The 60,948-nt window shown below is 39.8% G+C and overlaps 1 protein-coding gene and 1 pseudogene across 8 annotated transcripts; one reads left to right on the top strand and one right to left on the bottom strand.

The window, feature by feature from the left end:
* Positions 1-293: 293 nt before the first annotated feature.
* On the top strand, positions 294-2,529 carry LOC142043404 (growth hormone secretagogue receptor type 1-like; annotated as a pseudogene).
* A 1,007-nt stretch (positions 2,530-3,536) lies between these two features.
* On the bottom strand, positions 3,537-53,793 carry LOC142043340 (fibronectin type-III domain-containing protein 3a-like). Of its 8 annotated transcripts, XM_075054408.1 has the most exons (28): positions 51,940-51,954; positions 50,364-50,479; positions 48,409-48,509; positions 35,320-35,458; positions 28,779-28,854; positions 27,459-27,535; positions 23,347-23,578; positions 21,569-21,841; positions 20,215-20,270; positions 18,855-19,009; positions 18,538-18,597; positions 16,872-17,010; positions 15,753-15,806; positions 14,925-15,046; positions 14,665-14,839; positions 14,331-14,417; positions 13,872-14,010; positions 13,287-13,355; positions 12,915-13,033; positions 12,704-12,809; positions 11,925-12,100; positions 10,997-11,110; positions 10,339-10,488; positions 9,697-9,977; positions 8,905-9,117; positions 8,000-8,166; positions 6,959-7,080; positions 3,537-6,143 (listed from the first exon to the last, which is right to left on the bottom strand). In XM_075054408.1, exons 4-28 carry the CDS (start codon positions 35,413-35,415, stop codon positions 5,826-5,828), a joined length of 3,576 nt encoding a protein of 1,191 aa, XP_074910509.1. In that variant the 5' UTR covers positions 35,416-35,458; positions 48,409-48,509; positions 50,364-50,479; positions 51,940-51,954; the 3' UTR covers positions 3,537-5,825. The 8 variants fall into 8 exon arrangements, with proteins under 8 accessions (XP_074910509.1, XP_074910505.1, XP_074910508.1 ...); XM_075054404.1 differs by lacking the exons at positions 50,364-50,479; positions 51,940-51,954 and adding an exon at positions 53,686-53,793; XM_075054407.1 differs by lacking the exons at positions 50,364-50,479; positions 51,940-51,954 and adding an exon at positions 53,686-53,786 and having other exon boundaries at positions 35,320-35,455.
* Positions 53,794-60,948: the final 7,155 nt, after the last annotated feature.

Here is a 60,948-nt window from a genome sequence, read left to right as displayed (position 1 = left end):
TCAGCATGGTCAATATTGTTTTTAAAAGGTTGGGTCTGGCAAATGCTGGATGTGTGAATCTAATGTTCCTTTACTTCTTGTAAAATGGACTAATCAGCACTTGGGTATTTATCTTCCTCAGCTACACGGTTATCAGCATAATTTTGATTTTTTTAACTGATCATGTAAGAGTCACTGCCTAGATGACTGGTGCTTGGACCCTCGCTTCAAAACATGCGTCTCTCCTACCGTGACTCAGATTTCTGTCGAAGGGGAAGACAAAGCCAGCACAGACCTCGGCTTTGGAACCAGACATGGGCTCCATCTCAAATCACAGATATTTCAGAAATGACACAGACTCCTCTGAAGATCAGTCTTTTCATTTGTTTGACATCCATATTTTGATGCCCATGCCTATAATTTCTATCATCCCGTTTTTCTTGGAAGTCTCTGGGAATTTGATAATGATAGCCATTTTCAGACACTCACAGGAGATGAGGACGATGGTGAACATGTACCTGTCCAGCATGGCACTGTCGGACATGCTGATTTTCCTCAGCCTGCCTTTGGACCTCTGCCACCTTTGAAAGTACAAGCCCTACATATTTGGGGATTTTCTCTGCAAGTTCTTCATTTACATGAGCAAAACATACACATACTGCACCATCCTGCACATCACCATTGTGAGCGTGGAGAGGTACTTCGCCATCTGCTTTCCCCTGAAAGCCAAAGCGACCATCACCAAGTGCAGGGTGAAATGGCTCATCCTGGTGCTGTGGGGCTGCTTCCTCCTGATCACTAGCCCCATCCTCTTCCTCTTCGGGGTGGAACACCCCAAAGGCAGCCTGTCCCAGAAGAGCCAGGAGTGCAGATCCATTAAGCGTGTGGCCCACATGGGGCTGCTCGAGATGATGACCTGGGTCTTCACCATTTCTTTCTTCCTGCCAATGCTCTGCTTAGCTCTGCTGTATGGATTCATTGGCAGAAAGTGCTGGTGGAGCGGGCAGCGGCTGCCGGGCTGCGGGCAGGAAAAGGTCCCACTGTCAAAATGCTGGGTAAGAGTGGTTTAGAAACGCAGTCTGAAGAGCCGTCCTCTTTAATCACTCCCACGGGGTGTACAGCGATGCAGAGGGATGATGGAGAGGAGATACAAAACACACAGGGTTCCACAGATTAAAAATCAAGGGATTTACACTTAATTTGTGTTCCTGGCTCTTTCTGGTAAGAAGGGGAGTCCCCAACAGCATGGTATTCAGGCTAGGGATCTTACTGCATAGCAGGAAAGTGGATCAGCATGGCAGGAAAGTGGATCAGCATGGCTTTTGGTTGTTTTGAGGTCACATTCCTCATGTTCCCCCCCCCCATCTCTGACCCTTAAATTTCCAATTTAAAGAAAATGTAAAATTCTGTGACTTAAAACCAGACCAGGCACTTCCCCTGCTGTGGCAAGGAAAGGTTTTAAAGCAATTTCCCCTGAAAAATTTCTCAAGCTTAGTGACTGGCTTTGTCCAGGACAGCAACAACCCACCTGTCTGGGCTTACTTGAACATGATCTTTATCCTGTGCCAGCTGGTACCTGTGCCTTGGTGCAGACACTGAAACCAGGAGGGTTTGGGTCCCCTCCCTTCCTCCCCACCCCTCCAACTGCTCCCTCCCAAGCCCCCCCACCAGAAATCCTTCTCAGCAGGGAAGCAGCAGCACCCACGACTAGAGATACATTCAGTAAAACGCACCGCAGCTACCCAGCACCCGTTTCCTGCCAGTTTTTATTTGCTTACCGCATGCTCTGTTTTCCCATCCTCTTTCTCAGTGCCTCCTGGTCCAATTGGGTCCCCTTTTCCTCCCCTCCGTGGGGGCCCCCCACCTCCCATATCCCTGGTCCTTCCCCTCTGATACCCACCGCAGGTTGCCAATGGTGACTCAGATTTTCAGGCCAGGAGTGGGCAGTAGCCCTTAATTTAAGTACAGACTGCTTTGCCTCAGCCCAATTTGATTCCTTTATCTCCACTGGACAACATGGGTGTAGAGAGCCCTATTTTAATTGCAAACAATTAATTTTGTGTGCAGCCTTAAGCCCTTGTTGCTTGAGATTACCAGTAACCACAGCGTAAAAGTAGCTGGGCAAGGCAGGAGGTCTTGTCCTTGCTGCGTTAAACTTCACAAGCTCATGTCTCAGTCCTTATAGTTTAAACAGGCAGAATAAACTCTGCCCAAAATGACTGAAGCATGCTCTCTTCCTCTTTAGCTGTTGTAGTCTTGGCCTTTGTGCTGTGTTGGCTCCCTTTCCATGTTGGCCAAATCCTCTTCGCCCAGAGTGAAATCATCCTGTATGACCTCACGCAGTACTTCAACCTCATCGCCATGCTTCTCTTCTACCTTGGGGCTTCTATAAACCCCATACTTTACAACATCATGTTGCACAAATACAGGAAAGTGATGAGCAAAATCCTGCCCAAGCGAACTCGGTGCTGCAGGAGCCAGACCAGGAGTGAAAAGGTTTCTTTGGACGGTACAGAACTTGGCTCTTTCACATCAAATGTTCAGCATTGACTTAATTCTCACAACCCAAGCATTTTGCCAGCTGTGTTGCCGGTTAAAACCTGGGAAGATGGTGTGCATGGAGACTGGAACAAATTTTAAGGCGGTCCTTTTGGCTTACCTCTCACTGTTTCCTGAGATAGGCTTGGAACATTTTGGGAAGGTTGGAGCCTATTCATGTTCTTCCTGCGCATAGGGGCAGGCACAGGGTGAAGGCTGGGTTATTCTCTTTGGTGAACTTACCAGCCACAGTGCCCAGCTTAACTGTCCACAAAACTCCTGTAAAGGGATTTGTCTGTTTCTGAGGACCAGATGTTTTGTTAAATCACAGATAATTCAAGTTACTTTCTTCCCACAGAAGCCGAGAGAGAGAGTGGAGGTTAAAGCCAGGCCAGCGGTTTGCTCTCAGCAAATAAGTGCAAGAAATACAATCTGTAAGGTACTTGAAAGCAATTGCATTGCCTTCTTCCTAAAGGCTGGATTTACTGCTCACCCCTCAGGCCTCTTGAGTCGCTTCCCTCATTTTCTTTTATCTTGTCCTTTATTCAAACTACACCCAGCTTTCTGCAAGTTTAGACCCCATCTCTGACCTCTGCGGGAAGAAAGGGTCCTTACCTTTAGAGCTCCTCTTAACGGACCAGGGACAAATGACACATGTGGGCCATCGCTGGGGAGGGAAGCAAGAGCAGAAGCCATCTATCTGCCCATCTCCCTCGTTTGTAAAACAGGCAAACACCGAGTCCCGATCACCAGTTCACAGGCTGTCCCAAGACCTCATGTAAAAGGGTTCAAGTCACACTGCTTGGTCCCCAGGCTGACACAGCTCTTGGAAAAGAGGAGGACAGTACTGCGCTAAGGTTCCTGCAAGCAGCTGTTCTTCCAGAAAGATTTTTTAAGTCCGCTCTTAATGACACTTGGTAACAACGTTAAACATGTTTCTTCACCTTAAATTACACAGGACACAAATGACTGCTCCTGACTCAGATTAAAATCCACAAAACCACACAACAACCCTGTAGTCAAATTTGAATACATTTGTATTATTTATTGGCTGTATTAAATATATTATCTATTTGATAGTTACAATTTAGTAATACAATGCATGGCAGCTTTAACATAAGTTTGAGATACCTCAAAATTACAATACAAGAAAACTGAAGATACCTAACACATTAATGCCACTAGGGTATATCGTTCTGGAATGGATAACAGCTGATGTAAAATCCGTACTGCAGTAGGCTTTCCCAGGTATTTCCTGGAAACATGAATATTTTGTGGCAATTACAAAAGAACTTTCTTTCACTTTTTAGGAGTCATGACTTGTTAGTATTTACTTGCAATCCTAATTTATCTTTTAAAATTATCAGAAATATTATTGCCAAATAAACCTCTACAAACTTCGTTCTAAGAGTTAAAGAAATAACCCTTTGGCAATGGAGATTTGCTGAAGGCAGTCTTATTTGCTAAAAGTAGACTATGAAGAGAAATAAAGACAGATTGTAAACTCTTCTGCAAACTAAAGACTAATATCTGTATAAAACTCTTTCCAGCACTGGAGGGAGAGATTTCTATGATATAATAAATGATTAACTTAAAGTTCTGCTACAAGTAGAACAATACATTCAAACATACATTTTCCAGGACTTTTAATCAAAATAAATAGAGTACAAAATGAAGAGTACATTTTGAAAAGATTAATTTCAGATTGCACCATAAATCTACTTTTAAGAGTATTAAGCGATACTATGTCATAATTTAGGTTTTCCACATCTGAAATACAACACAATGCCTCAAACTATAATGCAACATTATTCATCAACTGCCATAGGAGAAAGACCCTTAAAGTGATTAATTACTGGAAATACTTAGCCTGTAGCACTATCACATCCAACATTCCACGTACAAGTGCATTGCTCTGATGTATATAAAGTGTAGCCATAGCCTTTTGCAAAGTACGCTAAATCTACCTTTCTATGGCATATTCCAAATGCTATTGGGAAGACCCATTCTGAAACACATTCGAGATTCAAGAGTTCCAGCTTTCAAAATACTCGATATAAAGAAGACAGCTGTCAGACTCATCTTTAGGTACTCGCAAGCAGATTTAACAAGAACAGTCATATGTAGTGCACAGTGTCCACAAAAAATACCCCCCAGACAAACAGGACAAGTTTCAGAAAAGTTCATAGCAGGCTGAACATTCCCATCTAGAAAACAATGGAATGTGAAGCTGCTACCGCTGGGATAGCAAGTCATTTAAAACATTGTATAAATGTTATCTAAAAAGAGTTCTTTCATGTACAATTTGATAATTCAGATTAAGTTAGAAGGGCATCCAAAAGCAGTTTGAACTTTTTATTTTTAGGTTAATAATAGTACAAAAACATTTGCTCAGTTTGAGCCAAATAGTGTAACATTTATCATAAATGCACTCTTTCTCCTTAAAGACAATACCTGTGCTTTTCTGAAAACGCTGCAAAGATTTGATCAGAAGCACAGGAAATTACTTTTCTCTCAGGCACTGAGAGTGAAATGTGGATTGGGCCAACAGCTGCTCGCCAACAGCAGAAAGCATTTCATTCAGAAATGTACAATACAAAAGGGGCCTTTCCTGCAATGTCACATACGAACGCCTTTGCTGTATGCACATTACGGCCTGCTAACGTTTTGTCTAGCATTTTGATTAAAATTCTAAAAATGCTGGCGCCCTCTACTTTAACACTTGAAATGATTATTACTGAATCCGAAACATTAAAATAACTGTAAAGTAGTAATATCACTAAGTCAATATTCTGCTTTCCTTCTACAGTATATTAAATGTGGTATGCTCTAGTAATGTTCTGCAATACAGTACTGCTCTAAGCTTAAGCATTTGTGCTGCTGTATTTCATGTATACCAAACTACAACAATACCTGATTAAACATGGCGGATTGACTACCACTGCTCTAGTTGTACTTGAAAAGGACTTGTTCTATCAATGCCTGCTCTCTCTAACTGGCCAAAAGGGCCCCACTTTGAATTCGGAGAGAGGAAGAGCGTGCACACGCACCAGTGTACACAGTAAGGCAGTTTTTTGCTGTTTTATTAACAGCTAACCCTGATTACAGAGGACCCAGGATTACCCTTTCTACAAGAAATCTGTGTTCAGTATTTGGAAAGGATCTGCCAACCCAGCCTCACTGTTAGCCAGCAGCAAAAGTGGAAACGCATGTAACTATACATTTCCAGCTAGGATTTTAATTAGAACTAACCATAAATACCCGAAAGAGCTTCTGTACAAAAAGCTGAGTACTGAATAGGCTCTCCTCTACTTGATTACAAAGTACTGAATAACAACAGCAAATAAAATAGCAACCACTGCAAATCCACAGAGAAGAACAATAGCAATGAAGCGCTCTTCACGCAATGTCTTCTTAGTCTCTGCCAACTCCGTCGTCAAATCAGCACACGGTGGAACCAGCTCTTGTTTCTGAGATGAGAACACTGTACTGGGACTGTAAGGTCCATACAGTTCTTGTGATCCAGAAGAGTCTTGGGACTGACGGCCAGCGCAGACTCTGATCCGATATTCACAGTTTGTCTGCAAGCTTGTGAGACGGAAGGAAGTCTCTGGTCCCTTGTATACCTAGTCAGAAGAAGAAGAGAGAACCACGTCACATGGGATTCAACTTACAAACAGTAGGTGGTACTTTCCATTCTGCTCTACGAGCACAGCCAGTGCTGGACACTGCCTGAAGTCGTTCTCTTCAAGACAACTTAATAAAATCTCCATTTTTATTTCTGAAGAATTTATGATTCATTTTCTTGTGAATAGTCCAAAGCTTCCTGCTATGCTCCACACTGATAGACCTGGATTGTGAAGCTCAGAAAAAGAAGAAAAAAAAAAATCATTCTGCACAACTATTGTTTTGTATATATACGGATATATGTGTGTGTATATATATACACACATATATATATACACTGCTCCCACCGCTAAATGCAAGGCAAGAGGTATTTATGTGCTACTAACACAAACAGCGATGCCACAGACATCAAAAGAGCCAAGGGAAATGCTGGGAGAACAGGATAAAACAGTGTTAACCCAATTCTAGATAACCAGCTCTCCCCATGACTCTCAAGCCTGCCTTCACAGTCATTTGCTTTTAGAGTACCAGTAAAGAGGCAATAGGGAAATGAAATTTTATGATCTTTCATTTGTGGCAACCATCAATGCCATGAAGAGGCAGGACCCTATACTGGAAGCTGTCCTCACCCATCAGAAACTTAAAGTCTCGCTGAGAGGAACTGACCGAGATGTAAAATGAAGCACCTGGGGAGTCAGGATCCCTGCCACTAGCATCACCAAACAATTTCAACCCTCAAATACAGACATCTTTTTTTGCAATAATTTTTCAACTTAAAAAAACCCTGAAGTTCATTAAGTTAAATAAAAGGTACCTGATCAAACTCTCTCCCAGCAGCAAGCTGAAGGATGTAAACAATGGAATCTCCTTTCATTGGCTGTAAAGGTTCCCATGTGATTTCATAAGTGTTTTCTTCCAGCTGATTTGCTTTGGGTGCTAGAAAAGAGTGATTTATTGGTATTTAAAAAAAAAAAATAGACAACAATGGTCTCTACAAATGTTCTTGTTTTTTCAATCAGAAGAAAAGGTCCAAAATCACCAATTATTACAGTGACTCATTTTCACAGTTAATGTAGCAAATGGGCACTGGTTTCAGTGACAACAAGGAAGTTTTCTCAGTCTGGCTTAAAGTACACTTTGCTTTCGTACGTTTTCCATTTAAAATGTTTCAGTTTTAACGCAAGCAACTGGGCAGCGTAAATCTAAAAGCTTAAGGTTTTTCCAATATATTTGTTAACAACGTGGGGGTAACTGTCATTCTTAGAGGTAACAGTCATTGAAATAATTTTAAGCCATTGAAGATCTGTTTCATTCCTTCTTTTTCTTTGCTGTATTTCATGACATAAGCTTAAAACATAATCATTGTAATATTTGTAGGTTACACTTGTCTTGCTTTTCAAGCTGACAAGATGAGCTTCTGACATCTAATGCCTTTACAGATGAGCAAGCACTTTCAAATCACTAGAGAAAATGGCATTTATGTCCATGTATCTCCAGAGCTGAAATTCCATGTTATAAACATGGTTGAGTGAACTAATTTTCCTGCAGGTAATTAGCATTCTGATCTTCAGAATGACTTTCTCTAATGGCAATCTTTAATGTTCCTATTAGAAAATGAAGATCAGAAGAATTATTTGTGTTCTCATTTGTCTACATGCTGTTGTAGTTTCTATCAAATGATCGGTAACCCTGAAAAATAACTTTCGAGTTGAAAAAGGGTAGAAGAAATCCTTGTTTCTGTTCTCTGTTCCTCAAAGGCCTTGGAAAGACACTGAGCTGGGAAGAGAGTCAGGTTGTAGCATTCACTCTAGTCCGTAAACGGCTTGCAGAAGTTTCTAGTGCAGTGTAAGCTCACCTTTAAGAGATGCGGGTGGAGACTTAGTTGTAGTGAAAGCGTAAACTTCAGAAAACCCTCCCTCGCCAGCATCATTATATGCCTGGATTTTAAAATAGTACGTAGTGGATTCACTGAGTCGCTGTACCTTGTATGTATGACAAGGACCATTATAAACAGTAACAAACCTAGAAGAAGAACACAGAATACATACAAATTAGAATTATTCAGTAATCACAAATTTGTATGTCAATATTGTTAAGTGCAACACTTCCGTATCTAACTTAAGTACAAAAATGTGACAATGCATTCTGGGTGCCCCGGCCTTCTACTCTATGTAGGATGAATGTTAGGCAGTTTGAGCTCTGCTATTGTCATCAACAGTTCATGATGTGCATTAAATCAGCAACACACGCCATTCATACTGGTGCCAGTCTTAATTTACATTCACGAAGCATTCCTTCAACCTGTCTAGGCACTAAGCTACAGCCATACACAGGCTACCACTGAAACGACATGACCAAACTCTTGATTTGAATCAAGAGAATAACCCTTGTATATACTAGATAAGTTGTAATTTCAAGTTAATAGAAGAGCTGTCAACCCCATGTTTCTTATATACAAACTGGACTTCATTTTAAAATTTCACCACCCCACCCCCGCCAAACCTGGCAACATAGGAAGATGGTAAGATATTACTATTTAAATAGGAAGTAGTATTTACTGTTTACAAGTAAATACTAGTGCAACAGCTATTAACACCATTTCTGGTTGAAAGATGGGATGCAAAAATGCAAACTAAGGGGCAAACTTTGGGATGTCCAAGTGACTTACTAGTGCAAACAAAGTGAGAATACTTAAAATATCTTAAAAACTTGATATGAAGTTGCAAAGCAACAATATCCTTAATGCTCTGATTATCTTACCTGCCAAACCTGTCCTCCATCTGCAAGTTGAATTGTGTAGGGTTGGTAATTAAAGCTCTGCTAGGACCTTCACCCCATTTAAGTTTAAGGCTCTGGTAGCTGAAGACCACACATTCAAGGTGAGGAGGGTCAGGAGGTAGTGGTTTCGTTTTGGCTTTAATGGAATGACTGAAAGGACCAACTCCGAAGCTGTTTATGGCCTGTATTCTAATTCTAGAAATGTGAGAAGAACAGCTAAATGGTTAATTTACCGAGGTCCTGAAAAAATGCTAGGTAATAAAGCAAGAGTTAAAATTTGTAAAGAATATAACTCCAAACAATAAAGCAATTAAAATGCAGTTAGAAATTAACTATAAAAATTATCTACTTCAAAACAAGTCAACATAATTACATTGTTTTCAACATAATGAAGCTTCAGTGTTTCTAAGTATTGTTCAGGTTTATTCTGTTCAGTGAACAAGCGTCCAGCTTCTCCACATTAACCTGATCACCCCATTATAAGTGTTGCTTCAGAATAAAAAATTCTAAACCCAGAAAATTTAGAATAAAGCCTTGGCTTTGAGACAGAATGTTAATCTTAACAGAGCAACCTTAACTCTTGCCACTAAAACATCATGGTTTGATTCTGGATATGACTGTTTCATTTTGTTTTTTTCAGAGTTGCAGAGTGAATTGGGCAAATAATCTGTAAGCCTAATGAAAAATTGTTCTAAAAATTTAAAACACTACCCTCAAACATATTGATTGAAAATCCTACAAATGCGGTTTCAGAATAAATCTATTAATTATTACCTGTACAGAGTGTCAGGCAGCAGATTCTCAAACACATAGCTTGTATTTCTTCCAACAGTTACAAGCTGCTTTTCCCCATATTCTATATTATATCCAGTGATCTCTGACCCATGACAACACGGTTCTTCCCATTGAATTGCAAGGCACGTTGATAAAGGAAGAGAAATTTCCATTTGATCTTCTTCAAGTAAATGCAGCACTGACACTGCTGCAGGCGCTGATGCAGGGGTTGTCACCACACCAGTCTCGCCAAATAAGCCAACTCCAGCGACATTCACAGCCTGAAAGAAAGATCATGTATTGTTTACCGAACCTACGTTTTACTAACCAGATAGTCACATCTGTCATGCTTCCTTCTGCATGTTAATAAAAGCAACTTGGAAGAGAATAGAAAATGTCCCACATAAAATGTAAATATGGCAAAATGTCTGGTTTAATGCAACACTAGATCTAAATCTCATTTCTAGAAACATGTAGTTAGGAGGGACTGGGGGAGAAGGGAAAGCATTTTTACCAGTTACCTTCTATATTGCATTAGTAGGTGACAGTACATAATTTGATTCATCTCTAGCTGAAGTTCTTCTTCAAACTGTATGTGCTTGTTCATTTGCTTAGTAACACATAACAAAAGACTTTTCATACCTGGACTCTGCAATAATATGTGGTTGCAGGTGTGAGACCTCTTACTTCATAGCTCTGGCAAGGGCCAGTGTAAATGATATGCATGGATCCTTCCACCTGTCCCCAGTCCAGTCTGTATTCACTAATTTCTGCACCATTGCAGGCAGGACTCTGTGGGTTTAAGTGATAAATTTTCTTTCAGCTACTGCACATACACACATTCACCATACAAGCATGACCTCTTGTTACACTGAACGGAAACATTGGAAGAGAAGCACTGGGGTTGAGACCTGAGGTCTCTTCCACCATAGCCAAGGGCATGACTTTAAGTTCAGCTTGTTAAAAGGCTTGCATCTAGACATGTGGCTATAACAACAACACAGTTCAGACCAGAATTTTGAATGACTCGCAATCTCTTACCACTTGGATGAACTCAATATACTATAGATTAGTTACCATACCATGAGGAGGATTAAATGTCACCCAATTTATTTGGTTAAGATGGAAATTCACAGCTGACAATTTACAAAACCAATGTATACCTCTATAAAGAAATGGGCTTAAAATATTCCACCTCTGTATTTGTTACTTCTTTCGTTTCTGTGTACCATACACGTATCACTACAATTCTAAAAGCCAAATATTAATTTGTGTATTCCTGAAAATCATTAATACCTACCTCCCATGAAACTACAGCACAAGTTGCACTTTTACAAGCTATCAGGGGTTTGCAACATTGGTCAGGGGGTCCTGGAGCAGTAGAGATCTCTGCTTTGTCAGAGTGAGGGCCAAACTGCAAGAAAATACAACTGCATGAATACAGGAAAAACAGTAGAGCAAAAACTAATGTGCAAGTGTGTGAGCTGAAGAAAACAAGTTATTTTTAACTTGATAGAGAAATAAATAGAAGAGTTCAGTGCTTAGTTTCACAGCACCATTTAAAATTCCTTTCAGGTAGTTTACTCTATGAACTGGCCCTGTGCCTACAGGATATCTGTAATCCTCCCACTGCTACGGTTTTGTAACTCCTCCTTCTCCTGTAGTCAGGATCTGGCTTCCAGAAACAGCTGGGTACTGTTTCAGAAAGACTTTTATGCAACCACCATTTATCCCAACTGTGTTCAAACCTGGCATTATTTGAACACACCCCTCTCTACACAATACCATTCCCAGACCACCAATCTGCAGAGTCTAGCCTAATTGTAAAACATAAGGCAATTTCTTAAGGCACAAACCTTAAGTGGTTATTCACAGCCAGAAATGTAGGGTTTACGCCGCAGTCAAAGAAATGAGTAAAAGTAGTAAGAAAGTGTCTAGCACTAACTTTGGACTAGTCACCTTCGGTATTGACAGTAATCCAGTAAACAACAACAGAAATGCAACACAGAGAACATCCCCTTAGTCAGGGACATTCAGTCCTTCCTTCAACCCTAATTTGTTGAATCTTCTTTAAATCGTATTTTTTATACTGTAACAAATTTTGCTCCTTCAACAGAACTACGACAGAACACAGAAGCTACAAAGTATCATCAGTCTTGTAAGACAATAGCATCATTACTATCTCTTGTGTTAAAAAAAAAAAATCATCTCATTAGCACAGTGGTTACCCCAACTTTATTTGCTGCTCGTATCCAGAAGCAATATGTTCTCCCTGGAAGCAGATTGTTTACTACACATTCAGACGCTGGACCCTGATACACTTGTCTGCGATCATCTTGTTCAGAGTTTGCCATCTCTATAATATATTCCGTAATGTCAGAACCTCCATCTACAGACGGTGGGCCTATGAAATAAAAAGAGATTCATTTTTTTTTCCTATTAATTTCACAAAGCACTTTTAAATACTTTCTAGTCAGCCTTCTCAGGCTAAAAGTTGTGTCAGATGAATTCTAAAAGTTGGAGTGCAGGCTTTTATCCTATATCTGAGCAGAAACACTTTATGAAGCTTGCTTTTTTCCCCCCAGATACTGATAGATGAGTTTAAGATGGCCTTCATAAGTTTTTTTTTCAGGTGTTTTCCATGTTTCCTTCAAAAAACAGCGTATCTTCATTACTTTTTGATTATCTCCTTTACTGAGATAAAAATAAGAAAAGGAGAGTTGATTTTTAAATTGCCAAACATGTGTCAGTAACGAGGCAGTCAGCAAGCTTTCTCACTGGAAGACATTTACGTCTGCTTAAGTCTCACTGTACCACTGCACATGTATGCATCACCAGATCAGAGGTGGCTAGCAAGTTTTGGCCTTCTTCAAAAAAACCCACAACTGAGGACATGGAATACATCTATTTCCCCTTCCCCACCCTCTGAAGAGTTCTACGGACTTTTCATTTGTGTTATGACATTTAAAATCAGAGAAGTATTTTGCTCAGAAACACTGGAGCTTACCCCACTGTAAAGTGATTTCCTTGGGCTTAGCTTTGCCTGCCAGGCATGGAGCATGACACGGTCCAGGAGGAACAGCTGATGTTGTAACAGTCATAACATCAGAAGCCTAGCAGTAACACACATCATTTTAGAGTGGAAACACAAAACAACATTTCACTAGAACATGAATAGAAATGGTTTTCAGAAGCAAATTTATTCTCATTTTTCTTACCTGGCTTTCACCACCTTTACTGACACAATAAACTCTCATTCTGTAGGTAGTGCCAGGCTTGAGATGATCACATACATGTTCTCTCTGGGAACCACTGTATATGGTGTCCCATTTACTTCCTGAGGAGAGAAAGAAAATACTTTACACTACAAAACTTTTGCAAAAATCAACCCTGAAAATTCTCTCACACAATTATCAATTAGAGAAGGCAGTCAAGCCACAGAATCGAATTTGAATGATCAATTATGCAGAGAACATGTACAACAATATACACATGTGAAAACAGAACAGTAATTGCTAGAGCAATGAGTAGTGAATCAGTACACTGAATTAGCACACAAGCTGAATTAGTACTTAAAGATGATTGCTTACCGACTGATGTTTCTGAGATTTCCAAGAAGTATTTAGAAATGTCTGATCCTCCATTATCTTTGGGTGGTTCTGAAAGAAATCAATATCTTAAAATAAATTATAGAAGATTTTTCAGAGAACATATTCATTCATTGTAGAATATATTCAAGTAGAAAATTCAAACAGAAACAGAAAACAGTGTACTTACATATTCAGAATACATTTTTCAGAAGAATGTTTTTTTTCTATTATTAATTGTGAATATGCCAGGAAGAAGAGTAACTAGGAAAATACTGCCAATTTCAGGTCTTATTTTTTTAAGAGCACATGAAAATTATTTAAGCATCACAGTAAATCTAGAGGCTATTACAACTGCATTGCCTGCTTCTCCAAAATGAATAAAGAAAAACATTACTTTTGTACTACAGCCCCAAAACAAACCAAGTTGCAATTTTTTTGGTAATGCTAAGTATTTCTCCTGCAATAATGGTATCTGCAGAGACAAATAATTAGCCTGAGTTTGATTCTGTTTTTTAACCTGCATTACTGAGTTACTGTACATACATAAGCAGCAGTCAAATACAGTGTTAGCAAAATGTAACCTACCCCACGTAACTTTCACACTGTGTGAATGGATCTTGCCCTTTACAGTTGGTTTACTTGGTGGTCCAGGTTTGTCAGGATTGGTGCTGTGTTCTACCACCTCACTAGGGCTACTTTTTCCTTCACTGTTGTAGGCAAAGAGCTGTTTCAGGAATGAACGGAATATATAATAAATACTTTATTTAATGACAAGTAATATCTTGCTGATTTACAAACTTCTTCTATAAAAAAAAAAACCAAACCAAAACCCAAGAAAAGACAACAATTTAAAAGAAAACAAAATTAGCTAGTGCAAAAAAATCTGATTTGTATTATGATTCCACCAAAACCTATTGTAACAACAGAAGTACTGCAGGTAATTTTCTGCTGTCTCCATAGAAAGTGTCTTAGCTGTATGAAAATGTTAAAACTCCACAAAAGCATACAGTCATAATTAAATTAGAAACAAAACATAGTACAAACCCTAAACTTATAGGATGTACTCCTCCTAAGATTTCTTAAAGTGCATGACAGTTCATCTCCATTGTACTGTGGTTGGAAACCATAACCCTGTAAAGGAGGGAAAATAAAAACAATCATTAATTTTCCATGATAAAACAAAAACCAGATCAAGATCAATCACATTTTTTTTTAAGCTTGAACTTCATCTTTGTTTCATGAATACACACAATACTTTCCAACTGTGGCAGTATTTTGCAGCATTTTATTTGAAAGTAAAATACAGAGTTAATTTTTTATTTAAGCACTACTTACTGCCTATCAGGCTTTTGCACATAAACCAAAACCCAGCACTTACAGAACCTTCTTCTTCCATGTCTAAACTGTAAGTGAGAGAATCATCTGAAGACACCCCGTTAGGTGGGTTCCACTTCACTGACAGCCAGCTCACTCCTGCTTCAACGAGCACCGGGGGTGATGGGGCTGGTGGGACAATTCCTGCTGTGTAGTATGTCACTGTCTCACTGAATCCACTAGAAAAATATTTTTTGAAAAATGTTAACAGCAGCAGACATAGTTGATGAGAAAATAAATTATATGATACATTGTGTTCATTACCTCATTCCAATATCATTTTTAGCAGCTAATCTGAGCGAGTATTTTGTAGAAGGAGAGAGTTTGGTAAGTTTATACTGCTTCAGATGCCCGTAGTAGCATTCTTTGAAGGGTCCATTCTTCCCCTTTAAAAAAGTGAGAACAAGCTGAGTCACTTTTTGCACGGGGACTCTATGCTCCCTGCTAAAGTCAACCTCTTCATTCTCAATTTTCCTAAATTTCATTTCACTAATTCAATAATAATTTAAAAAAAAAAGAAAAAAAAAAAAAAAAAAGACTAAGCCTAAAGAATGTAAAAAGCTCATTTCATCATGGTCATACTGAGTATGCCGACAGTAATCCTGAGCATTCTTGATAATGAAACCACATTTTGATTGAGGCATCTGTTTATTTTTTGGCACTGTGGATTTGACAAAATGGTAATAAATGACTTCAGTTGAAAACAAAACACATTTTTGAAGTTTTTTTATCACTTTGGAATACATTTCAGTAAGAAGTTCAAAAGCTGAGTAATATTTATGTCAGCTACTGAATATACAAGACAAACGCTCATCCATATAAACAGAGCACAGCAATTAATGATGCTCTGAATGACAAGAACCAAATGAGGGAGTTTTACACTGTCCTCTCAGAGGTTCTGAAAGGATTGTCTACTTGAATTGCTGCAATACTAGGCATTCGATTCAAGCTTTTTAATTGGCTTGTCTCTTTAAAACTGTCTGGACAGTTGCACTGAAAATAGCTGATGTACCTAAGCAAAAAGTATTTTTAAGTATAATTGGTCTACAGATGTCATTATGATTTTTTTTTTTTCACTAGAAAAGGTCTTACCTCATCCCATTCTAAAAGAAAATTAGTTATTTTGGAACCATTGTCATTTGAGGACTGAAAATAAAGAAACAATGAAAAAAGTTAAAATCAAATGGTTGTACTTTCATAAATATTTTTGCACATTAAAAAAAAATTTAATAATTAAATATAATATAATCCAACTGCGTTTTAAAACAAAATATTTAGTGTAGATCTGAAAGGAATCTGCAGTAGACGTACAGAACAGCCCTCTTCTTCCACAAACACACTTGTGATAATCTGAAACTCTACTGTGGGCACTGACACACATTCAGTAAAGTGAGTTTGAAATGGTAAAAAAACTGGCAGGTGTTTTAACTAGCTTAATTCCTTCTTCCTGATGGCTCTCCAGGCTGCTATACTACTTTTATTAATTCCAATAGTTCAGAATATGAACTTATGAATAGTTTTATTTTATGAATAACGCAAATGATATTCTTATCGCTTTTTTCCTTGTGTCCTTGCACTGTGCGCTCACCAACTGTCTGAGCAACGTAGGCGTTAGACAAGTGACATTTGGGCTTATTACAACATATGAATTGGGAACTTTTCACTTTGTAAGTACAGATTATACAAATAATTTAACTAATTAAAGTCATTTAGCAATAAACTGTTTTCCAGGTGTAAGCACAGTCATATGAAAAACACAAAAAGACAAGAAAACACAGTTACCAACAAGTCTTTACAGATACTGTATATATTCAAAAGTCAGATTAAAAAACTTAAATCTACAAACTAGCCAAAGAAATTTACTTTAAATACGTCAGAATAACTACAAGAACTCTGAATTACAACACAAAGTCGTATCTATTTATCATCCAGGAACCCCAAGCAAAAATATAAATGCTCTATGTTTTCCTATGCTGCCAATTCAGAAGAGATCTTTCCTACTGGTTAGTTCATACTCGGAGAGACCTGCTACCAACTCTATCACACTAAAGCTGTATGCAAGAAGCTAAGTAAATGCTGAAAGAAAGAGGAAGAAACAATCATGACTTCAGTTATCAGTCTTAGCTGAGCAACTAAAAAGCCAACACCTAAAGTACACACTAAAGTATTGACAAAGCTAATTTAAACATACCATACGTGAATACTGCTTACCTTCCACTGCAAACTTAGGCTGTTTTTGGTTCTGTAAATTAGCTTCGGTGCAGCTGGACAGTCTGGCTCACAACTTTCTGTAGTGAAACTCACCAATTCGGAAATGGACTCTTTTATGGAACTGCTGGTTGCTGAAACTCTGAACAAAGGACAATTAATTATGTTGCTATTGCATTAGCACTTTAAAATTTAAGGAAAGAGTTGCCAGCTCTAGAAAAGCATTTAATCACAAGCAGTGGTTACAGCAACAAGACCAGCCTGCTCACGTTATAGGCAACAAGTGCCCAATCACTCTTCTTTTACATCATTGATTCTAAAAGACAACTTTATGCCTTTTCCTTCAGGAAGAAACAACAGAAAGTGAGTTTATGATGTTGCTCCAGGTTCTAGTAACCAATGCCCACATCATAAGAAACACTGCTGTTCCTTTCTATGTTCAGGGAGACAGGGACATGCTGACAGAGTAGTGTGATGGAGATCACACAGGTACACTTACTGATCTTGAAGACTCCATCTGGCATCCTTCATTTACTTTACAATTACTATCTAACACAGTGGAGATATTTTAGTGATGAAATACAGGTGGGAGGCATGATGAAAACTATAGGAAGTGTTACCAAATCGTAACAGAATACAGGACTTGAAATGAACCTTTTGCTAAAAAGACCTTGAAATTCAAATATGGGCAACACTTACTTGTGCAAGAGAACAGATACTAAAACAGGCTAAATCAGCTGTTTGGGCAATAAAGCCACGTTTATCAGTGTAATTGTTCAAATGGGACAGAACCGCTAGAACAGTCACGCTCATTTTTGTCTGTTTCTGAAGAACAATGACTTGACTAATTTTTCAGAAATACTGTCCGTCTTACCAAACGAATTGTAGGTGAAAGAAAGCTGGCCTCTACGGAAAGCAACACCACGAACCAAACACACACTATGCTATGCTGTGCAACCAGAGCTGTGCTATTTAACACACTCAGAACTCTCTTGCAGTTTAAGAACAGGAGTTTGCTTCAGGAAGTCTTAAAACTTGTGCCCTTCTGTGCCCAAGCACTGAGGCGCTCTCTTCTGCTACTGGATCCGTGTTCTTCTGGCTTGTTTAACCAGCTTGTCTTTCTCCTGACCAGTTAAACACCTTCTCCAGTAATGCTTATTTACTCTGCGTGGCAATTCTTTAACATCACGTCTTGCTCCCATGTAACACAGCATCTAACTTCTCCCTATTTCGAACAGTTTCCATTTCCCTCCTTGCACTGCTACAGAAGCTTGCAGTTTAGAGAAGCAACTTTACAAATCAAGCTGACCAGTCAGACTTGCAAATCCGTGTTCAAGGCTAAATTATTTTATTTACCACTGCCTTCAGCCTACAACAATCTCTTTCACTGAGTCCAATCTTGTTGTTCTAAAAAAATACCAGGGGGTAACTTAAAGTTTATATTTGAGAAACAAAGAGACAGAGAAAACAGTAGGGAAGAAAATGAAGTGACATTTTAATGAGATGAGAAGGTAAGTGGAAATTTAGATAGCAACAGTAGTGTCCATGGGTATGATATTTTTGCAGAATATTCCTCAAGTTGTTTGTCATCACATATTTTTCATGGAGCCACAATAATTTTGTAATTAACATAACGAAAGTATTAAGTATTTCATTCCCAGCAACATACCTGGCATGATAATCAGTTGCTGGTCTGAGATCAGGAAGTGTAACTGTTAATTCTTCCCCACTGTGGAAAAAAAAAAAAAGTTACAGCTCATCCTTATACTTTAAAGGATAAAAGCTTATTGAAAAGCAAAACCATGTAGCGCACATTTAATTTTCACGTTTTCCATTGTCCATGTAACTTAGTGATATTACTTAAAATTTATTTCATGTGAAGTAGGTAGGTCTGCAAGTCAACAAACAGCTCCTGATAGAGAGATTGCTGATTGGTTAATGTTTTTAAACATCGGTATTGTGCTTAAATGAAGAAACTAAACTTACACATAGACAGATTTAAATTTTCCATTTTTACCACTGTTGGATATTGCTACTTCAAATGTAAATGCTGCTGGACTATGACTATGGCTCTCTCCATTCTGTGAACTAACTGGGAGATTCCAGGACAGAACGGCTGATCTTGCTTGTATATCAGAAACCTATTAAAAGCATAAATAATGCAAGTAAGTTTGCTTTCTGTAATAAAAGGTATATTAGTCAATAACATGGTGTCGCTAGTTTGCCTATGAAGTTCCTCACTGGAGGAATTCTTTACCTTTGTAGTGGAAATATCAAGTCATTATTTGAATTTAAATTATTTCCTCTTTTCATTTCTAAAATATCATATTAAAGAATTTCCCTTCAAACACTAAACGAACTTATAGACACAGTACATTGTCTCAGTGCACGAAGAGAAAATTTTTATTTCACCTGCACTGTTCACATCACTCATTTGGAGCAAATTTTCAGATTTGGAGTCTCGAACAGTGACACCAGATCTATACTTTGGCACAGTCAGATAGCCTAACTTTCTAGCTCTATTACAACTCCCTCACATAATCTTAATATTTAACCACTAAGCTATAGGATAGCAAGAGGCTCTGATTTTAAGTGATCATGACTAAAATTTTTGGTCTAAGTTTTTTCCTGCTTAATTCCCATACTCCAAATTTTCTCTGACAAAGTCAACACAGCTTTGTGTTAGCATTAAGTACAGACGTCAGAAGCAGTAATGAAAAAATACCATAACAAAGAAGAGCTGGAAAGCTGGAGCAAAAGAATACAACCCAAGCTTACTGTATAGATAATGCAAAGAAGAGTGTCATTAAGCATGCTCAAGATCAAAAATATCAGTGCAGTTTTAGCCTTTAGACATTTAAATTAACGTCACCAGACTCCAACTTCCTAAATACATCTGTAAATACTCAAATATTTGCTCCAATTTCTAAACATAACGTAAAAAGACGATCTATTTTTGTAAATTCTATTCCCAATAGTCTTAAATCCTCTATGCTGAATGAAGGATGGTTCCAAGAGTGGATAGGCTTCAATTAGTTTAGCAGGCCCTTGGTTTGCAAGGCACTACAGCGCTGTCATATACTAAACATCATCAACAGTGGATACACTCTCAGGTTACAGACTGGGAAACTGAATCAGACAGACTGTTTCAGAAAGTTGAGAAATAGTGGGTTTCCATAGCATGGTTGCCCTTTCCCAGCTATGAACTTTGACAACTAAAATACATTTTCTCTATTAAAAAAATAAACCATTAAGAAAAAAAAAGAAAAAGAAATCAATAAGACACATGGTATTTTATAGAAAGCAAATGCACAGAAAATAATGGTATTTTAAGGATAATACTTACGACTGGCTTGCCAATGCTCAAGTGAATATCACATTTCTTGGATTCTGTGTCAGATTCTGAAATTTCAAACACAAAACAGATTACCAAAAACCCCAAGAGCAAACCAGTCTGTTACAAAAATGCCACCACAAGATGGAGTTCGCCTCATTAAGAGTTTAACAATAGTACTTATTGTGCAAAGTTCATTTCCCCTGTTTGTTTTGGCTGCGTGAGGGGTAGAAACATGAACTATCCAAAACTAACAGTGTTACAAAAACCCTTTTAGTACATCCTGCACAAAGGGTATATTTTCCTAATCTGAGCATAAATAGGTTTTCTTTGACAACACAGAAACATTCCTCCAAAAATGAAAGGTGTTAAAAAAATGACAATAAGATCTTATCTCTCTATTGTATGTGCTTTCCTTGAATTTCTATTGCAAAACACTCAGTCTAGGCATAATTCGGAAGAAGCCCGATCAAAACTGCACATTAAAAATACCTACAGGTACCAAAAGGGTTACGTCTGTAAACTGAATCATATCTTTGCAATTGTCCGTGTCGAACAATTCAGGATATTATTCTGCCTGCAAATAAAAACTATTTCCCCCCCCAATAAATCTGTATTAAGACAAATCTTTAATCAAGTATATTTTTCATCCTTGAAACAAGCTGGATAACAGCTTCCACCTCTATTTACTTCCCAAGATACAAAGTCAGATTTCTCTTTTATTTCTCTAACTGAAGAGTTAAATACAACAGTGACACACGAGGACTAGACCTTGCAGCCTAACAAACCACTTAAATTAAGACACACACAAAACAATGTGGTAAGAAACTGCATTTCAGCAACACTGTTTCAAACCGTCAGGAAAAACAAAGATATTGTACACAAGTTATTTTAGTATATGCAAGTAAATAGCCATAAGCAATTAAAAAGGCTCAAACAGAAACCTGTACGGACAGTTGCTCAAACCTTCCTATTTCTTGAAGTTTTAAATAACTCCTAGTTATCTGAAAAGTGCCACAAAGAATGACACCAGAAGCCTTTTATATAAGTACCCACAGGTGATCCTCACTTGGAATACTGATCAGTCCTGGGTCAGAAAAGGCAGGTTTAAAATTAAACCTTCCTGAAGACCTTATATGACAAATCTCAAATGAACAAACTTGACATTACTATTATTTCTAGAGGGGGGAAAAAAAAAAAAAATCCAACATAATGAAAAGTATTTCAGGCTTTCTCTAATCCTGAATAGCCAAAGAAATTTACAAATTCAAATTTTTCAGAAACTATTTTGCAATGAACTTATAGCATCTTCTGTTACAGAAGAATCTAGTTGGTTTTTTTTTTGTACCCTTTCAACACAACCTACCTCCCATCTCTGCATCTGGACTGCCCTTTGTTTTTCCTATCTGCTTCTGCTTTAGTGGTCCTCCTGCCCCTTGCTGTCCCTTTCCATTTCCATTCTGAATTGTTGCGTTGGAAGAATTAACAACTTTATGTGGTGATGATGGAGGACTGTTAAGTTTATTGTTAGTATGACCACTAGCTTGTCTGTCTTTTAGTCTTTTCTTTAGGTGTTCTTGCATTTTGAGACTCCTTTCATCTCGCTGAATGAAGTTTGTCCTTCCATGAGAACGAGGCTCTACAAAGAAAGGAGAACTTATTTCATTATTCAGTACAATTTATTTGACATCTGAGAAACACTCTGTAACTTAGAAGAATGACTACAGTAAAACCAGAACTTGAAAACCCATGGAACTTCATTGTGCTTGCTTTGTCAGTCTGTAGATGCATGGAGCTGCATGGCTCACATAACTTTGGCTTGGTGCATCTGTGAAGTCCTGAGGAGTTTCACGGCGTGTCTCTGGGCAGCAGAACAACAGACAAGAAACACGCACGTCTCACACTGCTGACCGGCAGAGCTTCATGAGACTTTAGGAACCTCACCTGATAAAGAGTTTATGGATTGGGCTCAAACCGGTGGATGAGCATAAAGATCAGGTAGTAGGAGAAGAATGCACCTGGAGATTTAACTCTTGTTTTGAAACATTGTCAATGTTAGCTAAACGCTACAGTAGGACACACAAAGTATCTGCAAGCAAATTTCCATTTTTCCTATTTAACCCATATACAAATTGTTGATTTTTTTTTTCTTTTTCTTAAGCATTATTTTTGACCACTTGCTGAGTTTAGAGTTTGTTTTGTTTTTCTTTTTTTTTTTTAATTTAATTCTTCAGGCCTTTCTCTTTTGTTAGCTGCTCAAGATTATGCCTTACAGTTGCCCTTTTTCTCTGATACAGCCATGCAGTCACATTTTCAAAGAAGTGCAAGCAAATTTAGGACCCAAACTAACTTTTTAAAATGTAGCTTGGGTGCTACTGAATATTTTACCCTAGACATGAGTTGAAATAGCTTAATTACCAATGTAAGCTTCAGAGATAGTGGATGGTCTTACATAGTCTAATTGCTTGCATTAAATGCTTGTTTATATAATAAAGCTTACAGCCTGGTTTAATTCAGCAGTGACCCCAGCCCTCCAATGGCTCCAATGAAGTATTGCTTCATTCAGTTTTTACATATAGAGTGGATTTCCACTTCATCTTCCAACATGGATTACTATTTTTTTTGGTTTATGTATGATATTTTTATTTTCTTTCCAGTCATATTTGGACTCTGTCTCATCAAAAAACATACATTCATGTATCAAATTATTGCATTTTCAAAAAACTTCATGCCAAGGCTGTGACAAAACACAGCAGTTTTGGAGAGCACAATTTTAGAGAAAGGTAGAAGCAATCATTGTGGCATTTACAGTAACAAAAGTAAGGATCCATGAAAAATACACATAGTATTAGAACACTTCTAAATTACTGCTTTTGCATTAGATCCTTAAAAACAGAACAGCAGAAGATTTAAACTTTATACAATCATACTTTGCACATGCAGAGTGCCTTCAGACCATGACACCTTATATGCAAGTGTAATTTAAAATACCCCATAAAGACACGTAAGCCTCAGGGAGTCTGATAACTAGCACCAAAATAACAGAAATGGGTGAAAGAGCTACTGACAAAACTCAGCTCTCTCAATCTAGATGCACCCAGTGAAAGGCCTTCTCGTGTATTTAAACATCACCTGCGCTCTCACCTTGTTCTTGAAAAACGTGTGGTGGTGGATGCTGGTGAATGAACTGTGGTGGCAGCTCTCCCGTCCCAGGAACCGGGGGGTACACTGGGTGAGGTGGGTGGGGAAGCAAAGCATGGTGATGATGCATGTAATGTGGCACATGGGGAGGAGGAGGAGGAGGATGCATGGAAGGATGGAATTCAGCTGAGTGTGGCAATACCACCACTTTACGAACTCCATTTTCTTCCACCACCTGTCATGCGACATAAGAAATCAAAAGTTAGTACAATAACAATCTTATAAATATTGTATATATAATAAAAAATCTCTGCGCTTCAGTTTATACCCACAATCTGACAGTCAGGGATATACACACTGAAATGAATTCCAGTCGAAACCCAGCATATATTACTGGAAGAAACTGGAGTTTGAAGCAATCAGTTTTAAGAAGCTGAGCTTCACACACCAAAGTGCTAAGCAATCTATAATTTATGAATAATGTATATATTCTTTTAAACAAGTAATGTGAATTGATCAGGGTGTAATTCCCAGTCTACTTGTAGTTAGAGTTAGAAGAACTGCTTTAGACTACATCCTGACTGACAGCACTATCGTACGTACAAGTCACTGCATGTCACCTGATTTGTGGTACATGTCTGCATACACATTCTTAGCCTATGGCAAGTACAAAGTATTACAAGTCAGCTCTGCTGTCTTGTACTATGATCCAAGCCAACTCAAATGTCAAAATATTTCATGTTTGCCACAGGCTAAGAGAATTCAGACAAGGAACCTGTCTGTGCGTCTGAACTCTAGGATAAAAAGATGCTAAGACAGTACATGCATATGTATGCACAGGCACACTTCTAAGCATGTGTCCTAAACTGGGAATATATAGGCTCCTTCTGAAGTCTAATTCTGCCAGCATGAAATACATTAATATCTCAATATATTGCTTTTCCTACAGTAAATTTAAAATACATTAGGGTTTTATACAGTAACGCTTCTCTAAATCTTAAAACTGAGAAGAGACGGAACACAGATTTTAGAAGACAAGGTCAAAAAATAACACTACAGCAGGATTCACAAAAAGACATATTAAACAACAATGACACTGAAGTGAAACAATGCCCAGTTTAGTCTCATCTTTAAGACACCTGGAACAGACAACCGGATGCTGAGGTTTACAGGGTCCTTTCTCCAGGTAGGGTTCACAGTACAGAAGGACATCTGCACCAATTTGCTGTCATTCTGTGGTTACAGTCCATTTTGCTTATCTGAGGGATTTAGTTTTCAGCACCTACAGCTCTGATGGGGTCAAAAGCTTCTGAGTTGACCATCAGAAAAATCATCTGGTCATATTCCAGTTTGTTTCTTCTGCCACAATACAGAAGTCCACTGGCATAAAATTCAGACTGTATCTAATGAGAAGTCTCACTCAGAAACTAACTAGACTGTATTAAATCCTATTTAAAGGCAGACAACAACTCATTTTCTCCCTCACACAAAAGATTAGAGAGGTATCAGCAATGTAATTGGTAAAAAAAAAGAATCGATAGGAAAATGTTCTATATTATAGGCAAACTGACACTTCAAAATTAATCAAGTCTCAGTAGGAAAACAAGGCATTTTTCTTAGATTGGTTTAAAATTAGTCTGCAGCTTTATGCTTCTTTCCTTCAACATCAGTCGTCATCTCCGAGTTGCATTTAAAAATGCAAATCACAAACACTATTAGGAAGGGCCTTACAGTGCTTTAGTATTAACAGAGATGGATCATGTAGTCAGCAGAAAATACCACCTGTGGATGGAGGGTGGGGGATGCATTCCAGCTGCAGGCTGACATAGAAAATTGAGATGCAAAAAAGTACTTTTTTTTTTAATGCAATCCATAATGTAAATCACACAAAATAAAACCTGCTCTTAGAAGAGTTCAACTTATTTATGTAGCCCTCTGTTACTAAAAATAGACACAATTTATATTTTCAGGCATTTAAAGAAAGAACTTAGACAAAAGCAGACCATGTTTTATCCTGTTAGTTCTTTCATGACCTTCTCTTAAAGAGGATTTAGTTTGGTTATAAGAAATCACTGTAGCATTTCCTAGTTGGCCAAGAAGGCATTACGGATGTTGAAATACCACTTACACCAAAAGTGTATTTTGAAAAGCTCCTCAGCAAAAGATAGAGCAAACTAATGAGAAATTATTCTTCTGAAGGGAAACAGAATGTGTCCACTCACAAATTGCTATGACAAAGCTCAGCTGTGAGACAGCCTCAGAGTCAGCTGTATTATTAGCAATTCTTAACAGACTTTAAATAGAAGAAAAAAAAATTACAAGACAACACTTAAGACTAAGCTTACACTGAATACACTTTGTTCTAGAAACAACGTGGGGGGTTTTTTGGTTCATCAACGGAACTAAATACACCACTTGAACTACATTACATTGCATAATATTATAACACACTATAACATATACAAGTCAAAACTCATTGCAAATTTTGATGGCTGTGTTAAATCTGTTTTATGTATATATTAAGCAAGAACATGTGGCATAGTTTCAGGTAGAAGGGATACATTAATACAGTAAGACTTTCACATGATTTTACAGTCTGAAGTTGCTGTGTCCCCATTATCCACTACTGAATCACTTCATTCCACTTTGGCAGAAACAAACATAACAATCTCTGGGCTCCTCCAGACAGATTTGGGAGCAGAGAGTTAAAGTCTCATCCACTGACAAGAACAGTATAAATAACTCAAGCTCTAATTTAAAGCTGGTTTCAAACTTGTCTATCCCTGTCATAATGACCAAGGGAAAACAAAACAAAACAACCCCCCCAGTATCATGTGACAGCAAACACAGAACAAATATATTTTTCAGTTTGTACACCTCAGCATTTGCCAGTGCTTTGCATACTGTTTGCACTGAAGACTCAATTTCACATTGATGCATAAATTAGCTGGGGGATCTTTCTTCAAGGTCTGCATGAAAGTACCTACTTATAATAGCAGAAGCACAAAATGCAGAGGCAGCTGTATGCAAAAAGACAACTGCCTGAGGAACTCAAGAACATACAGTTACAAAGTTTTCAAGCCTACTCAGAAAAGTCCTGATTTTGAGCAACACTAGAAAAGGAGAAACCTAGCCTGTGCCGTTTAAACATTTGTTTGTAATTACTTCCCTTTAAAAAATGCATTAATTTAAGAGTAAATCAAATTGTTAACTTCAAATACCTGACAGTTCAAATACCACATGCAGGTCTGATCTGCTATGACTTAACAACACAGAGGAGTGGAAAATCAGTGAGAACCGAAAAGTAAAGCTGGGAGAGGAGCCCAGAGTCCTGCTCATTTCATAGGCACATGTCACTAGCATTAACACTCCTCTTCACACTTCTGCTAGAACAGTAGAGTGTTTTTGCTGAATGTTAAGGAGATCAGAGCTGGTAAAGAAAGGGGCATTGAAAACTTTGATAAATAGAGTTATATTACAATAGAAAAAGCTGAATTATGAGCAGACATTAAAGAGAAATATCTTATGCAGCCCAGGAAAAAAAAGACCTAAGGGATGAAAGAGAGAGTGATACTGGTATATGACCTGTATAACCTCAATGTAAGAAACACAAGCCTCATAACCATGGCATGCATGAGACATTCAATTCCGATGCTGCCCCCAGCTATGTTCCCATCAGACTGTTTCTAGCAGAGCTAAGCACCGTCTATACCCATCAGTCCTCTGACACTTAGCAGGCTGCAGTCAACTGTGATTATTCATATGACCCAGGCACCTACTTTCACCTTGAAAACAGGACTGAAGAAAAAAATCAAGATGTGGATCCTGTTAATGGAGCTCAGCAGACAGCCAATTCACAGCCATCTACTATCTTACTAAAAGTAATCTTTTACTGCTTAGTAGTATTATTACAAAAATCCTGAAAACTAGATCAAATTTTACCAAGTGATCAGAAGGTGATAGAGCCTACAATAAAGTTAAATAGTTGGCAAGCTCAATGGAAAAAATATAAGAAATGCTTTTAACAGCTGTTCCAGATAAAATAATCAATAGCCTTACTGTTGAAAAGCCACACTCACAAACATACTGAAATATAAGAATAAATTAAAGTTTACCTGAGATACATAACCAGGAGGCACAAATATAGGCGGCATAGAACCATTTGGTGACATCATAGGAACATGTGCTGGACCTGAGAAGTAATAAGGTGCCACTTTTTAACAAATGAGGCTTTTACAAACTCGAGACACCTTTTTTTCAAAGGTGGTGGCTCACTTCGGTGCCTGAAAAGCCAGCAACTGCATCCAACTTTGTATTTATGGAACTACTTTTAGACAAGTAGATTTAGAAGCAAGGCTTAAACTATCCAATTAAAAAGTCAGTTAGGAGAGAAACTTAAATAATAAGGACTGCGAGTTTAAAAAAAAACATAAAAGAAGTGACTGTAACAAGTTTCCATCAAGAAGAATAACGCAATTTATGTCACCAATGGATAACTCATTTTCACATTCAATACACACATTAAGTATGATTTAATAACTTTCAGGAAGCATCCAGAATTCTAGATAATATGGCTGAATGCAAGTATGGATGTACATTTATTCTACAAAAAGCACAGATTACATTTATCCCAACCACCACGCTTATACAGCCAACAATATTTCTTTAATCGTACAAAAATCAGCATAGATAAATTTTAGTTCTTCTTTTGTGACAGAGTTAAAAGTCTGTAGCAACAATACTGGCACCGTAGTAATGCTGACAGTTGGTCTACCAATTTTTAATTTTTTTTTAAATAAGAATGTACTATTTTTCACATCAAGCTGAAAGAAAGTATTCCTGTCTGGGACTTGATGAAAGCAGAATGGACACATTTTATATAATGTTATTTGAAATGGTGAAAAATATTCCAAAAATGGAATTACTGATTAATTCAACTTGACTTACAGGAGATATTTTGACCCGACTCAGATTTGCAGTTCTGTCACTTACCCAGAAGGTAAAAAGTAGTTTGTAGCCACACACAGAGGGTAGCAATGCTTCCCACAATATCAGCAGACTGCTAATGCCACTACCTTACAACAAAGTGAGGTCACACAGCATCTATTAAAGTTGTTTGGATTAGCGTGGACTAAATCCCATGTAAATTCATGTGTTAACATTCTGAGAAGACAGTTATTCAAGGATCATTACAAAAACAGTTGAGATGCCAGTCTTTTATAAATTAGCAGCAAAGTTTGCGGAGATGCAGGGAATCTTGGCAATTTCCCAGTGCTGTCTCTTTTGTGCTTTAAGTACAAACTGAAAAATCTGATTTATTACATTGCAGAACATACAAAACCACATTTGACATTACAGAAACAAACACTGGTAGCAATTCTTTGATATTTGCAGAATCAAAATATTTGGATTCAGTACTTCAGTTTTTCCTTTACCTTGAATACATTGAATGTGTCCATCTTCAGTTGTAATTGTAAATGTTTCACCTGGGTTTACCTGTACAAGAATAACCTGTAGAAAACAAAACAGAAAATAGGTGGTTTGGATTTTGGGTGGTTTTTTTGGTGTTTGGGTTTGTTTTTTTTTAAATTTTAGAAATTACCGGGACACACACACACACACATATCTCCTCCTCATACCCACATGTTAGATTAAAACAATACAGCTTTGGCAACCTTAAAGACTATAAAAGCAAGATGAGAAACACTGACGAGTAGAATGAATTTTCTTCATACTTTGACATAAAATCATTAGTTTTGCATCATAAGTATTTTTCTCTGATTACTACCAGAAAGTGCCTCCCTTGGTACACTTGAAATAACTAACTAAGCTTTTGTTTTCAATATTTTTACACTGCTTTTTCTTCTTTTACTGAAGCAATAAATTACCTAAGATTCACCTTGCTTTCCAAGCTTTGCCTATGAGATTATTTCAGTTTCAGGGCTAAAGTGGCAAAATTAGGACTATAACCTCACCCCTCATGGCTCAAAACTCGGCCATGTTTTTTTTCACTGAAAGCATGCTGGTATGTATTTTGATAATATATTCTCTGATGCTATCAAGTAACTTATTAAAGTATGCAGTCCTTTGGCAGTGGGAGGACGGTAGAAGAGGTGATAAAGCAGGTCATGCCTACCACCACTGCTCTACAGCTCCTGAAAGATCAGGTGTATTTTCTCACGTTTGTGTAATTCTGTAGCTGAAGAAATACAACAGTGAGATTCTGCAGGTCAATTTGGGCATGATCGCGTTCACTTTCACACAAATCAATGTGGACATCTGCCAGAATTATTCCTCAGGCAGTCCACAGCATCATTTCCCTTGTGCTGGGTAACACAAGTGATCACCTCATTCTACCCCATTCATAGCACGTGCTTCAGTCTTACTGTGAAATATTGGCAGCTGTGCTTCAGTTTTATTGTAACATGACAACATTACTACAAGAATTTCGCAGTGAGATTCTACTATATTACATAGGCACAGGTCTAATTCTTTAGTAAAATGACGGGTTTGGCCATGCAAGAACTGCACAATTACACAGTCAAAATTCCACCCTGGTGACAGCTAGCACATAAAGAACAAAGGCCGATGTAAAAATTGAAATAAAATATATTTGTAAAACTAGCTATGAAACTCAAAAAGTATAGTTTTCTTTCATTCAATAATCCTATCAGATAGATGGAACCTGAAGAGATCACCCAGTCATCTAACTCCCGGTAAAAATGAACTACACATGACATTAACGAATAAGCCTGTCTATTTTGTGCTGCTACATCTCCAATGATAGAGCTCCATAAAATCCCTAGGCATCTGCACCACAGTTTCACTATCCTCATCATTACAGATTTTATCATCTAACTTCAGCATTCCCTGCTTCAACCTGAACCCTTACTCCGTGTCTTAACCACCAATGAAATAAAGAATAAAGCACCAATAAAAGAAAGATTGTTTTCTGTGATTTAGATGCCATACCCTGTATATAAATCCTTCTGGGGTTTTTATCTGCCATTTTTTTTTTGAAACAGTCCAACACTGATGACTTCCACTTGCAGTCTTTATCCACCCGTTGGCAGATGTTTTTCTAAAGGACGACTACTAAACCAGTCATTCCTTAGGATAAGCTGACTACCTAAACATCGTACTTTGTACTTGATGCTAATTTTCTAGATTATCTTTCTAGTAATCAAAATAATTTTAGGCTTCCAAGATGCTTGAAATTCCTCCCATTTTGTATCAGCTGCAGATTTATTAAGTACACCTCAGTCCTATTATACCGGTCATTAATAAAAAGATCACTGAAAAGAATGAGACTTAAAAAGATCTTGTGGTCCCTCATTCAACCTTTGCCTTTTGACCAACTCCACTGACTACTCTTTTCCAAAGAGTTTGCCAAGTAGCTTATGCTGGCATTAACCAAACCACTCTCTTACACGTTAGCTGGAAAAATATAAGTCCAAACACACTCGTGTTTCCTGAAGTTAACAGCTTACATCTCCCACTTCTCTCTCCCTCTACTCTTGAGTGTGCCACTTCAGCACAGAGACTGAGGTTTGCACAGATCTGTTACATTTAAACTGTTGTGTGTAAAACAAAGCAGCAGGCTGATAAATGCTGCTTAACACTGGTTTTGCAGACTCTGCACGCTGCTATATTAATCTTAGCTTTTATTTTTTAACAGGGGATGCAGAGGCATATACAAACACAGTGAGTTCATAGTACAGGAGACAATTTTACTCAAGGCAGATGAGCTGTTTCTGGACAATAAGTAAAACACCAAAACACCCTGAAAAGGCCATCTAGCCAGTCAGCAATATTTATTACAGTTCTACGAGAAGGACAGATGACAGATAATGCTTTTAAAAATGGCATAATTAAAACACTGAAACTTAAGACAGATCTGTCAGTATATAAGTAAATTTATGACTTAAATTCCGCTAAATGTCTAGGAGTAAAGAGAGAAGCAATGTTACTTGTTTACAGAAAACTGACAGCAAGAGGCTGGGGATTTGCCGGAGCACAAAAAACCAGGAAAGACGAGGTCTGCTGCCAACAACAGCTGCTGGGGATGGACACTAGCAGGGGACAGGACTCCACAGGCAGGTATTAAACCTCAGAGGAAGTCTCATCTTCAAGGGCAAGAAAATTCAGAGGCAGGAAAGGGATCCTTTTAGAAATTCAGAGCCTCTGAACGTGTCAGATCTTCGGAACGGGTTTCAATTAACCGAAGTTCTCACAAACAGTTCAGGAAACTGTTAACTGAACTCAGCAAAAAGGATTGTAAGTGGTGTAATCACAGGGCTGTAGAGCAGTTCAGGGACTGGAATTTCAGGAATGCATGGGGCAATGTCTTAGAGGAATGACTCACTATAATTAATGAAGCAAATGCAGTTCCATCTACCTTCCACCAAGGAAAATTTCCAGGAAGCTTGAGTGTTTCTAATGCGTCAATCTAAGCCAAGTTAGATGACAGACTAGTTCTAGGAGTCACAGTAACGTCAACACCTTTAGGTGTCCCATGTAACCATTTCAGAACTAGTGGGACCAAGCTACTTCAAAGCACTGGTCAGTGTTTTGCTTTTATCCCTTATTCACAGACTTTCCATTGCTGAAGTTTTTTCAGAACAAGAAACCCTTCCAGAAAACTTCCAACTTATACTTTATGTGAAATGAAACTAATGAATTGGGTGTTGCATCTGACTGAAGTGATTGGCCAAACGGCACGCATTTTATTTCTGAAAACAAAACCACTGTGTAATACTCTGTAATTAGCCTATCCTCTATGGCACTGGCAGCAAAATACTTAAAAATCACCTGCATTAACAAAGCTTCTAAGTTAATACTCTATTTAAAAGCAAACTTTCCAATGTGAGACTGTAGCTCAGAAGCCTCTCTAGAGAAAAGTACCACAAACAAGAACAGCAAGTGTATTTGTTAGCCAACCAAAGGTCAGCAACATGATATGGATGGCAAGATGACACGGTTGTTTACATACAGACACACTAGAGTAAGAAATATTGGCACATTAACACAAAATCACATTCCCAGTCCCATGAAGATTTTCACTAAACAGACTTACTTGTTACTTCCAATATAATTCAATTGTAAGTCTTGGAGGCTATCAGCCTTCAAGTCCACTCTTCAAATGCATGTCCAAGATTCAACTGGGGTTTTTTGGGGGGGTTTTGGTTTTGTTTTTTTTTTTAACCTTACCTGATTGCTAACAGTCTCCACTAGGTTCTGAAAATTTCAACGCTTGTCACTTTCTTTTGGGTCATTCAATACACAATAGTATTCTACACACTTACCTATACAAAGACATGCTATAAAAATACAGCTATGAAGATGGTCTCTAATTAGATCTACTTGACCTCTTTTCCTTGTGTAACATGAAACACTGCCTACTGAATAACCTCACAGCTGGTCAAGTGTCTAAAATTTCATGTTGCTAATGCTAGAACTTCAGAACTAGCTTAGAGACTCTACAGCTTTACTTATTTCAAAACACAGTCACTGTACTTTTATCTCCAGAGTTTGAGGAAAAAAAAGCAGAGTACACTTTTTTTTCTAAATAAAGGCTATTTTTACAAGCAAGTATTCTACAATCCTTTCCCATCCGTAACAAAGTAAACAATATCTCTTTAAAACTTCGGCATTTATGGTCTATCAGACCCTCAACAATTCACGATTATTTTGTTGCACCCTCTTTATCCACTGTACATTCAAACATGTCAAGATCTTCACTGTTACCATTCATAATCATAAAATCATGGAATGGTTTGGGTTGGAAGGGACCTTAAAGATCATCCAGCTCCACCCCCCCTGCCCTGGGCAGGGACACCTTCCACTAGAGCAGGTTGTTCCAAGCCCCATCCAACCTGGCCTTGAACACTGCCAGGGATGGGGCAGCCACAACCTCTCGGGGCAACCTGTGCCAGTGCCTCACCACCCTCACCGTAAACAACTGCTTCCTTACAGCTCATCTAAATCTACCCGCATTTGGTTTAGAGCCATTACCCCTTGTCCCATCCCTACATGCCCTTGCAAAAAGTCCCTCTCCAGCTTTCTTGTAGGCTCCCTTTAGGTACTGGCAGGCTGCGATAAGGTCTGCCTGGAGCCCTTTCTTCTCCAGGTGAACAACCCCAACTCTCTCAGCCTGTCTTCAAGGGAGAGGTGCTCCAGCCCTCTCGTCATCTTCATGGCCTTCCTCTGGACCTGCTTGAGCAGGTCCATGTCCTTCCTGTGCTGGGTGCCCCAGAGCTGGATGCTGTACTCCAGGTGGGGTCTCAGAGAGCAGAGCAGAGGAGGAGAATCACCTCCCTCAACCTGCTGGTTACGCTTCTTCAGATGCAGCCCAGGATACAGGTGGCTTTCTGGGCTGCAAACACACATTGCCAGGTCGTGTTGAGCTTCTCATCAACCAACACCCCCAAGTCTTTCTCCATAGGGCTGCTCTCAATCCACTCATCGCCCAGCCTGTATTTGAGCTTGGGATTGCCCTGAGCCATGTGCAGGACCTCACACTTGGCCTTGTTGAACTTCGTGAGGTTCATATGGGCCCACCTCTCAAGCCTGTCCAGGTCCCTCTGGACGGCATCCCTTCCGTCCAGCGTGTCAACCTCACCACACAGCTTGGTGTTGTTGGCAAAACTGATTAGGGTGCACTCAATCCCACTGTCTGTGTTGCCAACAATGATGTTAAACGGTGCCGGTCCCAATACTGACCCCTGAGGAACGCCACTTGTCATTTCATATGACAGTTATCCTCTGGAAACTTCTATGCAACTTTTCCATCTGGATTAACCCCTAAATTCTTATATACTGATCAGATTAAAGCAATGGGCAGTTTTGTCCCTTGCTTCAACAAAACTATTATTTAACTCCAGGCACATAAAGCCTTCAAATTTGTGTTTTGTTATTATAGAATTGTAGAACAACCCAGGTTGGAAGGGACCTTGAGAGATCATCCGGTTCAACTTTTTGTGGGAAAGGGAGCCTAGATAAGATTATCTAGCACTCTGTCCAATTGCAGCCTGCCAACAAACAGCCACTTAGCTATTTAAAACAAACAAGCAAAGCAACCAATCTTTTCTCTCCAACCAGGATGTGTCATGTCTGTAGCTGCTAGGGCAGGGGGAAGATGCTTCTTAAACTAAGATCCAATGTTAAAATGTCAGGATGTCTGTAATATTTTTGAGTGCATTGAACGTTTGTCTCCAAATGATGGGAAGATACCTCAGCATTTGCAGTACAAGGCACTCAGCTTCTACTGCCAAACAGTAAATTCACTTCAAGTTTACTGACAACTTATACAAGCTTGTGCTTCAAACTGTTTTGCTTTCACTTTTGTCTATTTCTAATCGTACTAGGTACTTTTGATGGGTCGTGTCCACTAAAATTCTAAAGTTTCAAATAAATACACTCAGGTTTCACCACTGCACTGTAATTATTAATGAAGATACTTAATATCAGGAAGCCACGGTCTTTCCTCTCATTGCCCTGCAACAGACTTCTTGGTTTAGAGCACTGCAACCACTTGCTAGTCTTTATTTAGATGAGCTTTAAGAAGAGCTTTCAAAACGTCAGTGCTTTATTAAATCCATATATTATATTTTTCCTTTTATGCTTTGATTTTGTAGTCTAGTTTTAAAGCACTTACATGTATATAACATTCCTTTTAATTTGCAATCTTTTCACATTTCCACTGTATTAATGTTGAATGATTTTCTTCCTCTCTATATTTGCACTTCTATTTTACTGATGATATCAGTGCTGAGAACCACATGCTTTTCTAACTTTGCAAATCAGTATCGTAGTTGCTTTATTTCAAGTCTCCTCCTTTTTCAGCCATCATACAAGTTAGGAAAACTGTTTTACATCTGTTCTATTTTCTACATGATGCTTGAATGTCAACCTCCCTACTACCACTGCTGGCACAGTTTCACATGACTTGTATGAAAGTGCAATGGATTTACTTGCCTGTTGTATGCTGTCCCCATTAACCATATGAGGTAGAAGTGGCACTTCATTCAATATAGGCGTAGCTTCTAATGGAGGCGGCTGGTCGGCCATCATGTCTGAAAACCATTCATTGACAACTGCTCACATTAACCACCTGCTAAAACAAAAAGAAAGTGCCAATACTAGATATGTCTTCCCCCCCCCCCCCCCCAATAATTCTCTACTTCGTTCGCCAAACTTGGTACCAATGCCTCAGAAGAAAAAATACAGCAGTGCCTTCAGGACTTTTTTTTTTTTCCCTTCTCCATAAAACAAACACTTGCACTATGCTATTAATTGGATCTTTTAATGACAGCAATTCAAGAATATTTGAAAACCCAATAGGAAAATATCAGACTTCAACACTCCACAACTCTCCCCCAAAGATTTTCAAATAAACTGACTTTAATTGGAGACAAAAGTTATTGTAAAACATCCACTTCTAGCTTTATTGCGCATTTAAAAACTTATGCAAACTGACAGTCTTAAAAGCATGAAGGGGATCACATGTCATATACCAGAGTTCTTCATAACTGAGTACACCCAAGGAGTCCAATATGTTACCCTACTTTTCATATTTAAGTACTGCATTTAAGCAATACGTATCCTTCTTCTAAAAATATGCTCTTTAAGTATGTATCATGCACATTCAGCTTGACATGCCCCGAGTGATGAAATCGGTACATAAGTGATGCAATTATACAGTAGCATAACTTACACTTATGCAGCACTTCATTCTCAAATTTGTAGTTACAATTTCTAAATTGCCTGTGCTCCAGAACCTAAATTTTAGGCCAAATAATTCACATACTACACGTACATTTCAGTCCCTGTGTGATCAACCCCCTCCAAACTGTGCAATTTCTCCAGTGTTGCAACATGCCATCAATACAGAAATCTGACACAATGAAAACAAAGCTTAAGGCAACACAAGAGAGTAATTTGTACAAAAGTCCAAGTACCACAGAGAATTGCATATGGAAAAGTGCTGCATGGTTTTGGGCTTCTAGTGAATAATCTGTAATTACAATAAATCAAAATACAATCTAAGTGTAAGTGAATTTTCAGTGCATAGTTAATTCAGCATCCATAAAAAAAAAGCACACGATAACAGGATACAGGAAATGCTGACATTTCCTTCTCCCTTCCCATTACCTCCTATAAACCCAGAGAGAAGACAAAATGCGGTTAGGATAGTTCAATTCATTAACTTAAAAACAAAAAGTAAAATCAAGACAAAAAACATTTCCCACTCCCAAATCTGTGCATGAACCAAGTCAACCTATATACAGCTGCCAAATCCTCGTTCAGTTCTCTGTAACCAGTATGGAAATTACAGTGTTGGGGGGTGTGTGTCATTTCTTCTTCTTCTTTTAGAAAGGGTCTGTAATAAAAGTTGAGATTACAAGGATTTCTCCTATATTACCATTACAAGGTAAAGAGGCTGGTAGCATCCACTGATAAAAAAAACCCAAACATTCTTTCTTGTTTGCAAAAACATGTCAAAATAACTGATACAATCACACAGCCACAAAATACAGCATAACAAAATAGCCAAGACTGCCAAAGCAACCAGCTCATTCTGCATACCAATTGTTTTCTGGGTCTGCTCCAGTAACAATTTTAAAGGGCCAAATATGACTGCACAGGTGCAAGGCCTAGACAAGACCTCCAAAGTTTAAATTTGTATCAGGTTTGTCCTAACTATACTTAACTACCTTAGCATGTTACTTATTTCCTGAATAAAATAATCTTCTATCCTATTTGTCACATTTTGAATTACCTCTGCCAAGGAAACAAACTCATCTGATTGTATATAACTATTGCACTTAAAAATACCTGCACAGTAACACTGCCAGTCAGTATGCTAAAATTAAGGCAGAATTTTCTTCCACTACACCTCTCCCATTTTCAGAGGTTTAGAGGTTAGATGCAAGTCTTAAGAGCCATAATAGGAATTCAGTATACACTGGCAGGTTGAAAATACTTTATTTTATATATGCGTACAGTCTCAATTTCTTTCATCTAAGAACCTCAAAGACAACAGAAATTAGCACTTAACATAAAGGGGAAAACCCTGTACCAAAAAGCAACTACATCTGCATTCAAATGTTCAACCAACTAACCAAAATAACCAGCTGTAGAAAAACATGTTCTGAAACAAGTCCCAATACCACCTGCAATTTTAAATAAACGTTCAAAGTTTCTACCCCTAGTCTCCTGCGTTGGCTGAATATAATTCTCTGAGGCTTTGTCTACTAGCTAGCGAGCAGCACAGTGCAGTTAGTACAAATTGTACAGCAGAGCACCAACATCCACATGGTTTTTAGAATCCTTAATCACTTACCTAATGACACAGGTAGTATTTACATTTACACCTAGACCACACATACATTCTACTTGCTTAGTGCTTTAACTTCACATTTTTCAGAGGAAGAACTTAATACTTGGAATATCAGGAAACAAATGTTTTTATACAGTTAATGACAATCTCCAAAAATAGCAAATACAATTTCAAGTCTTAGTAGGAACCTCCATATGGTCAGAGAAAATGGAAGTACTAGCATAAATGAAACCACTTTAATAACTCTTGGTCAGATTCACCTGACTCAGAACACTAACATTTTACTGTACAGCTGGGCTCAGATGGCTGCAAGTGGCAGAACACTAACGACAAAGAGCAACATCCCACTGCATACTGATGGAATTTGCAAAAAACAAGGTTTTTTGCTTCTAGAGCACAGCTTCATTCCTTGAAAATATTGGTAACAGGGCAGCAAAAGACACTGCTGTTCTCAAAGGTGCCACCTCTGCTGGTAAACGAGCATGGGACTCAACCCCTCCCCAGGGTAATAGGTAAAACTTTTCAAGGGAAATAAAGCACCCCCACTGAATACCGTATCAATGGGTTCGCCTCCCAAAAGTCACCATTTCATTCAAGGAAGTAGGTGGTATTTGGGTAAATAAAGAGAATTCCTGAAAAGTTACTACATACTCAGCACAATTTCCTGAAAAACAAAACAAAGAAACAGAGATCTATCTTGAAAAGCCATTACCCACACTCTCCTACTGCTAGTCTAGGAGCGAGGAATCCAGCCCTGCCGTCCTCCGGCTCAGCCCCACGACCCTCGCCACGGAAGGCAGCAGGGCAGGCAATGCAGCACGGCTGCTGGGAGGGACCAAGACAGCCGCTTCTAAAGAAAAGGTGGAGGGCAACCACTGCGTAGGCAGAAAGGAGATTTGAGGATTCTGAACCCACCTCCATCCACAGCCCCCACAATCAAAGTCCTACCAAGTCTCACAGCTTTCCTCAAACACCATCATGAATGCCGGGCATTCTCTGAACCCCCGGATTTAGCCAAAACCCAAACCAAGTTAGCTTTGATAGGCAAATCCAGCTGGCAAGTTGTACTTAGCCCTAAAAGGAAGAACCCACTAGAGGCAGAACTGCATCAAAAAGTTTCTCGGGTCCCTGAAGACTAGTTTATTCTATTGTATGCTTAGTAATAGAGGCTCAGACTGCTATTTTCCACAGTCTGTTCTTGCCAGCTAGGCGTTAAGCTTATCATCACTACTAACTATCCAAGCAGTTAGGGAAAAAAAAAAGAAGAAAAAAATGCTTGCACTAAGAATTCACAGGCTGCACTGACATTAAAGATGAGCTAATACACAACATTTTAAATTCTAGACTAAAAATAAGCAAGAAAAATCCCATCTGCAAGCATTAAAGACTAGGCAAATGTTGTAGTTTTCAGAGTTGCAAGGGAACATACCAAGAATTAATGAATCATTATATATGAATCAATAGCAGCATTTGTACAGATATCTTCTAGAGCTCTGTCACCATGCCCTGGAGATTTTTGAGTCAGTATGGAATTAAATAGATTAATTTTTAGAAAGGTTACATTTTGCAAGGGTACTTCTGGCCTGATTCTTATCTTTACAGTGGCTTCTATTAGACATCAGCTAAAGGTCATTCCCAAACTGTTTGAGCTGAAGGATGAATTCAGCCCATATAGCATAATAGCAATAAAAAAAAAAAAAAAAAAGAATTGGGACTAATCATCTCAGAAACAAACCTTCTGAAACACTGTTTTAGCAAAGCCGAAAGAAGTAATACTGGATATTGCATTTCTAAGTTAACAGAAATCTACACCAGAAATAGCTTGAGCTACTGCTCTCACAGATTACTTGTTCAAGACACTCATCTAAAAAGCTGAAATATTTTGGCATTTATTTCACAACATTAAAAAAATTAAAATATTATTTTAAACTAAGTAAAACCAGGTCATATTTTAAAAATGTACCCCGAGAAGTGTTCCCGAGCAATTCAACACTGTACTAATGTAATACGGTTAATCATGTTAACCATATTAAAAAAAAGGCAATATTTTCCACTGACAGTCTCACACTACAAAGGCTTCTAAGAAAAACAGAAAATCTTAATGACTAGCCTTCCAGAAAACAATTACAGTATACAGCGGCTGTGCCTGACCTCACTTCCTGACATAGTAAAAATGCCGAGACTCTGGAAGACTGAAACATTGGCCTTCCCTTTTCTCCAGCCCAAATTCTTCTCAACCAGTGCTGCAGTCATCCTGGACCCCATCCAGCTCCCGAGGATTCGCACTGAACTCAGTGTTCATTGATTCATGCCTACTCCCGTCTGAAGCCAGCGCCTCAGCCGAGAAAGCTGGGCTCTTATTTACATACAAAACAGCTATTATGCTCCCTACACAGAACTAGCAAAGCAAAGGTAGCTAATTGAAGTCTATATGATACTAGATCATCATACCTTAAGTCTGGAAAACATTATGGATTCTCATGAGACATTTTGAAATTAAAATCTAAAATAGTTTCAATGCAAAGTGAAATAAATATGCAATTCTAGTACATGGGGTAGTTACTAAAACTACTAGAAACAATGCTTGCTGCATTACAAAGCCTCCTTTAGCCATCTGCCAACGTGTAGCTTGGAATGAGGCACCACGTTCAACTCAGTCACTTCCACTTGAATGACACAACAGAAACAACTTCAAAATCATAACAGTAATATCTCTAAGAAAAAGTTATTACCAAAATAATCTTCCTGTATAAACACATCGCTTCTGTTTTATCAAGATCTTTGGAACAGCCACCAGTAAACACCATCAACAGATCAACAATTATACAGACATGGTTTCTCTTTAGGCAGTAATGATGAATTTGCAACTATTTATGTGCAGGGCATGTAAAAACAAAGAAAAGTTTGTGTTACTCATTAAATGCATTTTATAGTACTACAAAAAAATAAGAAAAAATTCATATATTGAAAAAATTTGTTTTTTGTTGGAATGATGTCCTTTGATCATATTAACAGAGTATGAGATTAACTACTGTGCAAATATGTAGCAGTATTACATATTTAGCACATTTTAAAAATCCTGTTATCTCATATTAAATATTTTCCTAGTATATTAAAAAAACTCTCTCCAGAAAGATATCACAGAGAAACTAAATGGGGGTGAACACTGTAGATCGAAATGGATCAGCTTCATTCCACTGTCCAGAGTGGAAGCTGAACAGATTTCATGAACAGTAAAAGTTTATAATTCCACACAGAAGCTATCACAAACCACTGTATTTTCATTATAGTAAGTGTTGGATTTAATATGAGAAAGTTCCTATTCCCAGGAGCTTATTACTTAAATAGAGACTTCTTTTTTTTAATACAGTATGCCCGAGTTAGAAAGAACAATGTGTCCAGGACCAAAAAGGAAGTCTGATGGAGAGCTAGAAACTCAGCTCAGACTTCCTGATTTCTAGGTTCAGCACCTTATGCAACCTTCTAGCCTGATCATAAGTTTACATTTATTGCAGGAAGTAAACTACTACAATATTGCTATTTATTAAAAGCAGTATTGTAAAAAACCCTAGAATTTTAATTATACCTTTTTATATTAATAGGATTACTAATTAGTATTATATATTTACTATACTTTCATATATTATATATATTTATTTTCTCTAAGTGGTGGGGTAGGAACAAAGTCTTATTACAAGCAACAAACTTAGTGTCTTTCACCTTTGGAAAAAAGTAACATCTAGAACTGGATCTGTGGACATACACATATATGAACCTCATGTACTCTGATAAAGAAAACACTGAAACACTGCCATGCCTTAAACTCCAGATCTCTTGCAAACTGAAACTTCTGAGTATTTTAAACACACTCTAATCTGTCAGTTAAATTTTGCATCAGTGATCTCCAAAGTTTGTTAAAAAGAACAACAGTAGACCCAAACAGAAGTCGTCCCCAACCCCAAGCTAAGGAATAGCCTTGTCAAAAAGATCAAACCTTATTTATGAATTCTAAAAAACCCTCAACCCTCCAGATTTGAAATTTATGCCCCACACCATTTTGAGGTAGGAAACATTTTGGAAAAAAGATACAAGGTACCCTCTCCCACCCAAGTTTTTCAAATAAACAGTATTAACAAGGTGTTTAAGATATCATCCCAATCCTAAAATAGATCTCCTCTGCCACAGGACCACACATGAGACATTCTAGGTGGATTGGTTTACTTTTAGCAAGATTAAGGGAATGAGAGACTTAACAGAATCAGACTTAACAGAAGCTCAGTTACAACTTTAGCCCTGAAAAGACCACCATCACTCCATAACAGTCATCTGTTCAAAACTAAATATATGTTTTGATTAAAATGTTGGAAATAATTTATAATGACACCCAAGTGAATTTGTCTGCACCATCTTGTTGAAGTTTGGCTTCTAGCCATAAAGGCGCCACAACTTTGATACTGAAAACGTTCTTCATGACTTACCCAACAAATGTGCTCAAACTTTTTTAATGCTTACAGCTGTAAAGCCCGATGTCATTTTGATCTAGGTATTGCTAAGGCCTTGCAATTTTGACCTAGACGAGGTCTGCAACCCAAGTAAAACAAAAAAAAAACCTCAACAAAATGCCCATCCCAACTCCACATAGTACAAGGTTTCCACAGTCTGCCAAGTGTTTTCTTCTGGAAACTCTTTTAAAACTTTTTTCTCTTTTGACATTTAAAAAAGTGACAATTTCAGAACATTTCTCTGTGTTTTCCAAAAAGTTTAACTGTTACTTAAATGCTTATTCTAAAGTAGTGGTAATAGTTTTCATGGTAAAATATAGGCCACAAGCCTTTTATTACAGATAGTCCTTCTGCCCTGTCAAAGACCATTTGGGGATCAAACACATCAGGCCAGCTGCCAGAAGGACCTCTAGTAACTTCCTAAAAGCTGCAGAAAGTTGGCTGGCTCCTGTGCCCACCGACAAGAATGACCCATGGAGGGGGATGTCAAGGTGTAAATGATCTGTAGGAGAGCAGGGGGGTAAAAAACCCCAACCAACCAAAAAAGGCAATTAGCAAATTACAGGACACTTTTTTTTTTTTTTCTAAAGATGATTAATACTCATCTCTGAGGGTACTGTGAGACCTGGCTGCCCATAAAAGATGCTCCCTGAAGGAGGAGTAAGATTGAGATGGAAAGCCCTCATATCACAGACACCACAAAACCCTAAAAAAACAGAGAAACAGCAGATATAACATACTAAGACACACGGGAACTCTGATGTAAGTGATAATATCACCTTTCATCCTCCCTTACCAACCCAGATCAGGTTCCTGATGTGACTGTACCAGGAAAGCAATAAAAAAATTACTCCCCTCCACCCTCAAACAGAAACTACACAAGCAACCACCCATAGCACATAAGAATTATTTTCCAGCCTGAAACTACACCCCTTAAGATTTGAGAGCTCTACTCCATGGGGACAAAAAAGGCAAATGCACAGTCTGAAGGGCAGTGCTCACCCTACAAGGTTAGATGCATTTTCCCAGTGACTGCAGAACTTCTTGCTGTTCTTCACAAGAGAAACGCCACTGTTAAGAACTGTGAGCTGGGAAGCAAGTATTTGTCAACACCCAGAGTACATCAGATTTGACTTGATTGGAGCTGTTATTTAATAATATGCTCATTGGTCACATTAGGGACATGTCTGTCCTCTTGATTATTGATTTGAGGCCTGTAAAGTTTGCATTAACAGTTTCTATAATGCAAACATTACATTATTTTCACATAAATATTTTCCTTCATTGTTATAGTTATTTTACGCCTTTCCTCTTATTGCCAGAAAAGCAGAGCCATATCCTAAGCACTTCTGTGCTGCTTCCTAAGTGACCAGCCCCATAAAATGAAACCCAGTAGTTCCTGAAAGGTCCTATTTCTACTTCTGGAAGTGTTCAACAGAACTGAACACCTCAAAGGACTGAGCCGTTAAAGTGTTTCATTCTTATTTCAGCTTTAAAAAAGTAATGGGATTAAGATATTTTCCAGCTGTATCGGTGGTGGTAAAAAAATAATAATTGAATTAAATGCAAAACTGACTGCTTCTTTCCACCAGCTAGGAAGATGACACATTCTGGCATACGCTAAGTTGCTCATTCTAATGTCCTAAAGCTACACAAAGCATGAAATTTTCAAGCTTATATGGAAAAGCTTTTAATAAATGCAATGTAACAACATATTTATTTAAATTATGATTTTCTAAGTGTGAAACTTTGCCCCCTGAATTTCAAAACATTGTTCTGGTTGTTCAGGCCTTGAAGGAAACCAGTTTATTTGCACATTAACAAGATACTACTGAAATTCTATATGAAAATGTCTATCCAAATCACTTCGAACTTATGGAAATAACATACACCATAGCCCACTGAAAAGTACTTCCAAAAAAACTTCTGATTAGAGTCACAAGAAGTAAAGCACACTGTTGAAATGAAAAAAATGATAAAAAATGAGAAAGGAAAACCCTACAAAGACCAAAAGCAGTGAAAGTGTCCTCACAGGACTCATGGTGCAGTTGTAATGTTAACAGTGGTAAAGAACAGCTGGAAAGCTAATAGGGTATTTCTTGGCAAATAAAACACAGCTCTAGAAAGACAACCCTATACTCTTACGAGCACAAGGCCTACTACGTACCTGAAAACATATCTTGGTGATAATACAGTAAGGGCCACAGAGAAACCTTAACCAGTCAGCAAAAAGGTAGCTGGAGTTTACACCTTTAAGTAACTACAGATCTGAACAGATGAAGCAAAATGTTTAAAACTGTGCCAAGATTTACAAGATGGGAACTGCAAGTTTCTACAGGGAGCTGCATGTGCTCCAAGATCTGAAATTCAGGTTAAGTATCTGCATAACTAGGTACAATTCCTTCCTATGGGACAAATTTGGTCTTGAAGTGGAACGTAAAATTGAATCCATTTTATGGTAATTTTTTTCCCCTAAAAAGAAACAAGTTCTGCCCATTAATTTACCAACCTTCTTCAATTCCAGGGGAAAACGTTCTGTTTCAAAGACTGGAAACAATCCAAAGAAATGTCTATTGTACGTGTGGACAAGTCCACCGCAACAGGAACACATACTCCATAGCACCTTGTTCATCCGAGTTTCCTCCCTATAGCAAGGAATACCTAGTTCATAGCAAGGAATAAATATCTAAGTATTTTTAAAAGCTTTTCTTATAATCTTCAAACAAGAGCTGGCTGACGACAGGCCAGCAAAGTGGTAAATTTAAGTGCACCCTGAGCTTGGCTAGTCTACTTTGTCCTGTGTGATACATTTCCAGACAGCAAATGTGCCACACTCTGTGTTGCACGTAGACATGGATGTCAGTTTGCTGTGCCAATGAAACCTCCTGGGATTATGCCCGGGAATCACCAAAACTCAGACCTTTTTAGTGCCAGAGCTGGGTAATACCTGTCCTAAATTAAGCTAGAGAGCATTATGGGATGGCAGACCCACACACAAAGTTGATACAGCTCGTATGATACAATCAAGATGTGATCCAAAAGTTATCCTCCAAATGCTTGCATTCCAAATCTTGAACGACAACTTATTTACTTTAAACTTGACTTTAAGAGTGAGCAATCATCCAGACGATTAAAACCAACATTAACAATGCTATTTCCAGGAAAGGCTCCCTACCACAAGACTGGTCAGAGCAGTCAGTTGTTGTCTAATCTAACAAAACAGAAGTAAAATCAGGACTTGACAAGATTAATATAAGCAGGAGTTTTCTTTCAGGTTTCTGTAGGGACTAAGAAAAGCAAAGGCTGATTTTCCACTAGCTCTGATTCAATCTGCTTCTGTGAATGAGAAGTGTGCTTGATGTAGCCTGTTAGTGTATTGACACAAACAAGCTTTTTAATTTAAGAACCCTCTTACAAAACATGACTTCAAAAACAAGCATAAAAATACAGTGAAAGCAAAGGATTTCTTCAAATTGTAAGAGATTATGCAAGCTTCAAGCAAGGAAGAATTATTTTGATACACAAACTGAAGACTGTTTTCCTTGCGCAACATGAGAAGAGGTTCAGGCTGTAATGCTTTAGCTGCACAGCGGATCAAATTAGTCTAGTTAAAACAGGTTATACTTAAACCAAGGGCTAAAACACACCAATAAATTACTTAAATTACCACATCTGAGCAGTCTCATGGTAACAGACCATGTGCATTTTTTTAGTTCATGGAAAATGCAAGGTAAAATGCAAGTATGAGGTCATACACATGAGGTTTAAGCAAGCACACTTCGCTCAGCATTTGTGACAGGCCAGTAACATGCATATAACCATTTATCACAGTTCAGCTGATGCATGGTAACAGACTAAAATAATTTGCTTCTATATCCAAGCTTTAAATATTTATTGGTAAATCAGTTAACCTGCTACAAGTTCGGGGATGTAATCACACCTTCACATAAGAGCTTAAGTAGAAATTATCACAGTTTCAAAGAATCCAAGGGTGACAGTTTATATATACTCTTTTACAAAGTTTCTATTTTAAGAAATCTAGGGATTAAAAATCAAAATAACAGTTTACAATACACTAAAAAGTTGTTTACATATTATCTTCCAAAACTGAGTAATTCTTCTAAATAATTATCACCCCTGACGTTTTGAAATGGACAAAAATATATGCATTGGTAAGTAGATTAAACCTTCTGATGAAAACAGTCATTCTGCTCAATACTAACATGTACCATCTTGCAAGTACTTAAAAGAGTACTAAAGCTACTTATATCCATGCAAACATTAAAGGCTGCCTTTATTCCTTCAAGTAACTGTAGTATGACGAACCCAACTGAAGTTATACATTAATGGTACAGATCACTTCACTGGTTTGGAACACTTTAATACTTCACATAGCAGAACTGAAAGCAACGGATCCCCATTAGAGATAGCAATGTTGAAGCTATTTAATAAAGGGCATTAAACAGCAAATAAAAGTACTTCATCTAAATTTATAAACCCGTATTTAACATGGTTAAATGATTTTCCTCCCAAAATACCTATTCAACTCCAGGAGACTATAACATGGTTACCAATTATTTTTTTTTTTAATATCTTGTAAGAAATCCATCTGCTCATTGATCTTACGCTCAGAGGACACTTTCAACTTTTCTCCCCAAAGACTTGTTTTTTACTTATGTAGTTTCACATCACATTCTATTCCACATCGATTAGCTACCATTCAGTTCTTTACTCGATTTCTTCTGTTGCATTAGACAACTGTGAACCAAACATGAAAGGGCTTGGGAAAATGGGGTAAACTGCTCTTCACAAAGTTGAAACTAGCATATTACACTTGAATTTTGGTGCATATTCATAACATGAAAACTAATTCTTCATTAAGAGCAAAAACATACCACCATCATAGAAAAATTAAAATCTGCTTCGATACCTTTCAATTCAATGAACAGCACATTAGCTGTGATGTAACACAAAAATGCAGTTTCGTCCTAACATAGCTGATGTGGGATTGCATTCCACAACGCAGCAGTCGCATTAGGCTAAAAACCACACTGTAGTAAACTATATGCAGCCAATATCACACATACAGGGATCAAAAACTTCTCAAAGGATAGGGTTACTTAGTGACTATATAATAGTTGCATAGTGTTGACAGACACCCATTTTGAGCCATATTAACAACGGCTCTCTTCTAATCCACAGATAGGTCGTGAAACATGAATTCAAATACATGAATTGGAAAGACCAGGCCTCCACCGATGCAATGGGTGGTTCTACACCTAAATGTTCTTTTTAAGAAAAAGCTTGACAATGGTCTTCAGGAGATACTCACGTCAACTCTTCAAAACATGAGAACAGCTACTTTGTGTCTTTACGTCAAAAAGGTGATTTCTGATTCACACATGCTTTATACTTCATCTTCTTATTCTCCTCCCATGTAAAACACACTGTTCCAGCCAACAGCTTCCAAAACTAATCTTTACTTTTGGCTACTTTTATTTTTAACAATGCAACTGCCGTGGTTTCATAAGGGTATTATAGTATTGTACATCAGTATAGAATTCACAGGAATCTTCATTTAAAAAAAAAAAGTTGGAGAATTCTTGCTCTCACAAGTGCCATACTGTGGCAATTTTCTGACAGATTTCTTTCCGCTTTTCAAGCAGGTCAGCTCTATGACCTGATCAATTCCATGACTGAGGAGCTCAATTCCATGAGCTCCAACTAAAAACAATGTATCTGAGTAAGGCCACCTAGTTGGTCCCTTATCAGTATGCTACCACCCACTTGAGCTGTTTTCTACACAGGAAATGCATTTAGCTAAAACCAGAATTTACTTTCTTTATCCAAAGGCCAATTATGCAAGTCCCTCTAAAGACAAAACTTCCAGCTAAGGGGTGGCATGGGGCAGAGGGGGGAGAGAGAGAGTAATGCGAAAATAAAGATAAGGTTGCTACCTTATAAAATCAATAATGTTTATGTGGAAATACTGAACCTCTTCTTACCTCAAGAACTCTATCAGTTCTTCCTTCCTTAATTCATTTTTTCCATTTGATAATAAGTTATCCAAAAAATTCTTCCAATGAAAAAAAACAAAGGACTCCTAAGTTTAGAAGTCTGTCAAATGCTTTTATATTATTTCACCTTAAAGTGTTACTTAGAGACTTAAAAGGAAAAAATGCTTTATAAAATCTGGGAGAATAGTAAATTATGTCTAATTACCGTTGACACTCTCCTGACTTGAATTTGTTCCTGTTGATAAATGTTACACGGTCAGCGCCTGCTGTATGAGCAATGTGCTGTACTGTCCCTCAGTCTTCTTCCTGCAGACAAGAAAAGTGTAATTTTCTTTTAAGTGACTTGGCAAGCATGAAGTCTTATAAAAAGGTGCAGAAAACAACCTACATTCAATAAGACAGCAAGAGACATCAGAGAACAGCCAGTGATTAACTCTACTAGAATCAGCAAATAAAACTCAAGGAAGACCCGACTGGGAAAGAACCAGATGACCTTACGCAGTGTTCTTGCATTTATTCAGTATGTACAGAATGCAAAACCTGACAACTGTGTAAACACTGCACATACATTTAATGCCATACTAGCCAAAGACACTCCATTGCTTATTTATGATCTAATTAGTGAAAGGTAACTTGAATGCTATGAAGATGGTTCCCGTATGAAGCGCATTCTGTGGTAATTAAGTGTATTTACTTAGCTATCTACTCAATGCTCTATTCCTCTGTATGACAAAAGTGATGAAAAAAAAATCCATTTCCAGAAAGTATGTGAATGTATCCAAATTTAAATTATCATTAACATATTTATCCTCTGGTAGGGGACATAAAAAAGACATAAATTGTACAATCTGGAAAACGCAATCACAGTTTACTGTTACGGGGCAGCACAACCTTATTCTAGAAACTGTTCCACTAAAGGTGCTCCAGCATGAGAAGGTAGTGAACAGCTTCAGTAGTCACTGGAGCTGTTCAAGATGTTAAATTTAATGATGTAAAAACCACTATCTTTCCCAAGCTACTGAATCCAGTACCAAACTCCAGTTCCTAAACCGTTTGCACACTGAGGATTGTAAATTGCCTTGTTCTGGCTCTCCAAACTCAGGAAGCCTTTACAAATGTTAGTCAATTCCCAATATAGGTTTTCTAAAGAAAAGGCACAGGCATGTATGTTCTGCAGTTTTACTGGAACACTCCAAGAAATCACTGCCCCCGTAGCTCACTGAGGTAGTTTACAGACTCAGCTGGCTAGCTTTGCACTGAGCCAGCCAGCAGAAGCTCACAGCTTCCTCCAGCAAACACAGCAGATCCATTGTTATTTTCCCCAGAAAGGTGATACTGTCTTGAAGTCGCAGATGTTTCTGAAGTCACAGCCTAATAAATGTTCCTCCTGAACTACTTTTAATAAGACATGGGCAAAAAAATATAAAGCATCAGGCCCCAATGCTGGAAAAGTGAACCTTGAGCAAACGGAGGCATTTTCCACATCAATCAAGATATTTGGAACAATAGCAGATTTACATTAAGATTGAAACAGACTAGGGGCTCTGAGCCAGTGGTCTGTCTTTGCTGGTCAATACACAGAAAGGATTGTGTTAGCACCACTGAAAGAATAAATTATCGCTGCTTTTACAATAAGCTCTTCAAGAATGCAATAAAGAGTTCAGTGTGTGCTCCTCACTCAGGAATCCAAAACTTTTCAGTTAAGGTCTGGCTTGCAGCAAAGATAACAGCTGAAAACTAACCATCTTGACCTTGGTAAGCTTCATGACAACTTGCTAAAAACAGGTGAAAAAAAAGGAAAAGGTTACTTCTCTGATATTCACCGGCCTTGAAACCAGAGCAATGAGCAACCACAATTTTAAACACCGATAGTTCAGACCTGATTGTTTTGAGATATAGCAAAATTAGAAGTGAGAAACGTAACTTTTTTCCTGAAGTCTCTTGACTGTTGCAGTATTACTAATATTGAGGTTTTCTCATCTGCTTTCAGAGATATATTTAAAATTCTTCTCTGATTAAATGAAATAATGACAAGAAATTAAGAAGATACTTAGCTAGGGAGGCATTTTTGCAATATTTCATACTGGCTTATGACTTTGATGCAGAATATTGTAAGAATGCCTTCCCGGTTGTCCATTTCCTTAAAAGTTACAAGCTTACTTCTACAGTTTCACAAGAAGTCTTCCAAGTTGGGGGAAATAGCAGGTCATCAAATAAAAGTGCCAGCTTCAGTCTTCCAAGCTTAAAACATGTATTTTAATTTGCTTGAAATTCACCTAAGGGGATTCCAAAACCTTTTTCAATAATTAGTGTACAAATGGGTCTACAAATACATACATAGTACCGCTCAAACATACTGCGCTCCCAGTGGGGGTTTGCCAAGGCCAGGCACACTCTCTTGTGAGCAGAATGCTGGAATTTTTACTGTTTGCACAGTACATATAAAATCTTGTTTTTTAAGGACTCACCAAAACTTTCCTAAAAATAAACGTAAAAGATGAAAGATTGTTGGCATGGGTGTGACAACCCACACAGTCAACATGATGCAAATGCTAGCCTCCCAAAAAACCCAAACAAAAGACTGTTAAAACCGTTACAGAACATTTATGTTGCTTTGTTGCAAATTTGGTTTCAGTGCACCATCAAATAAAGATGCAGTTTGTGATCAAGGGTTGTGGCAGGAAACACATTTGTGTAGACAAAGTTATCTTTATTCTCTCTAAAGGTGAATACATTAGGAGTTATTGTTTTAAACTATTCTAACATCCAATTCCTCAAAACCATTGGCAAGTAAAACACTGTAGTAACATTAACTACCAAGTTTTACGCACAGAAATAAGCTACCTCAGTATAACAGGAATGAAAACAGCCTGCAATATGTATCTGTGCAGACACAAACCCCAAGAAGTTGAAATTATTCCATTTCATTGTCAAAGTGCTGCTTAATTGCAGTTAAGGCCAAGTTTTTCAAAAACTTGCTGCAACAATACTGAGCCTACAACCGAGTGAACAACTTGTAATAGCTTGCTCCAGGAGACATTTAAGACAGTCAATACAAGTCCTGTTTATTCACAGACTGCTGTATTAAGAATCACAAACTAAGAACCAGGATACCAACGAACACAAAGGAGATGACTTTCAACTCAGCTTTACAGAATATTAGATTTATTTGATCCTAGCTAAGAACAAATTATTCCCAGACAACAGCAGCATTCCAAAACTTTCAGAGATTTGGAACACAATAAGGTAAAAAGACCTAAAAGAGAGGACAGTGTAATAGCTGGCTGTTTTTCAACATGCATGATTACACACACAGAGCCTTGAGAAAGTCAACATCATTTTACCACCTTATCCTTTTTCACATACAAATTACATAAAACAAGGAAAGGAATGCAAGTGTGGGAAGCAACTCGGGTTTTGCTTCTTACTCACAAAGATACTGAGCAAAACACAAAGTACTTTCTTCTACACTGGATATTAACTCCAAGGTCAATTTATTGGCTTAAAATACAGAGAGGATGCTTCCCTGGTTAAAATGCTAATCTGAGTCTCAGGAAATCTAGATTCAATTCCCTGCCTCACCACATACTTCCTGTGTGACCTTGGGCCATAAATATTTCGGTGCCTCAGTCTTTCCATCTGTGGCTGAGATAGTATTTCCCTATTGAATCAAGTGTCATAAAGATAAATACATTAGAAGAACATTAGGAATCACAGACCACAGGCACAAGCGTACCGGGCTACTGAAGAACGTATCTGCAGCAGTACTGTGTGTCAATATTCACAGTTAGGCATCAGGTAAAGCAAGGAAGGACTGCCAATGTTGAAAACCTAGTTACCGCAGGACAGAAAAGCCATAAAATACTCAAAGAATGGACAGAAATTGAAACATCAGTTATAAAAATAAATCAGCTTTACAGAAAATTTCCACCATTCCAACAAGAAGTCTGAGTAGCAAGTTTTAAACAGGAACAAAACTCAGAAGCCAGCTGAGAGCGAGCTGCTAAAGGAAGCAAATACACCTGCCAGCAATGCATTATTATTACCCTGTTTTCCGAGATTACTGCGATGTGCTGCGCATGAAGCGCCTCAAATAAGAAGCAGCGGAGGGGCTAGCTGAGGCTGGGGGGCCACGAATCCCTGGAGACTCTCCCCCAGCGCTCCAGCAGGAAAGCAACCGCACGTTGCTGAAGTCAACAGCCTTTTGTAAAAGGCAGTAAATAGGATTGCGCTGAAAAGCAGTCACAGTAGGGTCCCCACCTTTGCCGCTGCCCCAAGGCAGAGGGGGACAAAGCAAAAGGGGGGAGGGTAAAAAGATGGTCACCACCCAAACACTAGATGACAGGACTGACCTCCCCCTGCCCCGACCCCAGGAGGAGCTGGGGGAGGTGTCTGGTACTCGAGCTGCTGATCAGCCAAGGGGAACAACTACAAGGCTACGTGGCATTTGCAGGCAGCAGCTCCGGCTGCCGAGGAGGGAGAAAGGGGGGGGGGGGGCGGCGAGGGGGAAGCTTGGGGGGGCGAACGACTTCAGATCTCACCCCCCTCTCCCCAAAGAAATAGAAGGAAAAGGCGGGGGGAGAGGGAGAATTTGCGCGTTGGGGTGAGGAGCGGGAACGGGCGGAGGGAAGAGCGAGTCCGGGGAGCTCGCTGGCACGAACCCCATCCGGGGAGGCACAGCGGGGCTCGCTGAAAGGCAGCCGCCATACCCCCGCCCTGCGAACGGGACCGCCGCGACCCCGGCCCCAGACCCCTCTGCCTTCCCAGCCCACCCCGCCCGAGCGGGACCTGCCGCCGCCGCAGCGGGGCTGTCCCGTTAGAAGCGGGCCACCAAGCCCCCCTCCCTTTGCACCCCAACCCCGGGCAGACCCCCCACACCCCGTGGGGCAGCCCACCCGTACAGCCCTCCTCCAACCCCGGCTCCCCCCCGCCCCCCTCAGCCTGCCCCGTACCCCAGGCACCCCATCCTCCCCCCACACACCGGGCTGCCCCCACCTGCCCCCCGTACGCCACGTCCACCCCCCCAAACCTCCCTCATACCCCGGGCTCCCCCTCCCCAACACCCTCCCCACACCCCGGGGTCCCGCTTTTCCCCTCAATCGCCTCACAGCCCGCCTCCCCCCCCCCCCCCCCCAAATGGCGGGCACCCCTCCTCTTCCTCCTTTCCCCCACTCCCCAGCCGCCGTCCCGCACCCCGCCGTCTCCCGCCACAGACGGGCCGGCACCCCGCCGCCTTCCCACCCCCCCCTCCTTCCCGCCTCGCCGGGCTCCGCTCCGCTCCCCACCGCCGCCGCCAGCTCCTGGCACTGCCCACCCCGCCTTGGGTGGGGAACGCCGCGCTCTCCCCCCCGGCCCGGCCCGGGCCCGGCCCCGCCACCCTCTCCCCCACCCAACCCCACGGGGGAAGCAGAAGGAGCCCACGGGAACGGCCCCTCTTTATCCCGAAGCCGCGTTCGCGGCGATCCCCACGGCAGCAACTGACCGTGCGCGGCGCCTCAGCCCCCGCCTCAACCCCGGCGCTGCCGACCGCCAACCGACCGTTCCGCCATGATGGAATGCGGGCACTGCGCCTGCGCCGCCGGCCGGGGGCGGGCGGGCGCGCCAACCGCAGGCCGGGCCGATCTTCGTCTTTAGCCACCCGCTCCCGCGAAAAGAGGCGCGGGGGGGTGGGGGGGGGGGAGGCCGCAGGTGGCTGGAAGGCCGCGGCCGGGGCGAAGGCTCGGGCCTGCGGGTGTCCGATGGGGGAAGCGGGGCCGGGGAACGAGGGAGGGGACGCGGCTCTTCGTGGCAGAGGTGGCACGGAGCGGAGACAAAGGTGCGACGGAGCGGGTGGCCGGCCGGCTGGCTGGGCCACCCAGCCGTCCCGCCGTGAAGGAGGCCCAGGGCCTCGTCCCCTGAGGTGTCCCCGGGGGCCCGCAGCCCCTGCCGGGCCCTGTCCCTCAGCGGCCGGGGTCGGTGGCACCTGATGGCTGATGTCCTGCCTGGCACCCGGTGCCGTTGCCCGTACCCTGGTCGTCACACACGAACCGGTGCCCGGCAGGCCTGCGGCCTCCGCTCACCCCGTCGTGCCAAAACCGGGAGAAATGCGGTGTTTCACACATTTTATACATCTTCCCTCCAGCTTAGGGGGACAGGTGGGTCACAGCACACACAAAAACAAAAGGCCCGAACCCTAATACTGTGTAATAATATAAGAAGTATTAACGCTGATGGCCGTAAGAAGTGTGAGGGGCGTTAATGCCAGCTGTCCAAGCGGGCAAAGCGAAGAGGAAGGCACGGTGGCGTTACCTGCTTGTCAAAACGAGGAGGCAGCTATCCCGACGTCTGTTCTCCGTGTCAGTCATCGGCGCATCCCGAGCCCTCAGGGGCTCAAAAAAGGACCAAGGGCAGGGGCTGAAAAAACACACACCGGGCTGAAGAGCCCCACTGGCACATCCATTTTCTCTGGCAATTAATGCCGCAATAAATTCTGCGCTCTCCAGCTTATTTCCACTGGACACTTTGCCCCGATACGTCTCCATGAACGTGTTTTAAGCAAGTTTGAGGCACCTTTTTTTTTTCTAAAGCGGTGATTTAAGGGATATTTTGCGCACAGTGTGGAAGTCAGCTTCTGTGTGGATGCAAAATAAATGTGACAGCTGTGCTCTTATACAAGCTCCACGTAAATTGTGGATCACAGCAGTTCAGAAGAAAAAGGTCAAACTCAACGTTTATATGCAAGCTATATAATATACACATAAAGAAATTAACCTTTTAAAACTAATGGCCATGTGTTTACCCTGGATTGATCTTAAATGTATTTTAAATTAATATAGGAAATTTTATAATGAATAGAAGAAATTGTTCCTTTATGTCAGAGAATTTCTCTCTGGAGACTAGTGGAAGTGGTTGATTTGCTATGCCGAACAACCTATGCTAAACAGGACTAAAATAAATTCCCATCCATCTTTTTAAATAAGCAAGCAGTGTTAAGGAAGGCCAGAGGTGGTGGTGTCTGCTGAATTTCTAGGCAACTAATAACTTACCTTGTTAGATAAATGCCACAAAAACACTTGGTGTAACTTTACAATTAATTTTACTCATATCGGCCCATAAAATGATGAATATATTCTCTGCAAATCGATAGCAAACAGTGAAAGAACAGACAAAATCATCCTCAGATTGCATCTATGTGTGTTTGGCACTTGCTGAAGTGTCGTCCCTTTCTTCTCTTTTGTTGCATTTGGTCATCTAACTATTACAAGACTTCACTAATGTTTTTGAATTTTACGTTTGTTTTGGGGAGAAAACAAGCAAATGCTATCATTACGCTTCAGCATCACTGAAAATGTACATTTGGTGCAGAGTAACAGTGCTGATGCATTAAAAAATGGCTTTTACAAGGAGCCCATTACCTTTTCATTCTCTGATCTCTGTTGTCACCCCTATTTATTTAAGCTTCTGAACACATATGAGAGCTTCTTTGAACAGCTCATTGTAATGTCCTTTGTGATCTGAAAAGCAAAATTTGGTAACTGAATCGATGGCCAATTCCAGGTGGAGAAGGCAGGAGAAACCTTTTCCTCTTAACATGATAATTGGCAAAATCTCTGTCATGGTGTCTGCACGGAAATTTCCTCTTCTTTCTACCACTTCCACAAGTTTTACTGCACACATGTGACTACTGGCCTGCTTCTGGTACAGAAAAACAGCAGCTCTACTTTTGCCCTGTGGAATAGTGTGAATCAGCACATCACATTTTATTATGGTTGATATGAAATTAATAATTATTCATGCCTATAAAATAGATTGAAATCTTCAGAAAAGGAGTCAGAGGAAAAATAAGCTGCTCTTCTGTTTTGAGTCATGTCATACTTTTGTCACTAATACCTAGCTCTTCATTTCACTGACAATTCTGAAATGAAATTGTTTAATTCCAGCTCAGATTTAAGGCTTGTGAACACTTCAGAAAAGGTAGAAGACAAGACCAGCACGGGACTCAGTGAATGCAGACCTGCTTTCTGCATTATTGTGCTCTAGGAACAAAAGATTGCTTAATCATTTCACCTTTGAGAGAATTCCTGGAATCTTCAGCACTCCATCTGAGGAATCTTATAACTCCACAGGCTCTAACTAATCTGCAGCGAAGCGTATCTAGTGCCCTGGGGATTTAATTTCTGAAGTGAAATATTTGTACTTAATTTTTGGGAGATCCTCTGAAAGAGACCCATCAGGATGCGATTTAGAAATTCGAAGTACATTGCATTAAATGAATGTTGCTGCTGAAGGCAGCAATTCAAGGACTATTTTGACTTCGCAGGCTCTGTATTTATTCATTGCCAGCTAAACCTTAAAAGTTATGACTAGTGGTGTTGTGTGATATATGAAGGTCTGATTCCCCATCATGAGCATACTGTGTCTGATACCCAGAATAAAGAAGGTCTTCGGGGGTGAATGCTGAGCATTCTTTGCACTGAAGGCTATTGGACCTCCCAGCTTTGATTATTACAAGAATTCCTTTGTACGTAATAATGCAGTATTTTAGGACTCAGAAAAATCCTTTTCCTTTCCCTCCAGCCTTTCATTAAATCATTTTTTTCCCCTTAATTTTCCATTCTATATATACTTTATATCCCACCAATGTATTCACTGGTAATTCTAGCAAACATGATGTCTGATGGAAAAGCTTACAGAGCCGTAGCTAGTTGCTAGTGAGACTTAGGATGAAAGATCTAAAAACTGCCCACATTCCACAAGCTCCAGGGCTCCTTTAAAACTGAAATTGCTTCAAGTACGAGAACTATTCCCACACCGTGGAAAATAAATGACTGAATGTTTGCTGCCTACGTTCTACATTCAGATTGCTATGGGATGACAGTAAGGGAAAATTTTTTTTCAGCTGGAACTGGAAACTATAGGGCCAGTCAGTGAGGCTGAAGGCACATAGGTGGGCTGTTCCAGATGGCAAAGCTGCACAGAAGAAATATTTGGCTTGAGTAGCATAGTGATCAAACTGCCTGGAAAGAAGATCCTGATTAGATGGGTGAGAAATTACAGAATGGCATGGAACAAGTCTGAGGGGAGCTTTATCTATATTTTGAAATTCCTGGAGAGCCATAAGGACTATGCGAGGGCAGTGGCGATGCCAGGTTCCACACACAAAGGCAGTCAATGCTCATCTCGAGTCGCTGGATTAGAAAAAGTTGGATTTTGAGGAAATGATTGGCTAGATTGTCCCTTCAGTCTAGAGAGGAAGAGCGTGAAGAGGCACACACATCGATGGTATTGGGTCGGGGGATAGATCTGGGCCTGGGAAGAAGGAATTAAAAATAGCAGAATGTAAGATCAGAGAATATTTGGAGAAAGGAAAAGGAAAGAGAAAAGAAACAGCCAAAATGGGAAGTGGAAATGAGTCAGGAGGGAGGGAAGAGAGTACAAATGGGAAGAAATCTGGATTTGTAAAGGAAGGGCAGTCTCTGGAATGCAAAAGGAGAGTTAAGGAGAGTCTGTCTTAATGAAATGATGGCAAGAAGCATGCCAAAAACATGCTCATTCTTCCATTAGAAAAAATTTAATTGTAATTTCTATTTTTTCTTTGATAATTCCACAGCTCTAGGTGAGTTAATAAACAAAAAAGGGGGGAGAGGGGAGAAAAATATTAAAGAAATGAAAAGAAAAGCTTTTGACAAGAAAGGGGAGGAGAGGTAAGAGGAATATTACAATAACAACATATTCCAATCCGAACATGGGCAGGGAGGTTGTTGAAAGGCTTGGATAACAAAAAAACTGCTGCTTACAGTTGGACACAGTAAATACCTGGATGCACAAAACCCCCTCCAAATCAACAACCCACTTATCATGATGATTAGCAGCTGCTCTGGATTTCTAGTTCTAGCCCATAATAAAAACATTTTTTTTCCACACTTGCATGGCAATAATAATGATGATTATGGTTAACTAGTGTCTAGCAAAGCTGCCCATCTCTTGAATTTGTTAGGACCTGCGAATGAGGTCTTGGAACACATTCACTTCATTTTCTCTTACTATATACAAAATACTGTTGTGTACACTTTAGGAGGAACCAAGGCAAGGCAACCTGGCAAACAAACTTTTATCAAACAGCACTTTGTTGGAAGCGTATGTGCTTAGATCCTCAGAAGTAAACAGTGTATATTGGAGCAGATTTTTCCGCCAGTGTGTATTGGCATTGCTCCATCCACCCCAGTGGAATTAGGAGTGTTTTCTCCAGCTGAGGATCTGGTCCATCGAGAGCAAACCAGCACTCTGTGCTGTATATTTTGAAAGAAGCACAATGGGAAAAGCCTCTAGGGCACAGGGAGCAGGAGTTTCCCTTGCAGGTAGATGAAACATGCCTGCTATTCTGCATGCACAGGTGCACTCATCCCTATTCCAGGGAATTTGCTGTTTGTTTGCCACTGAACCCCATAAGCAAGTCATCACCAGCAGGAATGATTTAACATTAATCAACACTATCTAAACAAATAGGTGATACCATCAAAGGCACTGAATTATACCAGCACACCGCTCCACGCTCTGTGTAGTTTTGTCCATTAAAAAAAAAAAGCCATTTTAAGTGAAGAAATTAAACAAAGTTTGGAGGTTTTTCTTTTGAGTCCAGTAACATGTACAGTACTTTCTGCCCTCTCAGTGAGCACACTGGTTTATGTTCCTCGTACAGCTGGAACCGGTGGTATTCTTACAGAAAACAAGAGACACACCTTATGAAGAAAGAAGACAGATTCTTGGCATCAGTATGGACAGGCCAGAATGGATTGGCAGAGAAGTTTGGCAGGTGATGGAGATGCAGATGGACATCACATTTTGCTGTCTGCACTTCCTTCTGCAAGTAGGACCCAGAACCCACCGCTCCAGACCAGAAACTCCTTGCAATTCTCACATAAAATCCCACATAAACTCACTGAGTGCCATCACTGGATCCACAATGCTGTTGGTACAAAGTAATGATAAAGGTGCACAACAAAAGCCCTCTGCAACCCACAATAAACATACCTTGCGTTTATGGCTGTTTTAAATGGCAAGGGATGAAGTTCAGTGCCTGGGTAATTTGCACTTTGCACAGAACATCTGTTTTACGATTCTTTCTCTCACTTATTATACGGCGCAGCCTGTGTGCAAACACAGCGTATCCTAACGTAGAGCTGCACCCGCGTCTTCCTTCGCCCCGGCCTTCAGGTTTGACCGAGTTCATTGGAAATACAACAGGTTCTATTAGGAAAAGTGAATTAAACCCTGGGTTGTTGCTGCAGCCCTGCTGCTGACCTCCCTGTGTGCAAGGAGAAGCTAAGCTTGCCCTTGTCACCCACGCTGGGAGCAGGGACAGCCGGAGCTCCCACCTTGCTCACTGCCAGAGGATGCCTGGAAATAACAGCAGAGGATGCCAGGGAGCACTGGAAGGCAGCACGACTCCTCTGGAGCTCGACACAGGCTGCCGATCAGCCGTAGCAAACTAATTGCACTCTGTCTGCTTTTGAAATGAGGGCGGAAAAGTGGCTGGAAGGGGCTCTTCAGAGCTGGGAGGATGCCTGGAGGCTGAAGGTGCCTCTGAGTTTGCGAGAGTCGGGAGCGTTTGGCTGCCTGGCCGTCTTCATCCGAATGACTGCCTGCTTACATTTAGCAGCAGCTCTGACTCCTTGCTGAACTCGGTCCCTGTAATTAACGCATTAACTTCTGCTCTTTGCTGAGCCACGAGAATCCGGGGGCTGTTTGTCCGAGGACTCGTAGCGACCGGTCCCTGCGGCTCTGCAGAGCCTTGGAGAAGCCCGTGCCAAGCACAGGAGCTGCTTGGCCTTCCGGCCAAGGAGAACATGGCACCTTCCAGCTCTCCTTTACCATCTAGCTGGCTTGCCACAGCCCCGAGCACCAACGCTTCCCTTGCCCGAAAGCCTGGAGCGGAGCGGTCACTGCTCGCTTCTCTTGGCCCCAGCCTGGAGCTGCTGCTCTTGTGCAGCACTGCGCCGGGAGCAGATGGCTGTGGGACGCCTGCCCGGTCTCTCCCACACGCCTTTACCACCTTCTGCACGGTCTTTCTGCTCAGTTCCTCCTCAAATTATTCAGCGAGGGCCCAGATAGGAATCAAATATCCCGATTCAGTCTAATTCCAAACACTGGCTGTGTTTACCCATAAATTTATAACTCTTCCCCCAAGCCAAGAAGCAAACAAAAAAAAAAACCAACCCCAAACCCCCAAACAGGCTGAAGAGCTCTGTGCTGCTGCTTCTGAACTTGTTTCTTCTGTTCTTTCTGAACTTTTCTTCTTGTTTTCTATAAGAACTTCTGAGAACAGGCAGGCCCAAGCAAATGCCGGGGGAAGCGCACGCAATGTGGCACCGTACCTTTTGCTCCAGAGCAAAACACACAGCTGAAGGAAAACACTATCTCCTTGCAAAAAGCTTCTCCTTGCAGGAGAGAGCCCATCCCGGCCTCGCTCCCTGGTGTCGGAGCATCTGCAGAGCACACGGGAGATGCATCGGACATTTCGGTGGTGGGAAGGCTCAGGGTCTGAGGAGCTGGAGCGGAGTCATCACTCCCAGGGTAAATACCCAGGCAGTTCTTCAGCTGACCTGGTAGCAATGCCAGTGGAGCTAAGTCAGGTCTGCTTGCCTGGCCTGACCTGAATGTAGTCATAGTTCTTAGTAATCCGAGTAGCTGGATCCTCAGAAATGCTCAAAACAACCATAGTTTAAACATGTTAGAGCTGGAGGATGCTTGTCCTTGCTCTAGCAAG

This window comes from Buteo buteo, chromosome 22 (genome assembly GCF_964188355.1).
Source record: "Buteo buteo chromosome 22, bButBut1.hap1.1, whole genome shotgun sequence".
NCBI classification, from domain to species: Eukaryota; Metazoa; Chordata; class Aves; order Accipitriformes; family Accipitridae; genus Buteo; species Buteo buteo.
This window is presented reverse-complemented; position numbering and strand designations above follow the sequence as displayed.

What these genes read in the sequence shown, in the direction of transcription:
- LOC142043340 (XM_075054404.1), bottom strand. Translation starts at nt 35,415, where the DNA reads ATGATGGCCGACCAGCCGCCTCCATTAGAAGCTACGCCTATATTGAAT. An exon ending in ACACATTCAATGTATTCAAG is followed by an intron (nt 27,536 to 28,778) that starts GTAAAGGAAAAA and finishes ATTACTTCTCAG; the next exon opens with GTCCAGCACATGTTCCTATG. An exon ending in TCCACCCGCATCTCTTAAAG is followed by an intron (nt 7,081 to 7,999) that starts GTGAGCTTACAC and finishes ACTCTTTTCTAG; the next exon opens with CACCCAAAGCAAATCAGCTG.